A 71,820-nucleotide genomic window follows, 5' to 3' on the forward strand; every position below is an offset into this window, starting at 1 on the left:
TAAAATGATATTAAATGAAAAATTGAAATTAAACTTTTGAAAGAGATTCTTGTTTGTAGCACCAATCTAAGAAGTAACAAGTCAACGCGATTCCCTGTTTAGGGTACGCGTCTTGCCAATACACATTTTTTATAAGAACAAACTATATAAGATAATAAGGCTTCGATGGCCAAGATCTCAAGAACAAGCTCAGAATATTTCATAGGTTTTATAGAGTCTAAAACAATCAAATTCGTAAGAAATTGCACAAAATTACTTATGATGGTCCCGATATGGTAAAAATAAGGCTTAAAACTCAAAAAATTAAAAACATCCAAAGAGAATGTAGAATATTCCTATAACCTCCCTCGAATTCAACCAAAATTTGTTCATTTATCCATAAATTGCCCAAGTCAATAAATAAAATTCATACAATTGAATCTTTTCAGCAACTTTCGAAAATTCTTCTTTATAAAAATTCCATTATTATTATTATAAAAATTAGTAAATTCTTATCAAATTGACTAGGTGCCAAACATAAACACTAACATCATTTCGAATCTAGATTTATTTACTTATTTTCTTTGGGCCAGTTCGTCTGGTCATTATTTCTGATTTTGGTTTTACTGGTAGAAGATTCGAAAGTCGTAAAGATGAAGATAAATTTGACCTTCTTTATTTTAGGGTTTCTTGTTTATCAGACTCAGCAAGCACCATTGTCAGTAGGTAGGTCATGTATACATCCCTGTGTCACATATCAGGTCGGAACCCCACCCCAATGGAAAATTTGGTGAAAATCTCGTCCCAGGTGGGACAATTTCAGCCTCATTGGGAAATTGATTTTATTAAAATCCCCATTTGAAATTTAATTGAAAAATGATCCTCACTGGATTATTTGACCTGGTTACAAGTTTGATAGAAATTTTTCCCCACTGTGGGAAAAAAATCGGCCGGGCTGTGAGACAGATGTGTGTAGTTACAGTTACTTTTAAGTCTCTCAGCACACCACAATGTCTGGAAAGAAAGTGGGGAATAAAAACTACATACAGGACCAAGAGCCATAAAACTTCAACCTATCCAGCTATCAAATTAATAATTAATGTAAAAGTGAAATTCACTACTCCATCTTATGGCCCTTCGATAACTTTAGTGTATATTATAGTAGTTTAAGGAAAAAGAAACTATTTTTTTAATAATATCTACTTAGTATAGCAATGTGCCCTCCCGGTTATTACCATAATGGCTTTATGGCAACTACTGAACTAAATAAAATAATATCTACTATAAATATTTCTACTAGAAGATTGAAATAATTTCTTAGATTGTTAACCTTACTCTCCATGGTTACGTCTAGTCGAATTGAACTTTTCATGAACTTATATGAACTATTAGGAATTAACCAAAATTCTCAATATATTTTGACCGAGTTTGTTTGATTAACGTAAGTAGTGTCTAAGATCATTCTTGAATAATTGTTATATTGTCAGGAACTGATGCCCCATTAACCGTGCCACCCACTGAACCACCAACCGAACCACCCACTGAACCACCAACCGAGCCACCAACTGAACCACCAACCGAACCACCCACTGAACCACCAACCGAGCCACCAACTGAACCACCAACCGAACCACCCACTGAACCACCAACCGAACCACCCACTGAACCACCAACCGAGCCACCAACCGAGCCACCCACTGAGCCACCAACTGAACGACCCACTGAACCACCAACCGAACCACCAACTGAACCACCCACTGAACCACCCACCAAGCCACCAACTGAGCCACCAACCGAGCCACCCACTGAGCCCCCAACCGAGCCACCCACTGAGCCACCAACTGAGCCAACCACTGAACCACCAACCGAGCCACCCACTGAACCACCAACCGAACAACCCACTGAGCCACCAACCGAACCACCCACTGAGCCACAAACCGAGCCACCCACTGAACCACCAACCGATCCACCAACTGAACCACCAACCGAACCACCCACCGAGTCACCAACTGAACCACCAACTGAACCACCAACTGAGCCACCCACTGAACAACCAACCGAACCACCCACTGAACCACCAACCGAACCACCCACTGAGCCACCAACCGAGCCACCCACTGAACCACCAACCGAACCACCCACTAAGCCGCCAACTGAGCCACCAACCGAACCACCCACTGAGCCTCCTACAGCAGCCCCAGAAACTGAAGTTCCTACTGCAGCCCCAGAAACTGATGCCCCTACAGTAGCCCCAGAAACCGAAGCTCCAACAGTAGCCCCAGAAACCGAAGCTCCAACAGTAGCCCCAGAAACCGAAGCTCCTACTGCAGCCCCAGAAACCGAAGCTCCCACAGCAGCTCCAGAAACCGAAGCTCCCACAGCAGCCCCAGAAACCGAAGCTCCTACAGCAGCCCCAGAAACTGAAGCTCCCACAGCAGCTCCAGAAACCGAAGCTCCCACAGCAGCCCCAGAAACTGATGCCCCTACAGCAGCTCCAGAAACCGAAGTTCCAACAGCAGCCCCAGAAACTGATGCCCCTACAGCAGCCCCAGAAACCGAAGCTCCCACAGCAGCCCCAGAGACCGAAGCACCCACAGTGGCTCCAGAAACTGATGCCCCTACAGTAGCCCCAGTAACTGAAGCTCCCACAGCAGCCCCAGAAACTGATGCCCCTACAGCAGCTCCAGAAACCGAAACTCCTACAGCAGCCCCAGAGACCGAAGCACCCACAGCGGCTCCAGAAACTGATGCCCCTACAGCAGCCCTAGAGACCGAAGCACCCACAGCAGCTCCAGAAACCGAAGCTCCCACAGCAGCCCCAGAAACTGATGCCCCTACAGCAGCCCCAGAAACTGAAGCTCCCACAGCAGCCCCAGAAACTGATGCCCCTACAGCAGCTCCAGAAACCGAAGCTCCTACTGCAGCTCCAGAAACCAAAGCTCCTACAGCAGCCCCAGAAACTGATGCCCCTACAGCAGCCCCAGAAACCGAAGCTCCCACAGCAGCACCAGAAACTGATGCTCCTACAGCAGCTCCAGAAACCGAAGCTCCTACAGCAGCCCCAGAGACCGAAGCTCCCACAGCAGCTCCAGAAACTGAAGCTCCTACTGCAGCCCCAGAAACAGAAGCTCCTACTGCAGCTCCAGAAACCGAAGCTCCTACAGCAGCTCCAAAAACTGATGCCCCTACAGCAGCCCCAGAAACCGAAGCTCCTACAGCAGCCCCAGAAACAGAAGCTCCCACAGCAGCCCCAGAGACTTTTGCACCGACAACAAACGGTCCAACCCACTATCCTACTCAGGGAGGACTTGCTGGTAAGTAGACATTGATGTTTAAACTTCACTGAAACAAAGAAAAGAAAGTTGATCTATTTGATATTGAATTTCTTTGATTTTACAATTTTCAAAGGTTTTGCTTGTTTTTAGATCAACTTTCAAAATATATTATATAAAACATACAGACCAACAGAGTTTCATAATAGGATAATATGTTGTTATCTAGTCGGTGAATTAGGTAAATGTTATCCTATTTTTTTATCTTAATCATTAGGTAATGGTAAAGCTTGGAGATTAGGTTGTTTCAATGATTTGAAGCACGACCGAGTTCTCCCACACATGTTTGCCAACTACAGAAGTGAAATTGACTGGTATGATATGGATGCCACCATCGAAAAATGCGCTGTCGCTGCTAAAGATCATGGTATGTTACCCAAATCTTGGAACCACTTCTTTAATGGGATTAATTTTCACGGGGATTAAAATTTGCGATTGAGCTCGTGTGCGAAATTTCAAGACTTCGCGGGGACTTAATTAATTTCGCGGATGGCACCATTGTGACAATATTTTCACGATTTTGTGCCTTTTACTGTCAAATCATGCATGTTAGTTCTTGTAATACGCATGATTATCGCCTCTTTGTTGCATGTGAACATTCTAAAAGTATTTATTTGACATTTCTTAGTTTTGTTTAGGAATATTTCACGGATGAGGCCTTTCCAAATGTCCAATTGGGACTTCCAAATGTCCATTGGGACTTCCAAATCCGCGAAATCTGCGAAATTTAATCCCCGTGAAAATTAATCCCATTAAAGCAGCTTCAGTGATTACACGTTTTTTTATAAGAATGGTGTTTTTCCATTTCATCATGAATGTTCTTGACTTTTTTGGGGAAAGTCGTCTTAAAATATTCTTACAGTTTATTTTAAGGTTAGAGTCGGAATTCTATCTAACATGTAATGATGAAGCATAAGCGTTGCTTCAAGGTTCATCTAACGTTCTGAACGTCCATAATAATGTTAGAGGAACGTTGAAACAACGTTGTGTGTCAGCTGGGTATTTTGTGAACATATCGAGCCTTCCTGGTGATAATTTGCAGTTTACAGTTAAAGTGATCTAAAAAAGGCATTTCTGGGTTCTTTTGCCAAATTCCATTATAGTGTTATTCTCAGCATATTCTTAGTTTTTTAGCCAATTTCATCATGAATATTCTTATAAAGAATATTCTTATAAAAAAAGCATGTAATTGAAGAGGTCAAACATTTTATCAATTGATTTAAGCCACAATTTGCGAATATTATAGAATTCTGAGAGGTTGGATATTCTATTTTCGGACCTATTTCACATCAATTTTAATCACACAGGGAGTAGCAACCATACGGGTGGTGGGCGTGAACTTAACTTAACACATGGAAACAAGCATTTTAAAAGTAGAACGTTTCACAGGTAGAAAGTTCTAGAATCTTCGAATTCTATTGTTTGCAGCTGAGGAATCTAATGAGGACTGAGGAATACGAAAGAGGAATCTCAAAAGTTTAGACCTACAATGGGAGAAAAAGCCTTTAAGTATTTGCATCAGTTTCTGCAGTGTGAAAAAAGATCCAAACGATTCTGTGATGAAATAGTCAGCCGGGGCCTGAATCTGGATGGTCTTAGAAGTAGACTTGATAGTATTTTTATCTAAATCCATACAGTGCGCCGTATACTTTGGGAAGCCTTAGCTCTGGTTTACACTGTCCATTTTTCACTCTACCTATTCGAATTGTGAGGGTTGTCTAAAGTCGTTGCATTGCCCTCATTTAACGTCAATGGAATGACTTCTTTCCATCTTTTTCGTCGCTGACGTAATGAAAACCGGCGTAAGGGATTGGAATTGAATTAGGACTGCGCGAGAAATGGAGAAAATCGAGCCTTGGCCAAATAAGGCCAAATAAGGGCCGGCGTAAAGAGGACCGACGGTAAATTAAGGCCAGTAAGAAGCACCGATAAGGTATGTCAGTCACCTTTAGCCCTTCCCCCCCTGGATACAGGTATTTTCTTAATCAATTTTTCTTCGTCATAGGTTACAAGACGTTTGCCATTCAATTTTACGGTGAATGTTGGTCAGGACCAAATATTGAGCAAGATTACGACAGATTGGGACCAGCCAATAATTGTTGGGAAGGTGTTGGTGGACCATTATCATATTATATGTACGGATTAGCAGAATACCACTAAGTCAATATTTTTTGGTGACGAAAAACATTTTTTGTTACCTAACTATTCATTTCAATACAGTGATTAAGAATGACACAAGTTTCAAGTTATATCTTCAGTTTTTGTCTTTTTTTTCTGTTTTCTTTTTGAATAATATTTTTCAAACCATACACTTTTTGCAACAATATATTTCCAACTCGTACAACAATAAAATATCTAATTTTTATTCACTAATTGGACATTCTTATATGAAATACTCTATTATCATAATGCAATATTTTGCCTGTGTTTCTATTGTTATATTTCAGGTGCGATTATGTAAGCTTCAAGTTAAACACAGGATCTAAAACACAAAAACTTTTGATTACTCTTCTGTGTGTAATTGTTTGTAGAGGGGGAGGGTTATTTTCTATTTTTTGATTTCGAAATTCACTGAAATCACCCCAATATAACGTGATCATCAAATCCCCCCCCCCCATTTTATGATTTTTCTTCCAAAGTTCCTCCCTCCCTGCTTATTTTATCCCCCCTACATTAAAGCACCGACGAGTACTAAACTTAAAACATCAAAAAATAGAATTTTTTTTCCCCATCACCAGTTGACCGGGTCTGGGACACGAGAGTGTTAAAATGCCCAAAAAATAAGAACAAAAAAGTTTGAGGCTTGAAGTGCCATGAAATTAAGCTGTGGGATGTGGTCAACGAAACATTAAATTTTACGATGGGTTGTCTTTACAAATATTTAGCAAGATTTGAAACATTTCATGTTTGTACCATAAGTCAAACTGGCGATATTAAAAAAAAAAAGTTTTGCTGACGTCGACATTTTTTGGTTTTTGCCTAACTTTTTTTTGGGGTTAAAAGATTAATTATGACATATTTAATTTCCATTTTTTAATTTTGTAATTATGCCACTCTAGTAATCTACACTCTAACCTGCATCTTTCGATGTATGACACGATTTGACAAGTGGGAACGGTGATAAAAAATTAAGGTAAATTTGGGACGTACCTTAATTTGTCTGGGTCCTACTTTGAGGAGGCCCCCCCCAGCGGTTGGCGTGATGGCGTGATGGAGGGTTTTTCGTGGCGTGATGGCGTGAAATTTTGAAAAAAACGGCGTGATGGCGTGAAAATGAAGTGTCGGCGTGATCGTGAAATCGAGTTTTTTTAGGCGTGATGGCGTGAAATTTGCAGTTCAGCGTGATCGTGAAAATTATATTAATTAGTTGAATCGTATTTCTATGTCCATTTTAGCCAATTTAGAGGGTTTAAATTTCAAAATTTTCTTGGTCGGCCCCAACTGGTAGGGCCTCCTATAGATCTCATTTTAAAACATAAAAGAAACGGTGCAAACAGTTCTATTCATCTGCCATTTATCCTTGTAACTTCCGATTGTTTTTTGCAGTTGCTAGCTAGTCTTCAAAATAAAGTCGAACGCTATCAGAGGGTCGAAAATTGAAAATTTTCCCCATCAACCATGGTTTCGCTTCCTCCGTAACTAACATTTTCCTCTCTTTCTTAGATGCTTATTCTTATAGATGCATCAAAGACATCAGGTCCTTTATTTCAGGAAAACATACATTTGTAACAAAGCCTTAAACAAAAAGAAGCAACTTTATTATGAGGTGTAATTTTAAGCAGATTAATCAAAGGAATCCTATGATGTTTAAATAATATTTTGGGAAAAAGAGAGTAAATGAGGGCGATTTTAGCCATACTAAATTGAAAATTTCTCCCGTCGGCGCAAACCATGGTTGCGCCTCCTCGTTCCCCTTTTGAAAACTATTCACGCTAATTCACAATTAATGCCCATGGGTCCCGTCAACGGGGGACCAGGGGGCATGGCCCCTCATGTTCCTTGTACTTTTAAAAGATTTCCATTATTTTTACATGAATTATTTTTCCAATTGAATTGAAATGGGTCCTAAAATAGCACTTTGAACCCTTCAAAATTCAAAAATTTTCTCCGTTACCCAACCACGGTGAGCTTTGTCAATTTACCCAAATATACCTCAGCCCTCAAACCGGTGCCCTTTGATGTGACCAGTTGTCCAACAATTTTTGATATGCACAAGTCAAGATTACGTCACTTTTCCTATCGAAAACACCAAAAAAAAACTGGAATTTGACCCCTTTGTATTACTAAAAATAGAAAAACAGAGATCAAATTTCTTCCAGATTTTTCGGGTGTTTTCAATAGGAAAAATGATATAATCTTGACTTACGCATATGAGAATGCCCAAACACACATATATGTGGGCAAAAATTAAGTTTATATAACAAATATGAGCGTGAAAACTAAATTTCTAGGCGTAATGGCGGGAAATCGAAAAAAATTGGCGTGATCGTGAAAATCAAATTTTTCAGTCGTGACCAGTTGTCCAACAATTTTTGATATGCACAAGTCAAGATTACGTCATTTTTCCTATCGAAAACACCAAAAAAAACCTGGAATTTGACCCCTTTGTATTACTAAAAATAGAAAAACAGAGATCAAATTTCTTCCAGATTTTTCGGGTGTTTTCAATAGGAAAAATGATATAATCTTGACTTACGCATATGAGAATGCCCAAACACACATATATGTGGGCAAAAATTAAGTTTATATAACAAAATATGAGCGTGAAAACTAAATTTCTAGGCGTAATGGCGGGAAATCGAAAAAAATTGGCGTGATCGTGAAAATCAAATTTTTCAGTCGTGATGGCGTGAAATCGAAAAAAAATTGGCGTGATGGCGTGAATTTTGGGTCCGCTGGGGGGGCCTCTTTGAGATTGAATAAAGATTGTTTTCCTATATTTTTCCTAAAACAAAACCTATAGTAACCGAACAAAGTCAACAATCAAAATTTAAATCAAGAATTGTAAATTCAAAAAAAAATGAATTTGAAATTTCAAATCATTGTCCCTTTTACTGAATTTTTAAAGTAATATGATACATTCAAAGAAAATTTTAAAAAGTTTGAATCGTTTCTCAATAGTTTGAAGATTTGAAGTAGATGATGTATTTTATCAAATGAGTTTCATAATATACCAGAAATCATTGGATTTGTGAGCTATTAGTTTCATCTTAAAGGGTTTTAAGATATATATATAAGAACCAGTGACCTTTATCAGTGGCGGCCTGGCAGGGGGTGCAGGGTGTGCAGTGCACCACCCAGAACGACCTGAAAGGGGCGCCAAAAAAGCTTTTCAAGGGGGCGCCAAAATTTTTTTTGATGTTTGCTGCTTGGGCGATTTGGCGCCCTTTTGACACGTTTTTTGACATAATTTTTTTTCGCCTGCGGCGCTTTGTTTTCTTTTACGAATTTTTTCTACTATCATCATTGAATTGCGAAAAGTCAAAGCAAGAGAAGTGTTGTGTGCCCACCAGGGGTTAAAGAGGATGCTAACCCCCAAAATGAGAGATTGATCGAAACTGCTCTCTGTGTTTTTTTTGGTCTTATGCGGAAACTTTCTCCTTTTTAGAATGTCTTTTAAAGCTTTTTGACCTCTCTTACACCAAATTTTTTTGCCTGCGGCGCCAGTATTACAAAGAACCCTTATTCCTGACAACTTTCGAATTTTCGGGCCCTCTTTCAACCATTGATCTTTAATGGAGATAAAGTAAGACCAGGAAATAACAAGGAAATAGATATCAAGTTATCATTACCACCACCTTCGTATAAATAAAAGTTTGTTAACTCAGAGATTTCGGGCGTTACTTTCAACCAGTCACTGCTCTTACAGTTTAATATTTTCACTTAATGGTGGAGGGCGCAAATAAGGACAAAAATACCAGGGGCGCCAATTTCATATTTTGCACCACCAAGAAAATTAAGCCAGGCCGCTACTGACCTTTATATATATCCCTAGACAATGCTATATCCGCCATCTTTAATCAGAGTTTTTTTCGAAAGTGGTACCCGCAAAGAAGACATTGCAATTTTAAAAATTAACGTTTAACGGCGCAACTTCATCAATGCATTTACACTACTATTGAGTAGTGCAACCATTAGAGTACCACTTTCAAAAAACTCCGATCGACGATTTTGCTTGGCGGGGATAAGATAAGAAACTTTGTCCAGAGTATATAATAAAGGTCAGTGATAAGAACCCATTTTTGGAAAACTGTTTTGAAAACAGTGCCACCAAAACGTTTCACTTTTTTTCAAAATGTCCGTGACCAAGCTTTTAGAATTGATTTTGGTCAATTTGAGGGTGCTGATTCGGAATTAGAATGTGGTAAAAAAGTGCTATAATGTTGCATAAATTATGCAGATTATGGGGAAATTCCCTGTTTTCAATCAATTTTTGACCTTAAAGGAACATTACAGTATTAAAATGTAAACATTGCGCGAACCACGTGTCATTAAAGAGAACAATGAAAATCACGTGTCCAAAACAAACTTGTAAAACAATTGAACAATAAAAACTAGCCATATTTGGTTTGATTTTTATTTTGACATGTGACATTTGTTTTGATTTTGTATCCGCTGCATACAGTTTGTTTACAAATTTCGCAAGTACTGTTATGTCCCTTTAAAATCATCTATAACTTTTGATCTAGAAAAGTTGAGACTTTGATATTATACATTTTTTTGCTCAGTTTGAAGAGCTCTATCACATGGTATAGGTCTTTTTTAATTTTGAAGACCCCCAAAAATCACAAATTTTCAGGGCTTACAATTTTGCCTAAAAACGCAAAAAAATCGCAAACTATGCAAAAATTGCGGGTTTTCAAGCTTGGTAACATTCAAATTTGAAATCAGCACCCTCAAATTGAGTAAGAAACATATCAAAAAGTTGGTCACAGACATTTTGAATTTTTTCTTTATTTTTGGAACAATAACAATCCACTGGCCACGGCCTACTACCGATTATACTCAGTAACTAATTTTTTATTTGTCTAAGTAATTTCTCAAAATTTTAAAATAATATGAAACCAAAGTAAAGTGAATGGTATGATTTGGTCACCGATAATATTATATTTTGTTGGCGTGGTAACGGGGAAATGTTCGTCTAAGGTAAGGTTTATTGTTTGGTTTTAAATCAATTTATAAAAGAGGAAATGAACAAACAGATCTTTCATAGTGATATATTGATGTCAGTGTCATTTCGACTTGACGACATGACAGCGCGATAGCTGTCAACTTCGCTTCAAAAAAATGCGGGAGTGCTTCAAGTCGGAAAATCGGGAAATAAGGGGAATTTTCTCGCAAAATCCGATTTTATCGGAAATTTTTTTTCGGGAAATCGGACAAATCGGGGAATTTTTCGTCCCAATTTTCAAAAGTCAGGAAATTTTGCCATTCCGTTTTTTTTAAATTAGATTTTTTTTTCAGGAAATTGAAAAAATTTTTGGAAATGCGGGAGATGCGGGAAAAAATCCTAAAAATGCGGGAGATTTGGCTGAATATTCTTCACACGAGAGAAAACGTTGGCATGCGGGAGTCTCCCGCCCAACGCGGGAGTATCCTGCCCAATGCGGGAGAGTTGACAGCTATGAGCCCCATAACGACCCCCCTCCTCGTTGGTTAAATTAAACGTAAAAAAAACATTAGATCAACATAAAGTCATCGTCAAAATAGGGTATTCCAGATCACCTAAAGTATCGACACACTAATACACGCTTTTTTTTCTATAAGAATACACTTTATAAGAATGTCCATGATGAAAATGGCCAAAATATTAAGAATATGGTAAGAATATCACCATCATGGAATTCAACAAATGAACCTAAGAATGCCATTTTTTTAGCATTTTCACCTGTAAATTGGCAATAATACCCCAGTGACGCTCAATATTTTGCGTGTATTACATGTTAAATCTAAGTTAAATTTTGATCTTAACCTAAGAATACTGTAAGAATATTTCAGGACGATTTTCGCCAAAAAGTTAAGAATATCCATAATGAAAAGAAAAAACACCATTCTTATAAAAAATCGTGCACACACCAGACATCTTTTTTTGAAAAATTGACTTTTCGTTTTGCTTTCCCCCTAGATTCCTGAAAACAATCATGGTGTTGGGTCAGTCACTATTATTGATGAAGGTTTGTAAATCTATTTTATTATGAGGACTGGCTACTGCTTCACAGAGGATACCTTCATGTCCTGTATAGAGTGGTCCAAGAATCGTCTCGTTAGAATTGTCTTATGGTTTACATACTGCTTACTTACTTACTTCTTTGGGTTTAAGTGCATTAATCCGACCTGAACCATTAGGGGACACGGCCAGTGCACTTTCTCCTCATCCAAGGTGTATTTTAGCATAGATAATACCTACCTTATCGCCCTAAACTTAGTCGGCCCTAAGTGACTAAATTTTGGCTTGGTGACTAAAATTAGGACTGACTAATAATTAAGGCCGACTAAAATTAAGGCCGACTAAAATTAAGGCCGACTAAGTTTTGGCTGATAAGGTATAACAGCCACCGACAGGCTTTTTGATGGAATAGCCCGGGCGAAAACACATTCACTTGCTTGGCAAGTGAACCACAGCACCGAGTAGGAAATAGACACCGACCTCCTAGATCCCCATTACACTACGGCGGATATTATTTAGAAATCATACAACGTGTTTAGAAAAATGCGGGACAAATTTATTGAAAAGCAAAATCCTCAGAACTCACTTTCTCAATGGAAAAAATAATCAATTCAAAATTTAATTAAAATGTGTTTTTGAAAATTAAACATTAAATATTATTAGGTTATAAAAGAACGATCTGCTTTTCTGATCCTTCTGGACACAATGAAATTGGCTCAGTGAAAATGACCCAAAATTGAAATGTAATCTTTTATTTTCTAACTATTTAGTTGAGACGTTGACACAGAACAAAGTAAAATATTTGGTTCAAAGAACTTCAACAGAGTGGAGTTTAGAATTCAAATTTCAAATTAATGAAGATCATAGTGGAAGTAGTGTGTGTTCGATCATTCGCGTGGCTACAGGTAGAAATAATGATTTTCATGATTATGGCTCTCGCATTCCTGCTATTTTATACAACTCCGGCTGGAAACAAGTGGTTTCTTACTGGGATTTAAATGGTGACTCGGTTGGTGTCTTTCATAGACAGGATGTCAAACTGGGAGTTAACTATCATGTCAAATACCAACAACAATACATAAATAGTGGTGTTTACAAAGCTTCACTCGAAATCGATGGAGTGGAAGTCGAACGCATGTTAAATACTCAAGCCGAACAATTTTACGATGTGAAATTTTACATTGCGGACCCATGGTATCCCGTCTGCGTTGGTTCGGTAAGCGATGTCAAATTCACCAACTTTTTGTAACTTTTTGTAACTTTCTATAACTTTTTGTAACTTTTTGTAACTTATTTTAATTATTTTGCAAATTTCCAGCACTTTTCTTCTATTTTTTTTATATCAAACTAAAAGCTGGTTCGGTTAAAGATGTCAAGTTCACCAGCCTTTTGTAATTTTCTATTATCATTTTGCAAATTTTCAGCATTTTTCCTCTTGTATTCTTATATCAAAGCTAAAAGTTTGTTATGAGATTATCATTTTAATGGTGGAAGGTGGGTAAACAATAATGTCATCACTGCGGACAAGGCTTGAACATGAGAAATCGGTTAAAATCAGTCAGGTTGTTAATCCAGTGTCTATAATAATTCAAGCACTTTTTCTCTTCTTAAATCAAAGCTAGAAGCTGGTTCGGTTAAAGATGTCAAGTTCACCAACCTTTTGTAATTTTTTATTATCATTTTGCAAATTTTCAGCACTTTTCCTCTTGTATTCTTATATCAAAGCTAAAAGTTTGTTATGAGATTATCATTTTAATGGTGGAAGGAGGGTAAACAATAATGTCATCACTGCAGACAAGGCTGGAACATGAGAAATCGGTAAAAATCAGTCAGGTTGTTAATCCAGTGTCTATAATAATTCAAGCACTTTTTCTTTTGTATTCTTAAATCAAAGCTAGAAGTTGGTTCGGTTAAAGATGTCAAGTTCACCAACCTTTTGTAATTTTTTATTATCATTTTTGCAAATTTTCAGCACTTTTCCTCTTGTATTCTTATATCAAAGCTAAAAGTTTGTTATGAGATTATCATTTTAATGGTGGAAGGAGGGTAAACAATAATGTTATCACTGCGGACAAGGCTTGAACATGAGAAATCGGTAAAAATCAGTCAGGTTGTTAATCCAGTGTCTATAATAATTCCATCATGCGAATAGCGCTTCCCAGCTGGCCCACAACGTTGTTTCAACGTTCATCTAATGATCACAACGTCCATATAACGTTAGATGAACGTTGAAACAACGTTGTGTGCCAGCTGGGTTTTATGTAATCTATGTCTTCTCAAAGCCGCGAGGAGCCGGTTTTAAAATTTGGACCCTTGCAATTCGACGGTGGTTACAAGCCCATACGTACCAATCTGGCACACAACGTTGTTTCAACGTTCATCTAACGTTATATGGACGTTGTGAACGTTAAACAAACGTTGAAACAACGTTGTGTACCAGCTGGGTAATTATTCAAACTAGGAAAAGGGAATACTGTAAAGTGTCTAAAAATTGTGGAAAAATATCGATTTTAACGGTTCAACAATGAATTTGAGAACAGAATTTAAAAAAAATTCTGTCTATGCGATAATACTTAAAATTCCCGATTCATTTTCCTTTTAGCCCAACAGGAGCTTTTGTCGCCTCGTGATGAAAGAGTTTGCGACATGACTATTGTTCACAGTGTCAAATATTCTTCTAGTTGTTCAATATTTTAAACATTTAGAAAAAGATAACTATACCATACGTCAGCCCCCTGCTAGGGTTGCACCCATATTTATAAAGCCCAAAGGGCTAGATGGCGTGCTATAAGCTTTTCCTAGCAAGAAAAATTGAACATCGGAAATAATAATGCTGCTTTTGTTTTCGAAAACCCGGGAAGCTTCTGATTGGTCAAGCATTGAAATACTATTGTGATGTCACGTGACCTAGGTAGGATTTTCTACCTAACTACGGAACACGTTTCAGCAAAAGTACGACATCTATAGCCCCTCGGGCTTTATAAATCTATAGTTGCACCCTCCAATAGGCCCCAAAAAGGTGGGGGCTAGCGATGATTGGAATATTCGGGGAACCTTCTGATAAGTACTTTGGGAGCTGAAATCTCATCACTTAACGTGGGGGCCAACCTCGTGCTCGTGTATCCCAGGCTTTATTTATACTACTGATGGACGCCAGAGAATATCTAGCGCCATATAGTTAAAGCATAAAAAAGCTGATAATGCGCAGGGGACGAGGTTGCGTGGGGGCTTAATACTTCATCTTAATGGTTGGCTTCACTTACTCAAATTAAAGCTCATGAAGATGAAAATTTTATCCGCCGTCAACACCGCCTTCTCACAGACCCACTGGGAATGCTACCCACTGGAAAAATTGGCCAGAAATCGTCTCCGATGGAAAATCATCCTCCAATTTTTGTCTCCATTGAAAATAATCAAATAAACCAATCCTCACTGCAAAATATTGTGATATCTTTTCCGTCTCCGCTGAATTTTCTGACTTGAAAACAAAAGAATTTAAATCCCCGGCCATAAAAAATATGGTAATATATTAACCCCCATTGAGTTTCAGTTTGTTAATTTTACCCCCACTGGCTGAGAACTTTAAAATTTTAGTCCTAATGTCAGAATAACTTTTAATCCATCACTAAATGAAATTTGATAGAAAAATTCGCACTCTAAAGCCGTTTTGAGAAACGGGAACAATAAAATTTCTACCCTCATTGAGATATTGATAGCAACAAAAATTTCCACCAGGATTGGAGACAAAGACAATCGAGTTACGGGTCCAAATTAATAATAATCAGAAACTTTTGTTTCAGTAATGTGAAGAACCCAGCTGACACACAACGTTGTTTCAACGTTCATCTAATGTTCACAACGTCCATATAACGTTAGATGAACGTTGTAACAACATTGTGTGCCAGCTAGGAAATATCATTTCAGTGAGCGGAGTCCCCATGCTTTCATATTTCTTTGTTATTTTTCAGTATCTTTCAGTTCTCCATGTGAAAGGACTTAAACTTTATTGATCAGGTTAGTCTTAAAAGTCGATGAATAAGGTAGATTCCTCTGGGGAGGGAAGGGGCGTACTTAGGCAAACCGGGTGTCGGGAATGTGCGAGCCATAAGTGTCCCTTTTTCACAACCTCAGAGTTTCTATAAGGGTCCAAAACTCACGAAATTCCTCTCTCAAAGGGTCGTGAATTTCCAAAATTTGGATAAAGATCGAGTGAATATCGTCTCAGTATATTTTGCAGCAGTCAATCAAAAAAGCAGGCTGTAACCTTTGATAGAATTTGGGTAATATGCGGTTTTGTGCCTTGTTTTGGAAATCTTGTCAAAATAGCCTGGAAATCTGGCGATAAAAATTCATTTGCTGAATCCGATCTATTTTATCTCCAAGAAAGCAATTACAGGCTGTCACGACAACCCGGTGTAACTTTCTTTACAATTTACATGACGTTAAAGTTATTGAGAATTGTTTTTTGTAAAAGTTATTCATTAAAGATGTCTCTATGACAATTAATATGACACAGAGAGAAACTTTGATAAACATTTGCAAATTTTGTGAAACGCACACAAGAACTTTCTTTCTATAGACGTGTTAAAGTCTATTCACGATAAATGTGCACTCTTTTTTCTTCCCGGGGGGGTACTAGGATTGCGAGCTGACGGGGGGTGCCGCCCGACTTTCGAACTTTGGACCCTTACCGGGACTAAAAAGGAGAAAACAAAGGAAAATTTTGGGAATTTTACGACCCTTAGCGGGACTAATTTGACCAATTTTGACCAAATTTCGATCTTTCAGGGGGTAAAAAGTTGAAATTTTCCTTTTTTTCCGACCCTTACTGGGACTGAAATTTGATTTTCTGATTTTTCCGACCCTTAGCGGGACTTTGGAAGTCCAAAAAAGGTACCCTTAAGGGCGGCACATACCGTACCCTCCATTTGCCTAAGTACCCCCCCCCCCCCCCCGGGTTTTTCTTTTACCTATAACTTTTGAAGGAATTTTTCAATCTTTATAAATTTGGTATCATATTGGAAAGATATTAGTGAGTGGAACAATTTGAAATAAAAAAAAACTTTAAAAAAATTCTAAAAATGAAGATGAAAATGAAGAAGAAAAAATGAAGATCCTGTAGAAAAGTGCTATAACTTTCATTTTCACTGGAAAATTCTTCGATCTTAGGAGGTCATCACTGTGAAGAAGTTTCATAAAAATATTTAGTCAATATAAAGTTATGATACAAAGTTAATAAGTGATTGGCCCCAAAATAGCAGCAAAAAACTGCAGAAAACAGCGTTTTTAGACGTCAATCAACTTTGTTTGATATCTTTTGACTGAATGATTATTTTTGAGAATTTTTTTCACAGTGATGACGTTCAATGATCAAGGATTCACTTCAGTGAAAATGATAGCTATAGCACTTTTCTACAAGATCTTCGATACTTTTTTTCGGGACACCCTGTATTTTACATTCAATGACTTTTGGGAATTCTCTATGATCACGTCTAAATGTTTAAAGACAAAGTTTATCATTGTATCACTTTATCACGTTATGAGAAGGGGTGTGTAGGTGGTACTAGGTGTTATCTGCAATCACAGCCAAAATATATTGTCACTTTTTAACGTTTTAAAGCTCGGGCGAGAATTGCAATTTGGTAGTCTAGCAAGCTAGACGACTAATTCAGATATAGTAGAAATAAAACAAAAAGGAAGGAACAAATTTTAGTTTTATGCAAACTAATATTATCCCGTAACCATTATCGTATTATCATATAACGCCTATACTACTGTATTACACGCATTATAAACGACTCCAGTCTACAATTTGGTGGAACACTTCTAAGCTTTTAGACCCCGAGATCCTAAGTCTTTTAAGTCGATTTTTTTTCTTTATTTTTCGAATACTTTTGAAATTTTTTCGATCTGATAATCTCCAATTCGAATTCTATCAAAAGTAGTTAAAACAATTTTTACCGCTGCAAATTATAATGAGATAGATCTAAATCATAGTCAATATAACAAACCTCGGTCTGGAAAACTTTTGTTTCTTTCTTTTGTTAACAGTTAAAAGAAAATTTGACAATAAAGACCTTAGGGTATCAGGATCTAAAAGCTCAAAAATGTTCCAACAAGGCTGAGAATATAGCCTGGAACCCACTTAACCCCTCCCGAAAATCTAATGCAACAAAATGGAAGTACTGAAACTGCAATTCTCGTCCGATCTTTAAATTCTGAAAAACGTTAAAATACCCAAAATGCCAATGTAATTCGGCGCCGATTGTAGACCAGAGTTTTTTATTATGACTGTGTTTAAAAAGTTTTGTTTTTAAATAAGAGTGATATCGTTTGCTTACTCATCAATTTTAATTTACAAGCTTTTTGATATTGAATCGGCACGGATGTTGAGCAATAGGGATGGGTCGGAAAGAGAAAAAGAAAAACATTTTTTGATTATATCAGCATAATACACGCTTTTTTTATAAGAATACACTTTATAAGAATGTCCATGATGAAAATGGTAAAAAAATTAATAATATGCTAAGAATATCACCATCATGGAATTTTGCTAAGTATGTGTATGAAACGGGAACACTTATGTAAAAATAAAAATATATTCCTTAGAAACAAAAACTATAGTAACCGAACCAAGTAAATGATCTAGATTCATTTCGACAATTGTAAATTCAAAAAGAATAAATTCAAAATTGTATCTTTAACTGAGCTTTATAGTAAACATGATACATGTCTAGAAAATTAAACTTTTTTGATGAATTTTCATCAAAAGAGTGCTTGCTCGATGAAAGGGAATAAATGATATATCAGAAATCAAAGTTTGGATTTGCGATCTATTTGTTTCAGATGTTTTGATATATATTTAGCAAGTAAAAAATTAGAATTTTAGGCGAAAATAAAAAAATGTAGTGTTTCCGGAAATCGGCCGGGTGAAAAATAATAATTTTCTGACCCGGCCGCAGACTATGGGTTCATCTATATGGTTCATCATAAAAAAAAATCAAGTTGACTGTTCAAGCTATCAAATATCGTTTGGTCAGATATTCCCGCTTGTAAATCAGGTTTTGTTCGTTAGTAGTTGATACATTAGTATTTAGGGCTTACTTCATACTGTTTGTACATAAAAGCTACCCTTTAAAGTTCTATTTCAACAATCTTAAGTTATCAAAAAAAGCAACAACAAAAAAATTTTATGCATGAAAGCTCTTCTCCCTCATCCGCATTCCGGAAACACTACATTTTTTTATTATCGCCTTAACAAAAGAATTTTTAGAAATTTCAAATTGTGATACTTCAACTTTGAAAAAAAGAGTTCAGACGTGGAAAAGATCTCAGATTATCTGATTGTACACCCCTTTCTCACAGACCCTGTAGAAATTCTGTTTTAAACCAGTGGGGATAAAAATAACAGACCAAAACTCGATGAGCATTGATATTCCCATGTTTTTTATTATGGCTGAAGATTTGGATTTCATTGTTTTCGAGCTAGAAAATTCAGTGAAAATTGAAAAAGTAGCAAAATATTTAGCAGTGAGGATTTTCTTTTCAACGGGGATAAAAATGAGAGTATAATTTTCCACCGGGGTCGATATTTTAGCTAATTTTTCAAGTGGGAAGGGGTACCAGAGGGTCTGTAAGAAAGGGGTGTGATTGTTCCTCAAAAAATCAAACTTAGTCACTAATCGTTTATCTTATATAAAATTTTTTGAAGAATTTTAAAATAATATGAAATAAAAGCAAAGTGAATCTGATATGATTTGGTCATTGATAATATGTTTTGTTGGTGTTGTAACGGGGAAATGTTCGTCTAAGGTAAGGTTCGCTGTTTGGTTCTAGAACAGTAGCGTGGTGATAGGGGGAGGCAGCTGGACCCTACAGCGGCCGATTTTTTTAATTTTTTTTTGGGGGGAGCGTCGAAAGACATGAGTCACCTATGATTACTAATGTCGGCGCCTCCGATATTTTATACAATAGTTTTCAGCCAAAAAATTGATTTACAAAAATATTTTACTTTTATAAGGGGGGGGGGGCCAAAAATCCCAAGAACCTCTCCAGATTTATTCAACCCACCACGCTACTTTTCTAGAAATCAATTTAAAAGAGGGAATCAATGAACCAATTTTTTTAATGATATATTGATCTTAGTGTCAAAGTCGCATTTCGACTTGACGTTTAACGCTATTTTATTATGCATAAGAAGGTCGGTTCCCTCTAAATAATTAATGTTTCTGTATCTACGGTAGAGCTTTTCTCAACAGTCCGCTGACAGGATTCTCATGAGTATTTCATGAATTCATATTCATACTAGGGAACATCTGTTCCAAATTTGGTACAAAAAGTATTGCTTCAAGATTAAAATTTATTGAAACAGCACCCTCCTAATAGTCTGACAATCCAAAATAAGGAAAAATTGAGTAATCAGATGATTTGAGATGTTTCGCTAGACTAGGGTCGTTTAAAATATATGTAATACAGTAATATGGGTGTTATATGATAAAACGATCATTGTTACGGAATAATATCTACAATTTATCCCTTCCGTTAATTTATGTTGAATCAATCGTCTCACATGCAAGTTTTTCCGCAATATAACCTGTGAATTATCTTCCCAATATCGAGAGATTCTAAAAATTCTTTCATGGTTCTTCCATAGTTTTTTAGATATAAACAATTGATAACAACGCCCTGTCAGCTAAACGCAAAAACTTTAGGTCCCCTTTAGGTCGACATTAGCGAGCACCTCACTAAAAACCGGGATTTTTCATCTCGTTTCTTAGTGAGTTCCACTTAAACGATTTTCTAAAAATAGAAGCCTTTCAAGTGCTTTGACGCAAATTCGATTTTTTCGCTACTGCAGGAGCTTCGAAAGTTAAAAGTGACGTCAAAAAATTGAATGTTTAGAGCCCGAAAGCCCGGGCTCAAAACATTCGAAAAAGTGGCAAAGTGGAATAGACGTTAATTGTGTAAAAAAAAACGCGGGTGACGTCTAGTATAGGCTAGGTCGACATCAAATCGTTGTTAAAGCACGGTCCTACATTATTCCTTTCGGACGTGAAATGGTCTATTATCACACAATTCACACCAGCCATATTATTGATTTTTCGTTTTGCTTTCCTGCTAGATTCCTGAAAACAATCATGGTGTTGGATCAGTCACTATTATCGATGAAGGTTTGTAAATTTATTTTATTATAATCTACAAATAAGTCGCACTTAGACACAGATAAGAGTATACTTGCTGAAGAGATTTATCGAAAAGCAAGATCCTCAAAACACATTTCTTAATACACAAAATAATCAATTAAAAAATCAAATTATAATTATTAGGACCGGCTCTGTGTAGATGGTACTCTGAGTATCAGAAGCTGAGTTTTCAAAGAAAATATCAACCTCTGACGACCAAGTGTAGAACTTATATCGGCCATGTATCAATCTAATAGGTGAAGAGCAAATTACCATATTAGAGTTTCTTTCAAAATAAATCTTCTACATGATTCCCAAATGTAAATGCTAAACAGTAAATACTAAACTATTATTTATGGTAATTTTACTTCAATGGAATCGAAGTAATAGACAAATCTTCATGTTATAGTTCTCTATCGCTGACTTTTTTTTAAAGTGTTGATGACATTTTTAAGTTGTGTTTTCAACCACACGAATAAAAATAGCAACTTCAAATTAAATCCAAGATCTTGGGTTGTTGCGATGGTTACTTTTCTCTGCCTTGATTTCGCGCTGAATAGAATCGCGATTAGTGGTCACAGGTCGGAATGTGATCTCGGCATGTGATTTTCACGGTATGAATGGCCTAAGAATGAAATGTAATCTTTTCTAACTATTTAGTTGAGATGTTAACACAGGACAAAGTGAAATATTTGGTTCAAAGAACTTCAACAGAGTGGAGTTTAGAATTCAAATTTCAAATTAATGAAGATCATACTGATAATTTTTGGTGTTCGATCATTCACGTGACTACAGGCCAAGATAGGTTTTCTTATGGCTCGCGCATTCCTGCTATTTTTTACAACTCCGGCTGGAAACAAGTGGTTACTTACTGGAATTTAAATGGTGACTTGATTAGTGTCTTTCATAGACAGGATGTCAAACTGGGAGTTAACTATCATGTCAAATACCAACAACGATACATAAATAGTGGTGTTTACAAAGCTTCACTCGAAATCGATGGAGTGGAAGTCGAAAGCATGTTAAATACTCAAGCTAAACAATTTTACGATGTGAAATTTTACATTGCGGACCCATGGTATCCCGTATGCATTGGTTCGGTTAGCGATGTTAAATTCACCAACTTTTTGTAACTTTTTTTCTTGTATTCTTATATCAAACTAAAACTTGGTTCGGTAAGTGCTGTCAAATTCACCAACTTTTAGTAACTTTTATTTATCATTTTGCAAACTGTCAGCACTTTTCTTTTTGTATCCTTATATCAAAGCAATAAGTTGGTTAGGTTATACCAAAGCTATGAAGCACGTTCGGTTAGCGATGTAAAATCGCCAACTTTTTGCACTGTACATAATTTTTACATAGTACCTTATTGACCCTTTTTACGCCGGCCCTTATTGGCGTTATTTTTGGGCTCTTGGCGTAATAAGGGCCGCTGTTAAAAGAGCCGGCGCAAAAAGGGCCAAAATTTTGCAATTTTTACCTAAAAGCGGCGTTAATTTTTTCTCAATTCAAAGGATTTTAAGCATAATTAAAAGGATGAAAACTATCCATTTTTTTACTCTATATCCAAAACTTCACGAAAATCAATGATTTTCAACAGTTTAATAATGAAAGATGACATTTTAATGTAAATTTTAGTTAATACTTACTATTTTGCAGCCTAAAAAGCGAATTTTACAAGTTTTGGCGTTATTTACGGCCCTAATTGGCGTAAGCCCAAAATTAGGCTGTGGCTGACGAAAGGGCCGGCGTAGAAGGGCCGGCGTTAGATTAAGGCCGGCGTAAAAAGGGCCGATAAGGTATTGCATTTTCAGCACTTTTCTTTTTGTATTCTTATGTCAAACTAAAAGTTGGTTCGGTTAGCGATGTTAAGTTCATAAACTTTTTGTAATTTTTTTAGTATGATTTGGCAAATTTTCAACATTCTTGTATTTTTATGTCAACGCTAAAAGTTAGTTCGTTTAGCGATGTCAAGCTCACCAATTTTTTGTAATTTTTTTTTATAAGTTGACTAGGTTAGTTACTCTTATATCAAAGCTATGAAGTACGTTCGGTTAGCGATGTAAAATCGCCAACTTTTTGCACTGTACATACTTTTAAATTAAATTGCATTTTTAGCACTTTTCTTTTTGTATTTTTTGTCAAACTGAAAGTTAGTTCGGTTAGCGATGTCAAGTTCATATATGATTTGTCAAATTTTCTGCAGTTTTCTTTTTGTATTCTAATATATTAAAGCCAGCAGTTGGTTTGGTTAAAGATGTCAAAGTCAGTAACTTTTTTGTAAATCGTGACATTTTGAAAATTTTCAACACTTTTCTTCTTTTACACATTTTTTTTAACAAACAAACCATATAAGAACATAAGGCTTCGATGGCCAAAATTATAAGAACAATTTAAGAACATTTTAAGGCTTCGCGGACCAATTTCTTAGGAAAAAGGACAAAAATACATCAAAAATGGGGAAAATAAGAACGTGATAACAACAGTAAAGAACATCTGAAAGCTTCAAAAGTTTTGGATGTTCTTATAAAAAAAACGTAAATTATTATGTCAACGCTAAAAGTTTTCATTTTGCAAATTTTCGGCACTTTTTGTATTGTATTCTTATATCAAAGATAAACTTTTGTTTGGTTACCGATGTCAAATTCACCAACTTTTTTATAATCACTTTCCAAATTTGTAACAACTTTAGTCTCGTACTGTATTCTCATATTTAAGTTAAAAGTTAACATTTAATGAAATTAAGGAATGACTTAGTCCAGTAAGTAAATTACATTGCCAAATTTTCTCAAAAAATGCTATTGAAATATTCCACAAAAATACCAAATTTTTTTCGAGGTATGTATTACATCTTAGATTTTAGTTGGGTTTGCATCTAAACCTAAGAATATCGTAAGAATATTTCAAGATGATTATTCCCAAAAAGTTAAAAAGTTAAGAATGTCCATCATAAAATAAAAAAACACCATTCTTATAAAAAAAAGCGTGTAGTCTGAATCACAAACCTTTACAAAACCGAATACAGCATGTTCTATTAGGAGCACAGATCTGTTAGGTGATGCCTACGTGGGTCTCGAAATTTGCGAAAAAAGTGACCCTGAATGGGACTGAAATTCCAAAATTTTCTCAAATTTTCTACTTTTTTCCCAAATTTTCCAAAAATAGACACCCTACGAGGGACTGATTTTTCTATTTTGGTGTTTTTGCGACCCTACCTGGGACTCATGGAGGTGAAAAAAAGGTACCCTGACAAGCGGAGCATCCCAGTAACCCATCTTGCCCTAGTCCCCCCCCCGGCTCCAGATCCTGCCTGTCACTTCCCTTAAGCGCCCCTCCCCCCGATTTAGTCCTATTTTAGTTGATGTACCCCCAGCGATTTTCGTAGTGGCGTGATTGGCGTTTTTTTTTCAAGCTCGTGATTTCGTGATTTAAGATTTTAAAGTGCGTGATTGCGTGATTGCAGGAACCAACGTGATCACATGATCGTGATAGAAAGGAAATTTTAACTCGTGATAACGTAATTTGGAAATTTTCTTTACGTGATTGCGTGACTGGGGAGAGGAGCTCTTAGTTGTTAGATATTGATAACTTTCACAACAAATGGAAAAAAAGAAAAAGATACTGTCAATGAAAAAACAACGAAAAAGAAAGTGAAAAAGCAACGAAAGTAACAAAAAATAAGGCGAGAAAATCATCAGTTTAAAGAAGACAAACAAGGAAAATTGATTGATACTTTACTGAATAAAAGATGGGGGGAATTGTAACAATTTTCCATTTTCTCTTACTTGTAAGATAACAGTCGATTACATTGGATTCGTTTGTTGTGTGTGGACGTCAGAATAAATTATTCACAACCAAAATAAAAAATGTCCCTTTTGGAAGATGGTTTTTTTCATAAGAAACAAATATAGTTGGGTCTCCATAACTCGAACACGAAAAGCAGGGCCCCTCCCAATCTTTTTCGATTTAAAGAAATTTCGATTTATGGAGTAAGGTTTCTATAAGGCATTTTAAATGCAGGTACGAGAAAACTTGTTAGAGTTAAAGGTTTTATTTTTACATAAGTGTTTCCGTTTCATATCAGACACATATTTCATATCAGGACAGTGTCTTGTTATTGTTATATTATGCTGATATAAGCAAAAATATGTTCTTCTTTTCCTTTTTCTGACCAATCTTGCTCCACATCCGTGTCAATCCAATGTGAAAAAGCTTGTGAATCATAATTGATGAGTAAGCAAACGATATCACTCTTATTTAAAAACAAAACCTTTAAGGAGACATTCGAGTTATAGAGGTTCGAATTACGGAGACTGTAGTTAACAAATTATTCACATTGTAAAAGACAACACTTGAAAAGACAGTCGACTCATGTTATTTGAAAGTACTGGTTTGGACTCCGACTGACAGAAAATGAAAGCAGGAAGTCGGATTCAATGAAAAACTACACGAAAGAAAAGAAGAAAAAGACGAAATTAATATTCTCTAGGGCAAAATAGGTACTTTTGAGCTTTGCACCAGAAAGTTTGGAAGAGATTTTGACAAATGAGCGTTAATTTTTTATGCAATTTGCCGTAATATGTTTCTGCTAATGGTCCATTATGGATCCATTATTTTGAGAGTTTTCTTAGATTTTCGCAATTTGCCGTAATCTGTTTCTGCTAATGGTCCATTATGGATCCATTATTTTGAGAGTTTTCTTAGATTTTCGCAATTTGCCGTAATCGGTTTCTGCTAATGGTCCATTATGGATCCATTATTTTGAGAGTTTTCTTAGATTTTCGCAATTTGCCGTAATCTGTTTCTGCTAATGGTCCATTATGGATCCATTATTTTGAGAGTTTTCTTAGATTTTCTTGAAGAAAACTGACCCAATTGAACCGTGATTTTTTCCGACAGCAATTTATTTTGTTAATTTTAGTGAGAAGTAATTTTGGTGAATTTATCTTTTATGGGTAATTCGCCAGGGTCGCCAGAAATTCTTCTCCCCTAAATCTAGGGTTAGTCCAGAACAGCAAAAATAATATTGGGAATCTTATTTTTATTTTTTGGCGGGTGAAAATCAAACAATATAACCTGAGTGAGATTGACTGACAAGTCTTAGAACCATCTAATCACCCGAGGCTATTTTTACTGTATGATGGTGGCTGGTCAAAGGTTTTCCGTAACCTTTTTTCAGCGGAGAAAGGTCTGATCGGTACCTATCCATTATACTCCAAGAACAATTGGTAAAGGGTAACTAACATAGAAATTTGGTCAATAAATATTTAACTCTCTTTTTTCGGGCTAATTAATGATTCTCTTATGCTACTTAATGAAACACTTTTCGGGTGAATAAGAAGAGCTGAGGCAAAAATACGGACTAATTCTAAAAATTTCATTAATTTAAATTCTTGAAACTATTCATTTTATCAAAACACCCCGGGGGTACTCGTATGTTCCGATCAACTTCATGTGCCGCCTTTAAGGGTAGGATTTTCGAGACCTTCTAAATATACTGTAAGGGTGTACTTTTGACAGAGAGCACTACAAAGGTTTTCTTTTAGCTGGAAACACTGTATGAGTGTGTTTGGGGACTGCAGAATTACAAGTCTGACAGTTAAAATCTGAGATGTATCTTTAGTAGTTTTGACTCGCACCCATTCTGCCATTTTGATTTGTTTTGCCTATTGTGTCGACATCTCAGGTTCACTTTCAGGGGATTTCAGCAAAACAATGAAAACAAACTACACTGTAAGGGTCCAATTTTGAAAGCAATTTTTTTGGCGGCACATGCCGTCGTTTAGAAATCGATCCTCCCCCCAGGCATAACACTCATATTATTCGGCTCCCATCATTGGTAGTGTTAATTTTTCATGAATATCTAAAAACTACTCTATGTTCTTATAAAAAATGCTAAAAGTGATATTCAGAAAACAAAGGAAAGGAAAGTTTTGTCTACATTACTTGTATTACAATCAGATTTTCTCCCTTTTTCCTCCATCTTCTTATTTTCGTATTGCTTTGCATAAAATCTATTTTTTTTATCTGTGTATAACAGTTGGGATTGTTCTGATTGGTGATTTAGTATGCTTGGGTGAATTTTAGAGAAATGACACGATAACTTCGTCTCAGTATGACCGTTTGAAGACTGGTAAACAACAGTGGGTGCATCTTGCAATTCCTCCCGGGGGGGGCAGCTGGGCAAAAGGACCGACGGGTATGTGCGGGCACTAAGGGTGTCTTTTTCAAGGCACCTCAAATGCACTGTAAGGGTCGGAAAAACTAGAGATGCACTGTAAGGGTAGAAATTTCAGAAAATTCTTGAAAAATCTAGATATTTTGACCAAAAATGCTAGAATTTTGACCATTTTTTGCACGAAAGGGATCGAAAATTTGGGGGAAAATGCACTCTAAGGGTATGATTTTCACTGATTTTTGCTGCACTGTAAGGGTGCAATTTTAAAAGCCAATTTTTGGCCCGCACATACCGTCAGTCCGCAAACCCAGTGCCCCCCCCGGGCAATTCCTGTATTAATAACACGCATGCGTAATTTGTCGTTCTTTTAAACCACACGTAGTTAATTCCCGTGATAAACAAAGAGAAATGAATCGCTAGGATTGCTACAGGCACTTTCGGTCGGGCTTGTCGACGACAAAGTATGAAATTTGTCGTTTTTTATTAAATTTGTCGTTCTTTTTGTCTATTTTTAGTAATGCAGGAATTAAGATAGAGTCTCTCACAATGCTGTTTTAACGTTCCTCTAACGTTTTGGTTACGTCAATTCTTAGATTTTGAGTCCCCTGCGAAGCCTCTTGGGGGGTTGAACTTTTAGTGGCAGGGGCGGGGTAGTAAAGTTTGGTGGTTAACAAAAATTTTGATTAAAATATGTATCACATCTTATTTTGGTTAAAAGGTTTTACTTTTACATAAGTGTTCCCGTTTCATATCAGCCATATATTTCATAGATCAGGAAATTGTCTGCTTATTGTAATATTATGCTGATATAAGCAAAAAAAATTATTTTCCTCTTACTGACAAACTTGTGAAAATGCTTGCGAATTAAAATTGATGAGTAAGCAAAAGATATCACTCTTATTTAAAAACAAAACCTTTAAAGGATTTGATATTGGCGATATTGACACCCACAGACCATAGAAAGTTAAACTTTTCGCGGACGACAGTGCCCACACAACCATTTTGAAATAGAGGGGGCAAAAAAGTACTAAACAGTTAGACACCATCTTCTCACAAACCCGGTAGGATTTTTCAGCCGGTGGGGATAAGAATAACGGACTGAAAGTCGATGGGGATTGATATTCCCATATTCTGGGAATTTTAATTTTTTTGTTTTTAAGTCAGAGAATTCAGTGGGGATGGGAAAAATAGTAAATATTTTGCAGTGAGGATTTATTTATTTGATTATTTCAGTGGGGATTAAAATTGGAGGATAATTTTCCACCGGGGACGATATCCCAGTGGGTCTGTGAGAAGGGGGTGTAGTTAGGTTTGAGTGAACCCGAATCGCAACCATGGTTGGTGCTGAGTGGCCAGAAAAAATTGTTAATTATAATGGTACCGAAAGGGCTATAACGGGCTTGTTTATTGTCTTTATAGTTTAGCGACTGTAGTACATCGGTAGAATATCCAGCTACGGTGCGCATGGTTCTGAGTTCAACCCCGAGCCGGGTCATACCAAAGATTCCCAAAATGGTACTTGATGTCTCTCTGCTTGATGCTCAGCAATCAAGGGAAGGATCAACGGTAAGTGGAGCAATCCAGGGAAAAAGAGTGGTGCCCTCTCCCATCTCCGGGTGAATAGCTATCCAAAGAGGAGCCTTCGGGTCGCTTCCGACTGCAGTCGCAAGATTACAAAGGGTTCACAAAGGGATACCGTCCTGAAACGAGAGAGATGCTAAAAAGAATCTCGAAATAATTTCTTTTGATCAGTAACATGCAACCTATAAGTGAATATGGGTGATCTGTGAATTTTTTTACAGGGAATACATGGAAAAATAAGAATTTGAATTGGCAGCTTGGAATCAGATTCAGAAAATCACCCAGGAGGGGGGGGGGCACTCATATGGTCCGACCCACAGCATGTGTTGCCCTTAAGGGTAGGTTTTTCGAGACCCTCCAAATTCACTGTAAGGGTGTATTTTTGATAGTGTGGACTACAAGGGTCTTCTTTTAGCTGGATACACCGTAAGGGTGTGTTTGGGGACTGCTGAATCACGAGTCTGACAGTAAAAGTATGATGTAAGTTTTGACACGCACTCATTTTTATTTGTTTTGCACATTGTGTCAACATGGCAGGCTCATTTTTGGGTGGCTTCAGCAAAATAAGACAATCGATAATAAGGACTTTAAGGAGGGCTCGATTGACCGATTATTCTTCGATTAACTCTAAGATGATCGATTGATCACAATCGGTAGCTAATCGATGAAAAAAAACAATCAATGAACAATCGATACTCAAGATTTTAGTATAGTCTTGATTAGACTCTACCTATCGATAATCGGAATCGATCGATATTCATCGATGGGAAAAAGCTATTGATTGCATCGAGTGGGAGATTCTGGTTTAAATCAACTATCAACACCTATTTATACCTGTTGTGTGCAATGATGTGGTGATAATGATGTTCAAGAACAACTCTTTGATGATACAGTAAGATTCCTATCACTTTATTGGTGCATTTTTTTACTAACTACACAAACACAAAAAGAAAATGAACTAAAAGAAAGAAAATAAACCTCTTTAAAAACTCGGAAAACACCAAAAACATGATAAAAATACAAACAACCAAGGCAAGTCTGACAGCAATGTTTACAAATGCATGGTTACGCCTACATAGCACCTGCGGACTGGAATTATGAAACAAAAACGCTAGATTTAATCTTAGCGAGTAAGTTCATCTTTAGAATATTCGAGAATATTCTAGAAGTTTCTAAAACCATTTTCGTTTTCTAAATTAAGTTTTACTCCACACCGACTTCCACCGCCGCCGCCGCGAAAAACTATTGTAATACCTTCACTGTGCAAAATTAATAAGGATTGAAAAGTTTATTTATTTCTGGCGTAAAAACGCCAATAAAGATTATAATTCTCGCCATTCAATTTATTTTTTACTTGGCTGATTTTTAGCCATTTTTTTCAGTGGGTGGGAGGCTCTACAAGAGCGTGCTTTCCTTTGCTAATTTCTTTTATTTCAAAGTTCTTCAATGAAACCTTTCCACGTATTTCGGTCTAAAAAGCTTTGAAATTTGGGGCCAAATTTCATCATGAATATTCTTATAAAAGAAAAAGCGTGTATCAAAAGATTGATGCTATCAATTTGATTTGAAGGATAATTGATCAAATTTCAAAACAAGTGATTTACAAGAGGCTTAAAAAGACTCGATATCCGGCTAAAACAGTACCCTTCTTTTGATAAAACATAATAAGCTATAATTCTCCGAAACATTAACAGAATAAATTTAGCCGGAACAAAAAACCGGGGCAAAATATATAATATAATATATTGGGCCAATTTCTTTTGTTATCATGCTAGGGATAATATATCTAAAAATAAGGAAAAAAAAGGTAAAAAGAAAGAAATTTAAAAAAGCGGTAACAGAAAAATTAGAGAGCTGTAAAAAGACTAAACCTCTTCAAGAAGACTTTTAAGCCGCCATCAGAATATTCGAAATCCTTGTAACAAAAACAGTTCTTTTCCCTTCAAAATAACTTCGTGTAAAAATTGCAACGTGTAGATTGATTTCTTTCTAAACGAATCACATTACGCTATGGTTCAGAATGTTCTTGAAAAAAAACAGTAAACTTTTGATGATGCTCGGCTATTCTTATATTTGCCGCTTTGTCCTTCATTTGTTCTCATCCTGTTCTTATTATAAGAGCAAAATTGAGGTATTTGAGTCCTTTATACCTTGATTTTGTTTGAGTTGAGACTCCGCTTAAAAGCTTGGAGACAGAAATGAAACCGTTTCGGGTTGGTGGGATGGAGCATGTTGCATTGCACCAACGCGAAAACAACTACTCGTGTCCCCAAGCTATAAGAGTTGTTCTTAAATTGTTCTTATTTTCGGGGTTTTTTGAGCCTCCTTGTTCTCATAAAATTGGTCTTTTTTTTCAAGCAAAAAGGTGTAAAAAGTATTTCGGTATATAACATAAGTATAAAACATTATCAAATTCAAGTTGTTTTGAAGGCTTTATTAGAATTTCCCTTTTTATAGGGAAATTTTTTTATCTTTTCCCTCGAAGCATACTTTGAGAAAAAAAGTAAAAATAAAGGCTTGGGGACACGAGACGTTTTTTTCGCGTTGGTGCAATGCAATATGCTCCATCCCACCAACCTGAAACGCTTTCTCGTGTCTCTGCCCCATTTTTCTTTTAATAACATTTGTGCTTCTCTCACTTTTGTCACTGGGACAATGGAGCAAAATTGATTTCTGCTCCATTGCCTAGGGACAAAATCAGCGTGTCTTTTGGGTATTCCCCTCACTTTTTGTCCCATGAAACAAAAAAAGAAACCATGAGACACGCACTTTTTTCTTGTATTGGTGGGATAGAGCATGTTGAAGCACCAACGCGAAAAAAACTTCTCGTGTCCCCAAGCCTTAAAAAGATTTTGAGACACAAAAATTTTGTCTTCTTTTCACTTTGACTTATTATAACTGTAGGGGAGTCTGGATACAATAATTTAAATTGTACAGTGCATTTTATGAAAAACCTAGTTCTTTGAGTTATTATAGAAACCTCAAAGCTTTCTGACCTCAATTTCACATTGTACAGGAAGTCAGAGAAAAGATCAAGATAGCTCAGTTTTGCAATTTCAAAACAAAAAATGCGACATCGACTAATCAGTTCAGATCAACCGGGATGATAAGCGGCCTTCCTGAAAAGTTTTGCAGTTTAAAACTCTGGGTAGAGCTTCAAAATAATGAAAAGCAAGCGAAAAATACAAGCTTAAACCTACTACAAAAAACCGGTACTTACGCCTTTAAATCGTGCATTGTGTAATTTCATGTATTTTCTAACATTCAATCTTTTTCCGTTATCTGGACTTTTTTGGCATTGCAAGGGAAATTTTTATCCGCATCTTTGCGGCTCTTGTTTTTATCTTTAGAGGAATCTGGAAAGTGAGGACAGCTAATTTGTTTGGAAGTCTGAAAACTACGGTGGCTTCTTAGTGCCATAAAAATGTGCGCGTTTTTTTTTTACTTTTGCACAATTTATTTTTATGTTGAAAAGTGAATCGCCTTTTTAAATTTTAATCCAATTTCATTATTAATGTTTTGTGAAAATACTTTTGTAAAAAATTAGGTTGCATTTGCATGCATTTTTGATTGCATTTAAAGAACTAACAGCACTGTCAGATAACACTCCCATATCTAACAGCACTGTTAGATAACACTCTGATATCTAACAGCACTATCAGATAACACCCCGATATCTAACAGCACTGTCAGATAACACTCCCATATCTAACAGCACTGTCAGATAACATTCCCATATCTAACAGTGCTGTCAGATAACACCCCGATATCTAACAGCACTGTCAGATAACACTCTGATATCTAACAGCACTGTCAGATAACACTCCCATATCTAACAGCACTGTTAGATAACACACCGAATCTAACAGCCTGTAGATACACTCCCATATCTAACAGCACTGTTAGATAACACTTTGATATCTAACAGCACTGTCAGATAACACTCCCATATCTAACAGCACTGTTAGATAACACACCGATATCTAACAGCACTGTTAGATAACACTCCCATATCTAACAGCACTGTTAGATAACACACCGATATCTAACAGCACTGTTAGATAACACTCCCATATCTAACAGCACTGTTAGATAACACTTTGATATCTAACAGCACTAACACCCCATATCTAACAGCACTGTCAGATAACACTCTGATATCTAACAGCACTGTCATAACACCCCGATCTAACAGTCAGATAACACCCCGATATCTAACAGCACTGTCAGATAACACTCTGATATCTAACAGCACTGTCAGATAACACTCCCATATCTAACAGCACTGTTAGATAACACACCGATATCTAACAGCACTGTTAGATAACACTCCCATATCTAACAGCACTGTTAGATAACACTTTGATATCTAACAGCACTGTCAGATAACACTCCCATATCTACAGCACTGTTAGATAAACACTCTAAACAGCACTGTTAGATAACACTCCCTATCTAACAGCACTGTTAGATAACACACCGATATCTAACAGCACTGTTAGATAACACTCCCATATCTAACAGCACTGTTAGATAACACTCTGATATCTAACAGCACTGTCAGATAACACTCCCATATCTAACAGCACTGTTAGATAACACACCGATATCTAACAGCACTGTTAGATAACACTCCCATATCTAACAGCACTGTTAGATAACACTCTGATATCTAACAGCACTGTCAGATAACACTCCCATATCTAACAGCACTGTTAGATAACACTCCCATATCTAACAGCACTGTCAGATAACACTCCCATATCTAACAGCACTGTTAGCACACCGATATCTAACAGCACTGTTAGATAACCTCCCACTAAACAGCACTGTTAGATAACACTCTGATATCTAACAGCACTGTCAGATAACACTCTGATATCTAACAGCACTGTCAGATAACACCCCGATATCTAACAGCACTGTCAGATAACACTCCCATATCTAACAGCACTGTCAGATAACACTCCCATATCTAACAGCACTGTTAGATAACACTCCCATATCTAACAGTGCTGTCAGATAACACTCCCATATCTAACAGCACTTTTAGATAACACTCCCATACTAGCAACACTCTATCACAGCACTGTCATAGCACTCCGATATCTAACAGCACTGTAGATAACACTAACACACTGTCAGATAACACTCCCATATCTAACAGTGCTGTCAGATAACACCCCGATATCTAACAGCACTGTCAGATAACACTCTGATATCTAACAGCTTAAGATTTCATCATCTTTTGACGTTTAACTTTGAGCTATCGCCGACCACTTTTTCCACGTGGTTAGTTCAAAGAATATAGAAAAAGACTAGACCCGAACGAAGAACAGCTTTGGCTACCATTTTGACTTGAGTACAATGTAACTCTGGTCTTTATTTTAGACTTTCTTTGATGATCTTCAGTTAATTCTAGAAGCTGGAAAGATGGTGAATGTTAATGAGTTTGTTCAGGAATATTTCAATAGAGGCTACGACTACTCTGAAATTCTTGCAACTTTGAGACAATTGCACAACAAAATCTTGAGTCTCAGGCAGCTTCACAGAATTCTCCGATCACTTGGTCTTTTTCGACGAAAACATGGCAGAAACACAAGAGAAGTTATTGCTTTTATCCAGAATGAACTTCGTGGTAGTGGCTCCCTTTTAGGGTATCGTTTAATGCACCAAAGGTGTATACAACAAGGTTATCATACTACAAGAGAAAATGTTCGCCTTATTATTAAATATTTAGATCCTGTAGGTGTCGAAAGAAGAACTAGAAGGGTTCTTAGGCGACGTCAATATTGGTCATACGGGCCGAATTGGGTTTGGCATATTGATGGGTATGACAAACTCAAGCCATTTGGCTTCTCTATCCATGGAGCGATAGACGGTTTTAGCCGCAGAATATTGTGGCTCCAAATTGTTCCTTCAAATAAGGATCCTGGAATTATCTGCAAACTTTATTTGAACTTTGCTCAAAGAATTGGAGGCATTCCCCGAAAGATCGTTGGTGATAGGGGTACAGAGAATGTGTATGTTGCAGCTGGTCAGAGGTTCATGAGAAGGAATCACCAAGATACTAGTTCTGGAGAGAGAAGTTTTAAGTACGGACGATCTGTTACGAATCAACGGATCGAAGCATGGTGGTCTATATTAAGGAAAACGTGTACAAATTTTTGGATCAACTTTTTTAAAGATCTAATTGATCAAGATTTCTTTGATACATCAAGTAACATTCACTGTGAATGTATAAAGTTTTGTTTCTATCCTGTAATAAAAAACGATTTGGATCAGTCAATGTCATCTTGGAATAACCACAGAATAAGATTTTCGTCAACCTCAGATCGAAGGGTTAGACCTGCTGGACGCCCAAATATACTCTATTTCACTCCATCGATGTCGGATGCGGAAATCCAGGATTATAAGCTCAATTTTAATCAAAACGATATGGATATTATGAAAGATGTATGTAGCAAAGACTTTTCAGAAGACTTTATTTGCTCGAAGGAGGCTTTTGAATTGTGTAACATTATAATGCTTGAAAATGGTCTTCAAATACCTAATGACTCGGAAGAAGCCCTTAATTTATACAGTGTTATTTTAAATCAAATTAACAATATTTAAGTAATAGTTTATTATAGCATAAGAGAAAGATGATATATATCTCATTCCAAAGTAGTATTTTCCTTCACTCGAACTAAAATAAACATGTTAAATGTACATTCCTTTTGTTTCATATTCTGCTGGAAAAAGAAAGAACCAGCATCCTCGTCATAAATACCCTCTGTCTAACTCCCTGATTAAAATTGCTATCAAAATGTGCGAAATCAGCCCCGGATGAAAATTGCTATCAAAATGGGCGAAATCCCAACGAAATTGAATTTCAAATGGGGATGAAAAGAAAGTTGACCAATTTCGCAGAGATTGTGTATTCGGTTTCTCATTTTCTATATCGAAATACTTCGAAAAAAAACTAAAAAACCTTTAACGTTAAGGGCGGAACTTAGGTACCTTAGTGCCTTAGGTACGAATATTAAAACATCTACATGCGTCACCCCACAGCTCTAATATTATATTTTCCTTCTCCCAGATAACATTTTCAACTTTGCGTGATCACTACGCGTTATGATGGGCTATGATCTGCTTCACTGGTTATTCGTCAAGTATCAGGATTTTGATGTTCAATTCTACAATCAGGCTCTTTTGAAAATGTTTACCTTTTCCAGAAAGTAACGTACTACGAAAGCTCAATGATGTCGCTTTAGGTAGTTTTGCCTTTGAATTTCCTAGGCTAAGAACACCCTAAGAATATATAAGAATATTTATTGTAGGATAAATTTTCTCAAAAACCTTGACCCTCAAAAACTCCGATCCTCGGCCCCCTCATCTTTAGTTTTAGGGCCAATTTCTTAGTTTAAAAAGATGCAGATGTGACCCTATTAATGTAGCCCTGAATATTACTTTTTGACTTTGATTTATCTTGGCGTTTTAACTTAAAATAAATAAAAGCAACATGCTGAATCCGGGGGGGGGGTACTAGGGTTGCCGAATGAGAGAGACTTTATTACAATTTTTTCACTGGAAATCAAAAGATTTCCTAAAAATCCTGAATTTTCCGACCCTTAGAGAGACTAATTTAAAACTTTCTGATTTCTCCGGCCCTTAGAGAGACTTTGAAAGGTGAAAAAACCGACCCTTACCGTCCGCACATACCCATCATCCATTTTTGCCTAGGTAACCCCCCCCCCTCCCCGGGTGCTGAATAGACCTACCTGGTGATGATGAGAATCAGATAAAAATAGGACAAATAGCATGAGAGCAAGAAAGTGTATTGAGCAGTCCAAAAAATTATTTTTTTCAAAAATCGGTCTCCGTCACTTTTTTGGAATCACCATTTTGCATCACTGAGCAAAAAATTCTTCGGGAAATTATTAGGACATCCTGTGTTTTTTTTTAAATCATAATGTTTTATAAGACAAGTCCCTCTTATTTGCTCTAACTGACGCCCCAAGTGTTTTGCATGCTGATGTTTGTTAGCGGGGCGATGATTTTTAAGGCATGATGGCGTGAATCTTGCAGTTACCATGACTGAAAATAATCGCCTTTTAACCAATCTAGAAGGTCTGATTTTCAAAATGTTCTCCACTGGCCCCATCATTAGAAGAAGTCAAAATTCCCCTTGGCATGTACACCACATCTTAGCTTTCTCTGAAATAAAGGCTAAAGAGACAAAACAGTAAGCATTTTATCGCGCTTGTCTCGATCACAAGAATCGAGAAAGGTGGTTAAGCTCTAGCCCGGGGTCCCTTAAAGCTTTTTTATAGACTAGATGGCGTGATTAAGTGGCCCGGTAGTATATGGTAATATGCTTTTGCTTAGGTGGACTGTAAAACCATTTATGTTTTACAATAGACGCGTGCACGCAACAAAAAGTTAACCGCAGTGCATTGTCACTTTCAAGCTCCATTGCCTTAAAAGTAGAGTAGGGGTGCTTTTTCACTACGCTAGAAAGATAAGTGGTTCTCATCAACGGTCCTTTTCATAAAACGCTTGTAAACGTAAACAAGTAAACGCTTTGACAACTGTTTTGGGAGTCAGTCAGTAATGCTTTCCTATCAATTTTCTTTGTTTCAGCTAAGCGATCAAAATCTGATGTTAAGCACGAATCTTCATTATATATTTTTTACAATCCTTAGAAATTTATGAAAAGGACTGTTGATGAGAGCCACTTATCTATCTAGCGTAGTGAAAAAGCACCCTAGGTGCAGCCTTTAAAACAAGAGAATTTATTAAGGAAGCATAAACAAAGGATGCGTGCAATGAACAAAAAGTTTTCAAACTCGAATGAACTGAGGAAAAAATAGTACCGGGTGTCCCAGAAAAAAGTTCCCCTCTTTGAGATGATTTTTTTCGAAAAGTATTGGAAATTTTGGAAAAAAATCTTTTTGCATCGTAAAGAGGAAAGGCTAGCTTAAATTTTGATGTATCATACATTAAATTCTGATCAATATTAATCTGAGATCACAAAAAAAGTTTTTTCTTTGTAACCTATTGAATATTGATCAGATTTTTATGTATGATGCTTCAAAATTTAAGTTAGCCTTTCCTCTTTACGATGCAAAAGGATTTTTTCCAAAATTCCCAATACTTTTCGAAAATATTCATCTCAAAAGGGGAACTTTTTTCTGGGACACCCGGTATAAAGCCTGTACCAACCCCTACACTATTTTGCTGTGGCCGAGGATAATGAAGTTTCCGACGGACAAAGGGAATTGAAAACGGATTTCCTTACGGTTTTGGAACAAGTTTGTGATGTGAGCGTGTGAAATTAAAACTGTGGTACATTGTACATTATTTGCCCCCCAAAACGTCGATCAAATCTAAAATTTCTCTCAATAAATCTATAGACAAAGAGGTGAGGTTTTACAAATTTTTTTGCTGTCTGTTTGCAAAACTTTAACATTTCTACTCTGTTTCCCAAAGTTTCTTTTTCAAACTTTTCAATTTCAACGATATTTTTCAATCTGTTAAAGAAAGATAGCTTTTTTCTAATGGCCCCAAAACGTGTGTTTGAAATTTTAGGGATTTCTTGAGATCTATTTAAGAGTTTCAAATTCGTCACTTTTCTTCCCCGACGAAATTTACAATTCAGTCACTTTCACCATCTAAATTGTCCAAATGAAATGATATCCTTCACTAGCTTTGAAAAAAGATCTTGTAATTCGACGTTTAAAGCACTAATTTTGGTTAATAAAGGTGTAGAAATTTTAATTTTGGTTGAGGTTTGAAAAATCGGGTAATGGTAAAACTGTTTGGCAGGTAGGTAAATAAAATTTTTGGTCGGGTGAAAAAAGTTTTGGGGGAATTTGGGTCACCCCCCCCAAAGTTTTTGTCGGTCCCCGTTCGGTCACCCCTCAAAGTACCTTTGTTTTCGTCACTTTCCCCCAACATTTTTTTTTGTTATTTTCCCCTTCGATAATTTTTTTTTCGGTCCGTTTCTTATTGGAACTTTTCTTCGCGGAACTTATTTTCGCGGTCGAAAAATAAATGGGAAATTTGCATTTTCAGGGAAATTTTAATTTTCGTCCGTTCTTTAATTTTAAATTTCGTTCTTTCGTAAATTAATTTTGTTTTTCCTTCCTAGATTTTTTCAAATTTTTGAAAAAATTGGAAAAAATTGTATTTCGCAGGTTCAAATTTGCGCGGTTTTCCCAAAAAACGCCAATTTTAATTGCCACGAGAATTAGTTCCAATAATGAATAGTTTTGGGCATATGTTTGATAAAACTTTTACAGTAGATCCCTGGTTGTTAAAACGCAGGTTTGGGATGCAAAGTCCAAACTGAAGACTTAGAAATTTAGAGATGACAATTTTGATTGACTTGACTTCTTAATTAAGTTTCTGAAAGGCAATTTAATTAGAAAATGGTTCAATTCACGTATGGAATATGCGTAAAATTTGACTTTTATTTATGCAAAAAAAATGAAGAGTTTGGCCAGTTTTTTGCTGATTTGACTTTTTATTTTTGCTTGAATGCTAGAGGTGTTCTTTTTTTTTAATATTTATTCGCGCACCATGCACCAACTAGAGAAAAACTTTCGACCTTCGAAGAGGACACGACCTTTTCGCGACGAACGGCGCGAATTTTCGACGCGACTGCTTTAATTTCGATCCCACAAATTCGAAACTCGATCACGATCGCTTTCGAACTCGACTTTGATCACATTTTTTTTTGACACATTTTTCTATAGTAAAAATTGAAAAAAAAGGGGTTTTGGAGGAGAAAGGATAAAGCGGGCAAAAATATGCCCATGCGAAAATATGGACTACAATTGTGAGTACCAAGCCCATGAGTATCTCGAATTCGAACAGCTAATAAATCGAGGTTAATCTTTTCTCTTGAAAACTTTAGCCTCTGATACTCAGGGTAGAAATTGGCGGCTACGGTCGAAAAGAGGTATACGTTACCTACCTAAAAAAATAGAAAAAAAAGCTCCCGAATTGAAATAATCGAATAAATTTAAAAAATCAATTAGCCCTAAAAGCGACTTTCTCGGAAAAAGGGAACTCCAAAGAAAACCGAAAAGAAAGCGAAACTCTCAAATTTCTCCTCGCCCGAACCCAATTTCGAAAAAACGAATAAGCTAAATTCTCAGTAGATTTTGATGTTGGTTGTTGGGTTTGATAATTTTGGGGTCAATTGGTTACGTTGTAATGTGGAATACTTTTGTGGCTCTCTTTGCAGGCTTTGGGGTTTGGGGTTGGGTTTCGTTTTGTTTGGGGTTTTAGGGTTTGTCTTGGTTTAGTGGATTTTCGTGTTATCGGGTTGGGGTAGGGTTTTGGTAGTTTGAGTTTGAAGCCGAGGTCAATGTTGGTTGGGATTTGTTTGTTTTTAGTCCTGTTTTTTTTGATTAAAATTTACCGTTTGGTTGTTAAATTTCCCATTGGGCAAAGGATTTGATATCAAAAAACCGGGATGGTTGTGACCCGTTAATGGTGTTTTTTCTTATTTGTATGGTTTTGAGTTTTTTTTTAATTTTTTTATTTTGGCTTTTATTTTTTTTTTTTTTTTTATTTTATTTATTTTTTTTGACACATTTTTCTATTGTCTTATAGTTGGTTTTTTTTAGAGTTGTTTTAAGCGTTTGTTTGGTGGTTTTTTTTTATTTTCTTTTTTTTGTTTTTTTTTGTTTGCTTTTTTAATTTTCTTTTCGCTGGCTTTCTCGGCTGCCCGCCTCAGGTTCGGTCAAATACTCATACTCGGTATGTATTTCCGTGTTCTCGGGAGAGACAGGGTTTCGGTCCATTGAGTTTCAAGCCGAAGGCTAGAGGTCAATCTCCTTGGTCGGGCGGGAAACTTTTGATTTTGCGCGGACCTTGAGCGACCCGCCTGGTTTTTATGCCTTGCTTCATTTGAAAATATATCACTCGAAACAAGGATTGCTAGATTCAATCCGTCATCAAAAATACGGCGCATATTTTAAGGCTTCAATTTTTCTTGCCTGAGAAAGGTTAGAGATTGACCTCTAGCCTTCGGCTTGAAACTCAATGGTTTAGTCTATAAGGAATTTGGGTTCATCTAGCCTTCATTCAGCACTTATCCGATAATTAGCCCGATTCGTCAACCTTGAAAACACGACAAAAGAGTAGTACATTTCACAATGTTGCAATCAGGTTAACACCTAAGGAAGTAAGATATTAGCGACGCTGTTCATGCCAGGGCAGGCCGAGCCAGCCAAACCCAAATGCTCCAAGATTTTGTAGTTTCTTGTGAGGATATTCCTAGTTTGGTGTCGAGTATGAGCGGAAAATAGGAAGGAAGCAGGGTTTGTTATTCTCAAGTGTCTAATAAACGTCCCCCCAGCTGGCACACAACGTTGTTTCAACGTTCATCTAACGTTATATGAACGTTATGAACGTTGTATGGACGTTGAAATAACGTTGTGTGCCGGCTGGGCCGCTTATTAATCTTCCAACCCCCTGGATCATATTAGTATCCCCTGCTTAATAATTTGAAACAAATTCTAGGTCAGGAGAACAACCCTCCCGCAATGAGGTCCCAACCATTAATTAGATTTAAAAAATATCTCCATCCCCTCGTTTATGATACACTCAGGTATGCCTCGAGTGTGATTTATTGTGCGTGATTGCCTTAGAACCTCTATGAAGAAATGCAATACATTATTGTACATTATTGGGAGAAACTTCCACGCACGAATAAAAAAAATTTCGCATGATGTAATTTTTGCACAGGAGAGAATTTTACTATATATTTTTGCGGATACTAAATTTTCGCGTGTATAATTTCACGAATTTTGAAGCAATTGCGAGGAATTAAGTACTGTTTAAATTTAAACTGTTTAAAAACACAATCGCGAATAAATTAAATACACGCGACTAGGCCGAAAATCGCAAATTTTTTGAAAAGAGAGAACGTTTTTTTTAATGGGTCGATGAGATTTCATACTATTTAGACAATTATACGTTGTGTTTCAAGAAAAATTAGTCTTTTTCTTGTTTTAACCTTTTCTAAAAAAACACGCATTTTTATAAGAATATTTATTATAAAATTGGCCAAAAAATTAAGAATATACTAAGAATATTTTCAGGAAGATTTCTCCTAAAAAGTTAAGAATATTCATGATGAATTGGAAAAACACCTTTCTTATAAAAAAAAAACGTGCATCCAATTTAGTGAATCGCAAAATTTAATACACCTTTCAGAAAATGGAAATTTTGTACTTTAGCGAAAGTTTAGAGTTTCCAAAATAAGCATAAATGTTCCCAACTCTTAGGTTAAAGAGTGATTTAGGAACGTTGATATATGCTTATAAAATACCTTAAAGGAAGAAGTTTTAGCGGGAATTTAACTTAGCGGATGGCCAAAAAAATTTTTCAGAGGGAATTCACTCTTCTCGAGATGCATAAATTTATTGTTGTCCTCGTTTTCAAACAGATTTCATTGCTATAAAATTACATATTCACAATGATAATTGTGTTGTTTACACCTCATGAGACATTTTGAATTTCAAGTACTTTTGTTTTAGAGTTAATGTTTGCCTTTTGGGAATTTAAATTGGTTTAAAGTTATAATTTCGTAGCAATGAAATCTGTTTTAAAACGAGGACAACAATAAATTCATGCATCTCGAGAAGCGTGTATTAAATTTGGCGGATGGCTGGAAAAATAAATTAATTTTAAAGGGAATTTAATTTGGCGGTTGTAGGATAGTTTTGGCCAAAATCGTTATCAAATATAAAGCAAAAAACATTTTTTAAGGCCTGAAATAGCACCAATTTGGGGAATGCGTTAAATAAAATAAATTTGGCGGTAATTTAATTTGGCTGATGGAGGAAAAAATAAATTTTGGCGAGAAATAAAAGAAAATACCCCAAGATATTTTTGCAAATAACACTATAGCTTTTTAAAGTATGAAAAACAAAAAAGGCTTAAAAATGTAATATAAAGATTTTTTCTTAAAAAGCTTTAAATTTCCTAGCTAGATGAAGCAAAATGACTTTACCACAACAATGTGTTTTTACAATACAATAATTAGTCTCATTTGTTACCTCTGGGTAAACACAAAACGAAAAAGTGCATTCCACTCATTCAACTCATTTTCACATCAGGTAACACCAAGTCCATAGTCTAATGTAGTGTATAGAAATTATCATTGTTAATGTCGATCAGCCAACTTTCACATAAAAATGTACTGCATGTAATTCCGAGTCTCTAAATCAAATGCAATAAACCAGCCGAGGCTGGAAGGTCAGCCAATAGAGCTTAGCTAGATAGCTTTAATAAGTGGGTTAACAGATGTAAGAGATGTACTGAAACAGAGTAGACTAAAAATGTTGAATACACGCTTTTTCTTTTATAAGAATAACTTCTATAAGAATATCAGGGTGAGATTTCGGGTTTAAAACAATAGGCCTATTGTTTAGAACAATAGAAAAATAAGAATAATGCTTACCCTCAACCAAAGTACACTATTCTTATAAAAAAAAGCGTGTAATGTACAAAATGTGAAACATTTGATAACAAGCCTGAGAGCTCCTTCACACCCCCCCCCCCCCACGAGAAACTCAAAGTATACTTCTCTTTAGCATTGTAGCACTGTTTTTATGACATCAAACAATTAAGCTATAGTTCATTACTATAAAATAAAAGAGAAACATAGTGTAATTAAACTTTTTGTTAATTTCATTCCAGTCAGTTATGATACATTTTTTCTGTTCGATGTAGACAATATCCATATCTGACCAAAGTGTTATACAAATAAATAAGAAAATTGCCAAAACGTCAGAAACTGTACTTTTTGTTTTACTTGATAAAACTCCAATGGGCTCTTCCAGAAAAAATCCGTTCATGGGGGGTGGTGGATGAATTGTCCAGGGGTATTGAAAAAATGCCAAAAAATTGCAATGTCCAGGGGGTAAATTCCAATGTCCAGGGGTAATTTTTTTTGTCCACGGGGTTGATTTGATGTTTGTCCAGGGGTATAACCCGTGTCCAGGGGGTTAAAAATCAAAATGTCCAGGGGTAATTCATGAAAAAAATAATATATCCTCCACCCCCCATGAACGAATTTTTTCTGGAAGAGCCCAATTTCACTTTAAACTAACAAGCTACAAACTTTAAGTCACAAAGCGCAAACTCCAGAAAAACACAATTTGCATCAAAAACTTTACAAAATGTAGTTCATATTTATAACATTTCAACAGGAACTGTATTTTGGTAGACTTGGTCAAATTACAGAAACCATTTATCAGTTGTCTGCAAGGGCAATGAGGTACGTAAATACTGACTGCTATTCAGTCAAAGCCAAAATTTGGCAAGGTCAGAAAAACATAATTTGCATCCAGTCTGCGTAAATAAATTTTGTAGTTTAGTCGCAAATGATAATCGAAAGCAAAACTTAAAATTCATAACTATGCGGGGAAGCTCATTTTTCCCCCGTTTTGCTTTAAACTCCCTTTTGATTGGTCTATGAATTTGGGCGATCGCCTTACCGCCTTAGCGGAATAAACACACGACCATAATAAATAAATTCAACAAGGCAGCGAAGTAGCAATTAATTTCAACTGGGAGTCCTCTCTTCTGTGCCAAGCACTGGCAGTGTTTTTTAAACTTTAAAACAATGTTAAATGAAGACCAGATGGATCTGTTGTTGTGTAACTTGGCGATATAATTCATTAAATTCTAGAAACCATTTTTCATAACTTTCTGCAGTCCGCTTTCTGCAAGTCTGATAAGAGATATGTATAAACTGTTATCGCCATTCATTCCATTCCATTATTCGGTCAAAACGTGCGCCAAAGTTAGGAAAGGTTAGAAAAACCACAATCTGCGTCCGGGAACTGCATGAAAAATAGTTTGATCAATTTCAACAAGAACTGTATATATTAATATTAATATAATTGATCAAATTCCAAAGACCATTTGTCATAATTTTGCAAGTCCAATAATAGGAGATGTGATGTCATCATTTGGTTCCCGTCATCTGACCGACCCTGATTTACGGTCAGCAGGTAGAGTTGGAGAGTCGGAAAGCTTTTCCGCTGCTTTGCTGGATTTCCACTGTCGACCTCTGCACGCTCTGTGTTTACAAGTTTTCAAATCGAAGTAGCGAGCCACATGCTAAATGGAGAGTAAACCGAAAACCAGTTTATCCACGGTTTCTCAATTTCTTAATTCGGATCAGTCCACACGACGGATTCCCTTTCAACAAGATGTAGCTGCTTCTTAAAAGAAAAATATTTTCAACCGAATGACCGAACGACCCCCACTTTTTAAAGTAGAAATGACGCGTCACGAGAACCAAACAATTTTTTGCGATTCGCCTTTTAGTCCAAAAAAGCACAATTGCATCCAGTCTTTATCAAATTTAGACAGTAGCTGTACTTTTGTAAACTTTATCAAATTCCAATAACATTATAATACCATCAATCCCACCTAGAGGCAAACAAGAAAAATATGTTTTTATTGCAAAAACGGCAATAAAAAGTATCAGAAAATTCAACATAAACAAAAACTTGAGCAAACGGCTTTAAAGCTTCAAAAGATATAGAAAAAGAGTCCCCTTGATGAAAATCATGTGTTTGATTTGCCGAGTTAAAAAATAAATGACAGAAATTGAAGCTTGCAACAGATTTATACTGGAAATACTTTGGTACAACACTGACTTTTATCACATCTGACTGTCGCTTGAGCCGCCATCTTGAAACACCACATTATGATCTGTTAAAACAACGTACGCTAAAAGTACCCAAAAAGTTAACCCGATCGGAAGAAAGTTGAGAAATCAAAGTGAGCACATTATGATCTGTAAAAACAACGTACGCTAAAAGTACCCAAAAAGTTAACCCGATCGGAAGAAAGTTTAGAAATCAAAGTGAGATCGGAAAATCGGATTTTTTTTTTGCCGTCTTATGATGCTGATGATGGAAGAAAATTTTACCTATTTGAATGCTCAGCTTAGGCTGACCAATAAATAAAATTTTCATTTCGATCTTCGTTCGTTCATCTTGCTTGAAAAATTTCCCATGGATGACTTGATGGTTTCTTATCTAACAGACATATAATAAATATTATAAGTGTCTGATCAGGTAATATATGCAATAATAACGTTGTCAAATGTACATCGAATCCATCCAGTCGTAAGTTATTATGTAGTTTAATTTCAGCTTTCTAAAATGCCTTGAAAAACAAGTTCAACATCAAGTTTCCATTTATAATATATTTTTAGCAATATCGTTGCACCGTTAATTCATGTTAAGCTGGAAAATAGAATGAAATTCAAAATAAATCATGTTGTTCGAAAGAAAGAGCCCTCAATGGGTTATTCCAGAAGGTCGTTCAGACCGCCCCCTGGATTTTTCACAAATTTTCAACGACTCGCTGGATTTTCATTATTTTTAAGGGGAACCCCCTTGGATTTTTTCCAGACATACCTGGACATCACACCTAAACGTAGGAAGTTGATTTCTGGAATAATTGATCAAAAACTGGTGAGAAAAAAACAAACACATATTCTCAAAATGGGCTCTTCCAGAAAAAATCCGTTCATGGGGGGTGGAGGATGAATTGTCCAGGGGTATTGAAAAAATACCAAAAAATTGCAATGTCCAGGGGGTAAATTGCAATGTCCAGGGGTAATTTTTTGTGTCCATGGGGTTGATTTGATGTTTGTCCAGGGGTATAACCCGTGTCCAGGGGTTTAAAATCAAAATGTCCAGGGGTAATTCATGAAGAAAATAATATATCCTCCACCCCCCATGAACGGATTTTTTCTGGAAGAGCCCAATGAGGAACTGCCTGAAAACATTTTTTGATATTCAGCCCAGGGAATTCATTGTTTCTTGGTATAAGAAAAACCCTCCGACTTTTCTCCAAAGCTGAAATTTCTGAGTGCAAAAATTCCAATTATATATTTACCCTGGGTCATTTAAGCAATTCAAGTATCTAAGGACTATGAAGGTATTCTTGGGCAAAATATTGAAACGAACTTCACTTAGTGTTTTTAAAAGTCAAAAGAGCCTTGAAACTAAAACAAGCAATAGATTTCCAATCAAAAAATGCTGTAAAATAAAAAGTCCCAACTATTTTGCATATAAATATCAAAAGATCTTTCTTGTGAACTGAAACTAAAGATAATGTAAATGAAAAAAAGATAAATGAAAATATAAAAAACAAATAAAAGACGGACAACTTAAACAATAGGTGGTTAATTCTGCTATCCTAGAAGCACAACAGTACTCATATATTACCAAGTTTAACATTAGAGCTTAATATTAAAATTTATATTCAAGCTTAAAAATCTTTGACCAACCACATTTATATTAGCTGTAAATAAATGTATGCAACAAATGTAAACAGAAAATTAAATTTTAAAAACGCCACAAAAAGAGATCAAGGAACGTACTATTTATTACTGTCCAAAGGACAAAAAGGTCTATGATTCTTTTTTCAAATTCAAATACGTTGAAACATTCCTAGATCCACTTCTTAAAATAAATTTTTTTAAATGGAACTGGCTCATGATTATATATCAAATAGAAATACAACTAATAACAGATAAATATTAAAAAGTTAAAATGACTAACCAAATACAAACTTTTTGAATTCACAAACTCTCGTTTGTAGTTTGAGTCTAATGATTGAGCGACGTCATTAGCTCCACAAATTTTAAGATGGAGAAAAAGAATGCAGAAAACTAAACAAAAATCTAGGATGAGACCTAAGGCCTTCCATTTTCCAGTTTAACTAAATTGAAATGAATGGAAATGTAAAAGTGTAAAATAAGTATAAATGGTTTCCAAAACAAGGGACTGTTTCTCAAAGATTTTAGCCTGAACTTAAGCTAAAAATTCTTGAAACAAAATCAAAGAACCATGACTTCAGAAATTGAAAACAAAATCAAGATATTTTCAAAGAAATATAAAAGTTAAAAACTAATGAAGTCACGATGCTAAAGATCGCCTTCAAATTCAATGCCATCAGTAACTTCAAAGAATTCTTCATGTCTAATGGCTGCAAAAAAGCGATTTCTGAACTGGCGCATAGATGTGTAACCTCTTGGCAAATACAAGATGTTAAAGCACATTTTCGATCTTGGTAGTTGATCACTGGATGGGTCTACAAATTTGACAGAAATCTGGAGACCTGGATAAACGGAATGGGAGCCGGTTACGAATCTTGTCAATCCAAGGAGGTCGTCAAAATCACATGATCGAATAAATCGGTGTAAATAAGTGGTTAATTGCTGGTCAGATCGGATTTTCTCTTCGGGGTGCAAAGCTTCAATAATATTTTCTGCAGTTGGAATTGTACACTTGTAAAGGGCATCTAAGCAGTCAGGTCCAGCATTTTTTCCAAAATTCTCCCATACCTGTCGAAATTACATTCATTTCATAAGGTACAGCTTCTTATCAGTAGAACATTACTAACTTTCAAAACAAGCTCTTTGATATTTTGCTTTGTAGGTAAAGTAAACACTCCAGCATCACTAAAAACATTGAGTATTGCCTGCGTTTCTGTAACAACACCATTTTCAATCTTTTTTAAAAGATCACTTTCTGCAGTTAAAACAAACCGATGAAAGGACGACCCAAGGTCCTCACTTGACACATTGCCAAACAATTGATGCTTTAAGGATGCTTTGCACAGTTTCACTGGGAAAACTTGATATGTTACGAAGCCATGCGTTATGATTATTCCTATAACATTTAAGTCATTTACAGTAAAGGAATGCGTTGGCACACATTCTTGATTACCGTCGCAGTTTTCATATAGCTGTTCAAAGAAACATGTGTAAGCTTCGCGTGTCACTCCGTCTCCTACTGCATCTTCTCCCTTAAAGCAAAATTTGAATTTGTAAACAGCAGTATCATCAAAACTTTGATACGCAGCAAGAAAGTCTTGAAAAATATTATCTCTGTTCACAATAAACATTTCCTCTCTTGATAGCTTCATTTCTTCCAAAAGACGAAGTTGTTCTAGCCGCTGGTAGTTTGGTGGAGCTTCAACATCATTAAGGTTATTCAACAAATTGGGATCACCGGCCAAGTTAGGAGCACTGAAAAAACTGGAATCACCAATTAAGTTAGGTACAACAGACGAGTTGGTCACAACAGACGGGTTGGTCACAACAGATGGGTCGGTCACAAGAGACGAATTAGGTACAAGAGACGAATTAGTTACAACAGATGAGTTAGGTTCTTCAGCAGCTGAGATTTGTATGATGTCTTCGTTGTTGAAAGCGGATGCAAAATCTTTGAACATGATGTCACCATCCCTGGACATATTAATATTGTCACTTCTTGAAGCCATGTTATAGACTCCCTGATTTATTTTTTCATCTGGGAATCTAATAACATTATCACAGTCTGTTAGTTGAAAAAAAAGGGGATCATTGGTAAGTGATCCCACCCAAAAATACACGTCCATCATTGTTTGGTTGTGGAAGAACATTCTAGTGATATTACCAATAGTAGGGTGTCTCACACGTACAATTACATGGTCATCTTGAAGGTCAGCCTCGGGTTTCACCAGTGATCTTCTTTTTTCCATTATTTGATTGATTTTTGCTTGCTGTTCGATTTCAGCAGCTTGTTCTCTTTGTAGTGTTATTTCATTCTCCCTCTGATGTTCCATTTCTCTTTGGCGCTCAACATCTCTTTGGCGATCAGCAATCATTGATTCTAAAACTGCCTTATCTATTTGCATTCTGAGAGCATCACGTTCTTCGCTTGATCCTATCAGCATTCCTCCATTTGGATTTGTCTGTCTTGGTGCTGCAGTTTGGGTAGGGCTATTTTCAGGGGTAAAATCTGGAATTGAGTTTATTTGTCTTGAAGTTGGTGTAGGAGTGCTGACAGGGGTTAGGTGTTCACTTGGATTCACTTGTCTTGGAGTTGATTGATGGACAGGAGATGTAGTAAGAGTGTCTAGGTCAATTTGTTCACCTTCGTCGCTGTCAATAAAACTAGGATGGCTTAAAATCTTTTTGTTGGTTCGACTTCTCCTTTGTTAAAAGAATTATTTTTGGTCGCGGAAGTTTGAAGAGCTTTACATAACTTAATACTGTGAAAGGAACTTCACTGTCATTTGGATATGCAAGAACGTCTGGAATTGGTTGATCACGTTCATCGACAAGATGGAAAAAATAATCTTCTTTAGCACCATCTGCAACTTTAGCTACCTTGAGTTTCCAGAAGTGTTTGATGGCCTCTGATAGCACTTCATCTTTTCCAGCACTCAAAGAAAAATCGAATTTAACACTGCCGCCACCACGCTTTCGCTTTATTTGGACATAGCGATCTAACTTTTTATCAAACACCTTCCATGATATGTATACTGCTCTTGTTTTTTCTTTAGGTGGACTCTTTTCAAATGACTGTCCGGCTGCCATTCTAGTTTTTGATCCTTCTGCTATCGTTTGCTTAAGGTGAACTTTTCTGGTATTTGTATCCCCCTGTTGGCACAAGATTCTTAAACGAATTATGTCTCCATCAGCTTCTAATCCATGTCTCTTCAGAACAGCATCATCAGCATTGATAATGGTTGTTTCATCAAACTAAAAAAAGGTTAAAAAGGTTAAAACTGTTAAAAAAAAAATTTAAAACCTAAATAAGTCAAAAATTCTATTTTTAAAAGTGTGAAATAATGCTAAAAAAATGGCTATCTTATAATGACATCCATGACATTCACTGCAGGCATGTTTCTAAGCACTTTTTTATGTCTGTATACCGGCCAAAATACTTTTTGAAACCCAATCCAAAATAATAAAAATCTTTTCTAGAAAATTTAAACTTGTTTGTTGTTTACAAGCAAAAATAACAAATTATATATATCTACACATTCTACTACCCTATGAACCTCCACCAGGGCTTGGCTCTGGACCCACTGTGGGGGAGGGTTTAAAAATGCCTACAAAACCCAAAACTTTATGGATGCACAGTTTGTTGAGAAGATGCCCTTTCAGACTTATTAGAAACTCAATCTAAATTTACAAAAAACAGCCCCAGTTCAAAGTGCTTAGAAAAATCACTGCAATGGTGTTTTACATCTTTCTTTCACAGTTGCCTGATTTTTAATATTATTAAAAGTGATTATCATTAATAAGATTTTGAAAAAAATAAAAATAAAAATAAATTTTTCCACAAAATTGTTAAAAAATGCAGAAAATGAAGAAATTCAATCACCTAACACTTTTTCTTTTTATGAGTATTTATAAAGCTCATAAAAGCATAAAGCCAATGTTGGTAAGCATAATATTTAAAATCCTATCATTACAACAATTTGAAAAGTCGAATAGGCTCTTCATTCTATTAATTGCATTCAAAAAAGATGAAAAAAAATCTGTCGTTGGTCTATCATCAACCCTAAAAATATTTTGAAAGATGAAAGAGAGGACACCTTCTCTTTGATGAAAGTTGGAATCAAGTTGTGTAGACCAAGTTCTTCAAGATATTGTACCACCTGTTGAGTAGAAACCAAAGGGAAATTCAGAAAGAAGCCATTAATGCTGATAGTAATTGAAACATGAACGTACAATGTCAAAATGTATGGGTTTCAGTCTGTTCACATTCATTCATTTGGGTAATTGTAATTTTGTCAAATGGGTTTACAAAGAATCAAACAGAATCCTTTATAAATGCCGAAAACTAAACAATCTAATCTAATTTTACTTTTAATGAAGACAATAGACTATCGATTTTTCAAATCATTTCAAGTTTAATCAAAGCTTGTTAAAGACATCATTAAAGAAAGAAAACTGAGCAGACTATATTTCTTATTGTCACGTGAAGATTATACCCACTATAAAATGACAAAGGTTTTTGTAATCACTAATAGTCTAATGAGGGTAATACAAACATGAACATACTTTTTCTATACTCTTTTCTCTTTCGTGTAAAGCCATTTTTTGATGTTATGTCGAATCAACAGTTTTATATCTAGAGAGAATAGTTAATAAAATGATCAATCTGTTGTAACATTGATTTAGTTACCATTTTTAAAAGAGTTAGATCTTTCAGTTTTGTATTATGGACAATTCTACAGCATAATTTGCTAATATTTTCTTTTCTCTGTTGATTGAGAGACGTTTCAGTGTTGACTGAAACGTCTCTCAATCAAGGGTCTGGAGACCAGTTCTAGTCCCAAAAAGCAATAGGCCTGAAATCAACTGAAATGATAATCGTTTTGGGGTCGACTGAAGTAGTAGTAGATAGTTGTATCTACTACTACTTCAGTCGACCCCAAAACGATTATCATTTCAGTTGATTTCAGGCCTATTGCTTTTTGGGACTAGAACTGGTCTCCAGACCCAAAAATCAAAATTTAATCAATATGAAAACCAGCCAAGGAACAATTGTATCAAATTTCAGCTTTTTGCTTTTAACAGCAACCATGTCAATGAATGTTTTTGTAAACAATTGATACAGAATTTAAACTATCTTAATTACAATGAAACCCTACAAGGAAAGGACAATTGCTGTCTTTATAATAAGCCTGACTAAATATCAAAATCAACAATAGACACCGTCAACTGCTCTAACTTTGGACGATTGGTGAAAACATGGGACTGTTGCATATCTGGTCTGTATTTTCACTTACTGTAAAATCAAAAGAGAAATCGTGTTGTATTTTTAAATACACCGTTCCTTAACCCAAATCAAATGACTTTGGTGGTTCCATGAAATGGGAGCCGAATTGCCGTCCCATGTTTTGTCAGATAGTCCCAAGTTAGAGCAGTTGACGGTAACTAGCCATTGTGTATTTTATTATAACTATGTCAGACCAACATTAAATAAATCGGAAAATAAAAAAAAAATAAATAAAAATTGTGAGTATCAATTTTAAAAATTAAATTAATTTAAAAAATTTTATCAATCAGTTATCGATTTTATTAATTTTAGATAATAAGTCCATTGATTGCCAGTAGCGTAGACAATGATCTGAGGAGAGCAGACTTTTACGACAAAGTACTTATCGGGGGGGGGGTTGTACTTTAACGGTGTGACGGGATTGGCCTTTTCTTAGGGAAAACGGTATTTTAAAATCAGACGGTGACGGTATTTGGCCTTATTTTTTGTCATTATGCCGGTATTTGAGCCTGTACAAACCGGTGTGACGGTGTTATTAATTTTTTAATTTTCGGGATTCCGGGATACAGCAAAAATTTTGACCTAAGTACCGTGACCCGTCTCATGTCGACATCCCTCCTCTAATTTCGACACCCTTTTTATCAGCTGAAATTGATAGAAAGGTTGAAACTGTTTTTCTTTGCTTAAATGGTCAGAGAGGAATTATTCTTTTTCAATCAGTGATTCAAGCTTTCATATTATTCCTGTCTCTAAAAAAGGGTGTCTGAATTAGACGAGGGATGTCGATATTAGACCAACTTACGGTAAATGTTCCTTCACCCCTGGAAGACAACCCTGCCGACGCACCAGACTTTACGAACACCGGGCGGACACACAAAGTCCTGTGTTGGATGAGGATGCGTCCGGTGCGCATTATTTTTTAAATAAAATTTTTTTTGTCCGGTGTCCAGAAGTTCAAAAAATTAACACCGGAACTAACACCGGACAAAAGGTTTCTGATGTGACTGAGAGATACTTTTTGGCACTGGATAAACACATTGGACTGTCCGGCCGGTGCGTAGCGTCAACAGGGAGGACCCTGCCGACACACCGGTGTATTTGTCCGGTGGCAAAAAGTATCCTTTCACTACACCGGACGCAATAGACCTTTTTTCAAAGAGGACATCCTGTTGAATAATTATGTAGTCCAGCCATAAAAACAATGATAGAGTCATGCATAATTACTGTATCATGCATATTGTAATAATTATGCATGGTTTCATCATTGTTTTTCTGCTGGACTACATAATTATTCAACAGGGTGGCCTCTTTGAAAAAAGGTCTATAATTCCGGTGTCAGTCCGGTGTGTTGCATACAAGGAATTTTGGACGTCGGACATTTATGAAACAAAAAACTAAGAAACACCGGACGCACCGGACTGGTCATGTCCGGTGTTTTGATTGTCTGGTGGGAAAAAATATTCTTCTCTGACACCGGACATCCGACTTCCTTAAGTCCGGTGTAGAAATTGTCCAGTGGTAAAAAAAATTCTCATCTTACACCGGGCCTGGCTGGAAAAGGGCTGGTTTTATCTATATCAGATATTTTTTTTCCCTCTTATACGTAGCTAAATCTCTGGAAATTTTTAACTCCGAGGCACCCCAATAACTAAAGGTTTGTACAGAACTCCAGAATTGATAAATGAACTAGCCCAATGTGTAAAAACATTATTTTTAAATGGATGAAGAATGCTTACTTTAAACACCTTTAAACCCAGCTTCAAAACTGTCCAATGCTGCATACAGATATGTCATAAAATATACGTACAGAATATACCTAATAGAAATTAAAAAAGAATACTTCTTCTTCTAGTCTGCCACGCTTCAACCATATATTGGTCAAATTAAATTCTTCATGTTTTCAGATTACTAAATCAGGCTCTTGCATTCTTGTTTCACCTGGATCCTTTCTTTGGGACTTCGTCAGGACTTCATGTATAAAAACATAATAATATGTGTATTCTTATAATGATAGTATGATAAGATGATAAAATGATAGTATGATAGTATGAAATCTTTGATAGTATAAAAGTATGATACAATGCGAGAATGATGGTACTATGGTATTATGGGTAATGTAAATTGCACATAATACGATACACTATATATGTTAATTTATACATGACCCCCTAACCATTTCTTTTCCGACATTTTTAAAAGTTATATCACGTGACTTGTGATCACGAAGTTGTCTCGCACTATTACCTGACAGTGCTGCTAGATATCGGAGTGTTATCTAACAGTGCTGTTAGATATCGGAGTGTTATCTAACAGTGCTGTTAGATATCGGAGTGTTATCTAACAGTGCTGTTAGATATCGGAATGCTATCAGACAGTGCTGTTAGATATCGGGTTGTTATCTGACAGTGCTGTTAGATATCATAGTGTTATCTGACAGTGCTGTTAGATATCGGAATGCTATCTGACAGTGCTGTTAGATATCGGGGTGTTATCTGACAGTGCTGTTAGATATCAGAGTGTTATCTGACAGTGCTGTTAGATATCGGAATGCTATCTGACAGTGCTGTTAGATATCGGGTTGTTATCTGACAGTGCTGTTAGATATCATAGTGTTATCTGACAGCACTGTTAGATATGGGAGTGTTAGCTAACAGTGCTGTTAGATATGGGAGTGTTATCTGACAGTGCTGTTAGATATGGGAGTGTTATCTGACAGTGCTGTTAGATATGGGAGTGTTATCTGACAGTGCTGTTAGATATGGGAATGTTATCTGACAGTGCTGTTAGATATCGGAATGCTATCTGACAGTGCTGTTAGATATTGGAGTGTTATCTAACAGTGCTGTTATATATGGGAATGTTATCTGACAGTGCTGTTAGATATCGGAATGCTATCTGACAGTGCTGTTAGATATCGGGTTGTTATCTGACAGTGCTGTTAGATATCATAGTGTTATCTGACAGTGCTGTTAGATATCGGGTTGTTATCTGACAGTGCTGTTAGATATCATAGTGTTATCTGACAGTGCTGTTAGATATCATAGTGTTATCTGACAGTGCTGTTAGATATCGGAATGCTATCTGACAGTGCTGTTAGATATCGGGGTGTTATCTTACAGTGCTGTTAGATATCAGAGTGTTATCTGACGTGCTGTTAGATATCGGAATGTTATCTGACATTGCTGTTGTTAGATATCGGGTTGTTATCTGACAGTGCTGTTAGATATCATAGTGTTATCTACAGCACTGTTAGATATGGGAGTGTTATCTGACAGTGCTGTTAGATATCGGGGTGTTATCTGACAGTGCTGTTAGATATCGGAGTGTTATCTGACAGTGCTGTTAGATATGGGAGTGTTATCTACAGTGTGTTAGCTATGGGTGTGTGCTGTTAGATATGGCATTTCTGAAGTGCTGTTATCTGCTATCTGACAGTGCTGTTAGATATTGGAGTGTTATCTAACAGTGCTGTTAGATATGGGAATGTTATCTGACAGTGCTGTTAGATATCGGAGTGTTTGTTATCTGCTTGAGCATCATAGTGTTATCTGTGCTGTTAGACCTAGTGTTATCTGTGTTAATCTCGGAATGCTATCTGACAGTGCTGTTAGATATCGGGGTTGTATCTGACAGTGCTGTTAGATATCAGTGTTTTACTGACTGTGTGTGAGATATCGGAATGCTGTTATCTGACTAGTGCTGTTAGATATCGGGTTGTTTATCTGACAGTGCTGTTAGATATCAGAGTTATCTGACAGCATGTTAGATATGGGATGCTTATACAGTGCTGTTAGACAGTGCTGTTAGATTTGGGAGTGTTATCTGACAGTGCTGTGCTTATGGAGTGTTATCTGACAGTGCTGTTAGATATTGCATCTGTGTTAATCTGTAGTGCTGTTATCTGTTAGATATGGGAGTGTTTATCTAACAGTGCTGTTAGATATTGAGGAGATGTGCTATCTGACAGTGCTGTTAGATATGGGAGTGTTATCTGACAGTGCTGTTAGATATGACTGTGCTGAGTATGGGATGTTATCTGTGCTGTTACAGTGCTGTTAGTTCTTTAAATGCAATCAAAAATGCATGCAAATGCAAGCTAATTTTTTACAAAAGTATTTTCACAAAACATTAATAATGAAATTGGATTAAAATTGTAAAAAAGCGATTCATTTTTTTATATATAAAAAAATTGCGTAAAAGTAAAAAAAAACGCGCACATTTATATGGCACTAAGGAGCCACCGTAGAAAACAAAAATATTTTGTTGCTGCATTATGATTATGTTACGTAATTTCCTGCCTGCACAACATTTTCGATCGATCGATTATATAACTTTGGCATATAACTCTCTGTGTGTCTGTTTGAAGCACTGACCTTTATATACCCTGGACACAGTTTCTTGACACCGGCCAAGCAAAATCTTTGATCAGAGATTTTTGAAAGTGTTACTAGTGATAGCACTACTCAATGTTGGTGAAACAAAACCGGAAAATTTGGTTAAATTATAAATTGACCCACCTCGAGAAATGCTACCATTAGGGTACCATTTTTCTAAGAACTTTGCAAAGATGGTGGAAAAAACATTACCTTAAGGGAATAAATTAATGCGAGTATTAATTAATGCGGAATAAATTAATGCGGAATTAATTAATGCGAATTTGGCCCTTTTTCGCAAAATTAAATTCCGCAAAACTTAAAAGATTTCGGCCATTCGGATTAATAAATTCCGCATTTTTTTTCTAAAATATCGATCCACTGCTCGATGATGACGAAGGTACGGAAATTAACAAAGAAACGCAGACAAACACAGATGATGTTAAGTTCTTTGTGACACTAATGGAAGATGAAAGCGATTCAGAGGATGATTGAGAGTATGACGGGGAAGAAGTCAGAAACATCTTTGAGTTTCTCAATGACGATAACGAAGATGAATAAAACATTTTTACACGTTTTGTTTGTATTTCGTTGGAAATGTTTTAGTTCGTTCAGTTTCTTCATATAATTATTATAGACACTGGAAAAACAACGAGCTGAATTTTGCCAATTTCTCATGTACAAGCCTTGTCCGCAGTAATGACATTATTGTTCACCCTCCTTCCGCCATTAAATGATTTTTCGTAGCATTTTAATTGCACTTCTCATCAAAATACACTTATCCCATTCCCAAATGAGACTTTAAGTTCTCCTCCGAGATTCAAACTCATCTAGTTAATTAACAATTATGCGTCGTTATGACGTTTTAAATTTCGAGAAAGATGCAAAAACATGCTATGTTTAAGGAATTGAATTTTGACACCAGAAATTTTCAAATTTCAACCTCAATAAAGCCACCGTGCCACCACGTGCCACAAAAAGATTTTCATACCACAGTGTAGCTATGAGACTCACGTCTAATATATATCAATCTCAGCTCTTCTCGGAGAAATATTAGAAAGATATTCCCAATTCAAAATTTCGTGTTATTATAGGCATTTTGTTTGATTTTACTCGTTTGATGATGTTTTTCTCACATCAGATGTCATAAATGTATTCGCTTGGTATTCTAGCATTTACTTTCAAACTTTTAGCCAGCAAAAGTACGATCAGAAAAAGTTAGAGAACTTTTTAGAATTAAGAGTATTAATCACTTTTCAAAATCAGAGTCCTTCGAGCCGCCATGACAGTTGTCCTTTGCGGACACAGCCTGTACATCGATTGTTTTCTGAAACAATGGAAATACAATACTTCGCTCTCCACCGTTTCATTCGATGTTTATTCAGAGCCTCTATAATAAATCCATGCTTTCTTGAAAAGAAAATAAAAGATTTTAAAGGCTATTTCGCAGTAGTTAATTCCGCAAAATCTCTTAAAATGGGTCAATTCGCATTAATTTATTCCGCAAAACAAAAAGTTTTTTTGGGGTTGCTCGCATTAATTTATTCTGCATTAAGGTAGTCAAGGCAGTAGCGTAGACAGGAGGAACGCAAAATTTGTGTAGGAGAACAGATCTTTATGACACGGTAATTATCTATTCATAATTACTGTGTCATAAAAATCTGCTCTCCTACACAAATTTTGCGCCTCTCCTCCTGTTCACGCTACTGCAGGATATATAAAGGTCAGTGGTTCGAAGCAATTTCCATTTTGGTAGTCATGGTATACGGTCTGCTTTATCTAGATGAGATATCAGTTCTTTTCTTTCTCAACTTGCTTTGGATGAGGCTTGAGAATCCTGAGCTATTTTCAACGAGTTAAATAACCGAGTAATAATAAAACCTATTTACGAAAAAACCTAGTTACGAAAAAACCTAGTTACGAAAAAACCTAGTTACGAAAAAACCTAGTTACGAAAAAACCTAGTTACGAAAAAACCTAGTTACGAAAAAACCAAGTTACGAAAAAACCGAGTTATGACGTCTTATTTGAAAAATTATGATGCTACTTTCTATTGTCTAAGTTGGAATTTTTCATACCTCTCAATTTTCGAGTAACGTGTTCCGAGCCAGGAATAACCGACACTGGCTCAAATTTGATTTAGACACACAGACTTTAAAATCTTTTTGACAAGTTTTAGCATTTAATTTTGGAATAAATGTTGATTTCCTTGGAGGCACTAAAACTCGTAACAGACTACAGGAAGCTACCACTCTAGTTTTATAATATAAGATTAGATTTGGCATTATACAATTTGAATATTTTCCCTAATATTCTCACTGTTTTGGGTTAATTTCCAGGGGCCTATTTTTCGGAGGAAAATTTCCGGGTGGCAAATTTCGTGCCACCGATTCAAGCTACACTTATCAGATCGTGCACTGCAATGAAATTTTCCAAAGCAATACACCCAGATTCAAATATCTTAATTTGACTGAAAATAAAAATATTACATAATCGGTCTTCAAACTTAGTTACAATGGAAATACAATCTTGAAAGTCAGAAAGAGAAATGAATTTTAAAGACAGCTAATAAAAACCTCCTTTGTCTTGGGAATGCATCCGATTGCAGACAAACTTAAAAGACTACAGAGAATCTAAAGTCACACTTTGAAATAGATCTATTTAACCTTGTCTGGGTTTTTTCTCATCATAAGTAGCATATTTTATCTTTACCGTAAGATTCAAACGAATTTAAATTTAGTTTAAAGTCAATTTACAATAAAAGTACATGGTCAGAATATGTCGGCATTTCTGGTTATTTTATCGTTTTGCAGAATTTGAAATTCGGGCGATAATGACATTTTCTACTTTATCTAATCGGATATTTCGATTTAGGAGTGGTATAATGGCTTCCAGGTTATATTCTCAGCCTAGTCGGACCATTTACAAGCTTTTGGATTCTCAGATCCTTATCGTATCATAAGTCTTATGTTAAACTCAGAGTTAAAACTCTACTTTCCACACTTAAGGATCAAGTTGAAAAGGCTCTACTGTATATATTAATTATCGGATATGGGCCAGATTGCTCTGGTTATGACGCCGCAATGTAATGGCTTTATCGTCCTTTTATTGCCAAATTTCGAAACTGCTATCTTTTTAATAGCACACCGTTATGCAAACGTCATAATTATTACTTTTAACACTTGACCGAAAATCAATCCCACAATCCTTTTCGTCTTAATTAAAAAGTCGTGAAAGTCATTACTTTTTCTTTGTAGTTGAGTGTAATTTGCATGCAGGCGTAGTTAACGCGAAGGGTGATGGGATTGAATTTCGGTCAAACAGAAAAATCAATGTCTATTTTTAGATTCACTGCGGTATGCTATTGACCTTCTGTTCTCTCTTGCATTGAACGGGGAAAAGACAGAATGTCGTCTGTTTAAATTGGGTCTATGTTCTAATCTGCAAGGAAACGACTTAAAAAATTTCGAAAGATTGATCTCCAAATAACTCACGCAGGAACTACATATTTTTTGTAAGCAAGTGTCTATCCCTATATCAGGCTCACATTATGTTTAGCGTTCTATTGTTCTCAAACAATAGAGCCATTGTTTAGGAAATTTCAGCCCCACTGGGAAATTGACTTTGATTCTATCCCCATTCGAAGCTCAATGTTTAAAAATTGCACTCAAAATCCATCTTCGCTGGATTTTTTAACGTTGGAACAATAGAATTCCTATCCCCATTGGGATTTCAATTAAGAGCTTTTATCTCAACTGAGGAAACAAGTTCTGTCGGGATGTGAGACAAGGGTGTACGATGGTGCTATTCTTACCATATTCTTAATTTTTAAGCCAATTTCATCATAAATATTTTTATAAAGTATATTCTTGTGAGAGGATTTAGTCCTATGTTTGATCAAGATTTCAGGTTAAATTTATATAAAAACGAATAAAGCCAAGTTACATACTGTGGCTCTTAACCAAGCTGACACACAACGTTGTTTCAACGGTCATCTAACATTATATGGACGTTGTGAACGTTAGACAAACGTTAAAAGTCTGTAAAAGGTTGATGTGAGAAACGGTGTACTCTAGGTATAGTGAGGTCGTTTAGCATAATTTACGGGAAAACAATATGATCTAGCTGAAACTTTCTCCAGACCTTCTCTATAGGATGGTTATGCCTCAGGAAAAATTCCCCTAAAATCCCACTAGTGGAACATCCCTTTTTTGGGACATTTCTTTTTTCCCCAGGCAAAACCCTAAGGGCGAAATTTTTTGAAAATTTCAAACTCGTTTTCAGACATTATCAAGTATACCATTCGAAAGCTCTCGAAAAACTATACAGAAGACTTTTAGACGGGTATAGCCGATTTCATTACCTAACTCGAGATAATTCACGCAGAAGATGCTATTTATGGTCAATTTAGACCAAAATGTGGCGAAAAGTGGAACTTGCGCATGAAATATCTCGAGTTAGGTAAAGAAATCAGCGATAACCGTTTAAAAGTCTTCTATATAGTTTTTCGAGAGCTTTCGAATGGTATTACTGATATTGTCTGGAAATAAGTTTGAAATTTTCAAAAAATTTCGCCCTTAGGATTTTGCCTGGGGAAAATAGAAATGTCCCAAAAAAGGGATGTTCCACCAGTGGGATTTTAGGGGAATTTTTCCTGAGATATAAGCATCCTATTGAGAGGGTCTGGAGAAAGTTTCAGCTAGATCTTATTTTTTTCCTACAAACAGCCTGTATTTTTGTAACACGACCACACTAGTATGTGGTAAAAAAATCTGAATAATTAGGGCAAAAGATGAGTTCTCCGAAAAAAGGACCATTATATAACATTATAAAAGTCCATTTTTGCTCAAATTTGGCTTAAATTTTTCTGTCCTTTGATTCCAATATTGAAACCCTAATTTTTGTTTGCACATAGCCCAATACTGTCCCGTGCTACACGCTGTTTTTTATAAGAATACACATTATAAGAATATCCATGATGAAATGGATTTACAACATCTTATAAAAAAGCGTGCAATTAGCCTCCGTCTCGGAAGAGGACTGGGCCCGAATTTGCGGACGTTTTCACAGTTTCACTTTCGTTTTCGGCTATACGACAGCGTTTTCAAGCAGAAAGCAGAGGAAATCTGTGAAATTATGGCAGGGAATGCTAACTTATTTTTCCAGTGTTTCTCAAGATTGGAGCAAGATTATTGTTCTAGAAAGTTCATAAAGGCCTAATAGTTTCAGATTAGTATGATTTCATCAGAAAAAAACATTACACCAAAGCTCCTTATTGATATGTGAAGGCTACCAAAAATAGCAATGTCCTCCATCAGAACAACTTTAACATAAGGGACAAGGACAATCAAGAAGTCTACTTTTGTTGAAAATTTGCACAAAATACTTAGAGAAAAAGGTACTATGGAAGCCCATTCTATACTCCTAAATGATAGTTGAAAGATCAGCAGTTGAGAGGGTTGATTAAAATAGAACTCAAAGCACACAATAAAGTATACATATATATTTGTCCAGAAAAAACTGGCATGTTGTTTGCTTTGTTTTGGTGTTTAAAAATATGTACTTATCAGTCCTAAAAAAATACAAATTCGAATATAATGAGGGCAATGAGTCTGGTTAAATGTTACTATATTTACAAGAAAGGATTACTGAAAAAATACTACTGTATGTACTACTGATGAACTAAACTCAAAAACTAAAACTTTACCATAAATTTACATTACGACAATTTAAAAATCTATCTTTAATAGCAACAAAGAAAAAAACATGGCTCAAAGTTTTAAAAACAGAGCTAGTCAGAGCTTCAATATAGAGCTTTCAAAATTTGAAAACAGACACTACATTGGTTTCTACTTACTACAAGACATACTATCCACACGGTTTTTTCGATTCATGAAAAAAATAAAGTATTTATCAAAAAAAGGTTCTCTTTTTTTTGGTGATCGATTCCAACAAACAAAAATCAATATAACAGTTTTTTGAAAACCATCCCACAGTGTAAACATTATCAACCAACTAAACCCACACCGCCAAAATTGTAAAAATAAGTCAATATAGTTTCTATCAACAATTTCTCGTAAAATGTTTTTTTTTCCAACATTCTGCCTGATACCAATCATGGCTGGAGGCATCATGTGTAGAGTGACTGTGTGGCATTTCATTGCTTTTAATGATCAGGATACCAAACATCAACCAAACAAAACTGACGCCAAGCCAAATCTGTCGATTAAAAATTTCCATGAAAATTATAATTGAAACTTATCTCGTAAAATGCTTTTTTCGACATTCTGGAAGTGTTCAAAGTTAGAGGTATCATATGTAGAGCCAAGCAATACATGAAAAGTCATTTGCTATCCCATTTGCCATGAGATATATGAGTCAACAAATCAAACAAAAACCAACAAATCATGTCTTTTCACTTTCATGTCACATCGTGTTTATATGGGGTATCAGAAAGCCAATCCACAAGAAGAGCCATCTTCCTTTATTATGGAGTGTTCCAAAACTATTGGTAGGTTGTTTGGAAGTAAAGAAACCCACACAGTTTGCTTTATTTTGAAGATTTAACTTGAAAACAAACTGCATCTTTCCAGCAGAAACTCATGTTTCAACCTGCTACATAACATTGGTCAGTCGGGTCTGCTACTAACATGTAATAGTTTTATTATAGCCCAGCTTGAGAATCCGTAGGCAGAACTTGTAACATGTATTATGTGTATAATTATGTCAGTCGACTTGATTCATGATACATTACTTACATTTCACTGGATGCATTTTCGCTGTGAAATTATCCGCAAAATTTTCTGACCGCGTTCTGAGACGGAGGCTAATGAGGTTCTTTTATTGTTTTCCCCTAAGGTTGTCAGTAGAATCTTTCAATTTTGGAGGGGTGTACCCCACATATAAAAGACTTCTTTTATAAGAAATCTTAATTTGGCTCCAAGCCTGGAGTTCCTTATTTTTCGAGAGAATTTCAGCCTCAAAGTTCCTTATCCAGTTTCCTTATTTACTAAGCTGCTAAGATTGGATTTGCTAAGTATGTGACTTATGTATAAATATAACAATGGACTAAAATGAAAAAAGAGACGTTTATTGAACGTTGTTTCGTCAACATTTTGTTATCTTTGTGTTTAGGCTTTGTAAATGTGTGCAAATTCAAGTTTAACTCTCTGTAACTTGACTTGTTTTGTTATTCTCAGCCTGAGCAGTTCCTTGACAATTCCTAGTTCCTTATAAACGTGTTCCTAATAAAAAAAACGTGTCTTAGCACAAAATCCTAGTCTAAACATTTAGGAGACTAGGGAAAAAAACAGCTCCGAGAGTTCTTAGTTTTTAATACTTTTTCTAAAAAAATTTGAAACATCTTGAGGTGAGAAAGTAAAAACGTCAGCATTCAAAAAACTGAAAATGAATAATAGTGTGCGACAAGGAGAGAAAAAAAGGAAATTTTCACTACATGAAAGAGGAAGAATGTCGAAAGTCAATAACATTTTGACATAAATAAAAAAACATTGTAACATATCTAAGATTGTAAATATTGTTCCGATTCATTAAAAATTAACAAGGCCCGAAGACCCCTTCTGTTTTGTGTTACATATTCCTTTTTTTCCTATTTTTCCTATTTCTGCATTGAGGTCTTTTTAAAAGAGAAAGACGAGATTTCATTACGAACGGCTACAATATGTTGGAATAACACGGGGATGAAAAAGAGATCAGAACTCTGCGCAGTTTGCTATTGGATGATATGAAGGTTGTTTTTATTGCTTCCGTTATGACAGCACTAGAACATGTAACTTTGCATCATGAGAGGTTTCATAGCGTTTATTGTGAAGTTGAGTCTCTGTAACTCGAGTCCGTACGGCGAAAACAAATTTGTTCGAGTTCAGGAAAATCTTAGTTATGAAGTAGGGTTTATAAGGCATTATTGATAACTGAAAGGATGATCTTGAACTGAACTTATTCGCGCTAATTGTTAATCTCGGCGTTAATAAGGAGACGTTTGAGTTTTAGAGGTTCGAGTCAAAGACCGCCCTTAAGGGTAGGTTTTTCGGGACCATCGAAATGCACTTTAAGTGTACTTTTGATAAGGCGCACTATAAAGGTTTTTTTTTAGCTGGATACACTGTAAGGGTGTGCTTGGGGACTACTAAATTGCAAGTTTGACAGTAAAAATCTTTTGTATCCTTATAGTTCTGAGCACCCATTTTGATTTGTTTTGCACATTGTGTTGACTTCTCTGACTCATTTTCAGGCTTCATCAAAATAAGATATGAAATCAAACTACACTGTAAGGGTCAGAAACGTTCGGTAAAATACATGTTAATGTACTTTTTTCACTGCCCAAGGGCTGCACTGTAAGGGTTCGATTTTGAAAGCCATTTTTGTCGTTTAGAAATCGAGCCCCTCCCCTCCCCTGGGGTTAAAGAGACTCTACTGTTTATCGTCCTTTTTGTACAATTGACTCCCTCTCTAATTCGAACTTCTATTATCCGAATCTTTCTATAATGCAAACTAGTTCTTAGTTCCCGTAAGGGAGAAAACAATACAAACACTTACTATAGTTCGATTCTCTCTCCACTTTTTCCTGTTCCCATTCTTGTTCAAATTTGAGAAAGTCGACTGTACATCTTCTCAGGCAAAGCGATGGGAGACATGATACACCAATTGACTATGGAAGATAAAGTCGATATTTAACGTGAATAGCCCCGAAGTCTAGAACTCAAAAATCTATAGTTCTGGTTATTGTGTTTTTGTTATTGTTTTAAAAGAGTCCACGGCCCTACTTCGGCTATCTATGAACTGAACAGAACATTGAAAGGAGCGAACTTCTTGTACATTCGACGAGCCCCCCCCCCAGCGGTTTTCGTGATGGCGTGATTGGTGATTTTTCAAGTTTGTGATTTCGTGATCGGAGGAACCAACGTGATCAACGTGATCGTGATAGAAAGGAAATTTAACTCGTGTTAACTTGATTTAGAAATTTTTCTTGCGTGATTGTGCCATTTGAAAGTTGACTGGAGGGGGGCCTCTTCGACTATTCACCTATCGCTGAGCCACGTCTCTAGATTTCAAACTCTTTTCAAGGAGAGATAAATTAGATAAATTTGTTCAATATCTGAAGTAAACTCGAAAAGAATCATGCTCTGCTCTAAAGAGATGTGGTGAATGTGATGAGCTGACCTGGTTGAGCTCAGAATCTCGTTTTAATAATCATCCAAAATCTGGTTGAAAACCTTTAAAGTGGTCCAACAATCTTGGCAGATTCTCTTACGAACCCATGGCTTTTAAAATGAATACGTGCATGGGGTAATCAGGAACTGTTCGGATATTAGATCTGAAGTTGCGATTGATAAAGTTTAAAAAGCACTTAGACGAAGAAAAGGGTATCTCCGATTATATCTCAAGCAATTTTTATCAATTCACTTTCACTTTCATACGAAATTCTCGGTAGAGAATAAAATAAAGGCATTATCATTTATTTTGAGGTTTAGAAATTAAGCAAGGAGTCTTTTATCTGTATCAAGTCATATTATATCAAAGCGAATTAATATTGAGTAGAAAGAAATGTCCCATTTTTTTCCGCTCTACTTAAACGTATTCCTACATTGCGAAAAGGTGAGTTCTGGACTAACCTGATAACAGATGTCGAGTTTCCTTAACGCGACACGCCGAGGCTCTGGACTAACCTGGTAACAGATGTCGAGTTTCCTTAACGCGACACGCCGAGGCTCTGTACTACCTGGTAACAGATGTCGAGTTTCCTTAACGCGACACGCCGAGGCTCTGGACTAACCGGGTAACAGATGTCGAGTTTCCTTAACGCGACACGCCGAGGCTCTGTACTAACCTGGTAACAGATGTTGACTTTTCTTAAAACGACACGCTGAGGCTCTGAAATTCACTGAAAACTAACACCTGGGGAAACATATTTTCGCTCAGGTCTTTAGAGCTTTAGCGTACTGTGCCAGAAACTACGCAATCTGTACCTGATAATATTCTGGACAAACTTCACTAAATTTTATCATTTCTATGAGATAATTTAAGTTGATAAGGTTGACATTTTATATATAATACCTTCCATTCAAAAATTTTCATTTTTCTTTTGACAGTAAAATTAAAAAAAATAAACTCCCGAAAATCATCATATTGATTGAAATATTTGAAATAGTGGAAGAAATAGTTCTTAACAAAAGAAATCCGTTGGAAAGACTTGCATAAGTGGAACTTTTGAGACGAAATGATTCGACGTTGTTCTACACGGCGGAAAAGAAATCCCGAGGCTGGTATCATTCATCAAGCTATAGTAAGTCAAAGTTATAAAACATGTTTTTTTATAAGAACATCCAAAATTTTTGAAGTCTTTGGATGTTCTTAAAATGCTTTTATTTTCACCATTTCGTGAGTTTTTTGTCTATTTTCCTAAGAATTCGGGTGTTTCTTAGAGTCTGCTAAGTCTTAAAAACTCTTCTTAACATGTTCTTAATATTTTAGCCTTATGTTCCTATAAAAATTGTTCCTGTAAAAAAAACGTGAAGGGATCTGGCTCTGGCTGGTTCACTGAAGGTTTCTTTTCAAAAACGAAAAAATGGCTGCCTGGAGTTTTATCGAAGCTTTAATTTCAGAGACACCTTCTGAAGTTATGCTTGAAAAATCTCTGGATTGTGCACCAATCGAATCAGAATCGAAAAATGAAAAAATGAAAGGAAAAGCAAGCAAACACAACTCCTGTAGCCAATGTTTTGGCCATTAGAAGTATCATTTGTGTTTTAAACCCTCCACTACAAATTTTCTTGTTGTTGGAAGAGAATTAATTATTTTTGTTTTTAGGTTTTTGGACAATTTTTCTAGAACTTCAATTTCGTATACCTTTTCATTTTAGCAAAAGTTGAATGATGAGCAAATTCAAGGTATGTTTTATTGAATTAACTTTTCAGAGACGGCTAAAAAACTGACTACATGTTTTTTTTAAAAGCAAGTGTCTACCCCTTTACTTAGACAGGAGAACCCGTCTTCGTATTCAAATCTGATGTATACTTGACGGGTCAGAGCTGTTAGTCCATTTTCAGACTCAAAAATAAAATAGCTTATTTTCTCGTTGGACTCACCTCTTGCCGAGGAAAAAAGTTTACTTTACTTTACTTTTAATAAATTTTGTTCCGAAAGTGTGACCACCGGCAAAAAGAAGTGTTTTGATTGGCAGATTTTTATCGACGGTTTTTTGGTGGGAAATTTAAAACTTTTAAATTACTAGCCCTGACCATGCTATTCATTTCGCCATCAGTATATAAATAGGATTTCCAGGCTACCCCTTTACCAGGCTCGTATTATGCTTAGCATTATATTGTTCTCAAACAATAGAGCCATTGTTTAGGTAGCAAAAACTGAGCCTGCATATGCTTATAAACGTTATGCTTATAAAAGAAAAATCATGTATATGGACCATATTTTACAGTGAATTTCGCCTCCATAGAAAAAGATTAAAAGTTACCACAATTCACAAAAATACTGGCCTGGATATCAAAAATATAAATCATTTTCTTACTTTGATGTTTTAGCTAGTTGGTCTAATAGATGCTTTTAAACCCAGGGTCGGTAAATTTTTAGCTTCACGCAATAATTGAATCAAAAACGTAGACATGCGTTGCCTTGTGATATTGGAATGCAAGTAAGACCAGTCAGTAAACCAGAAACATCAAAAATAAAAGTTTACAGCCTGGATATCCAGGCTACAGAAATACCTCTGAAAATGATTAGAATCCAAAATGTTTATCGAAAATTGACTCCGAAGGAATCTAAAACAGCGATGCTTAAAGTTCCGTCGCCGAGGTTCAAATCTAAGGAATTTATTTTCAAATAAGAGTGATATCGTTTGCTTACTCATCAAATATAATTTACAAACTTTTTCAAATTGAATTAAAGGTTTTGTTTTTACATAAGTGTTCCCGTTTCATATCAGACACATATTTCATATCGGGACAGTGTCCACCTACACGCCTTTTTTTTTATAAGAATGGTGTAAATCCATTTCATCATGGATATTCTTAACTTTTTTGGGAAAATCATCCTAAAATATTCTTACATCACATTCTTAGGTTATGAACCTAATTCCTACTAGATTTAACATTTAGTACATACGTCTCAAGCATAAAATGGCACTTTTGTAAAAGGAGTGAGCCTAACTTGGGGTTAATAGATAATTTATAATTGAAAGTGCTTTAAAAATGGCATTCTTAGCTTTATTAGGATAGTTCCATGATGGTGATATTCTTAGCATATTCTTAGTTCTTTGGCCATTTCCACCATAGACATTCTATAAAGTGTATTCTTATAAAAAAAAGGGTGTATGCAGAAAGAAACAAAAAATTGTTTTTCTTTTCATCTTTCTGATCAATCTTGCTCCACATCCGTGTCAATCCAATGTGAAAAAGCTTGTGAATTAAAATTGATGAGTAAGCCAATGATGTCACTCTATTTAAAAAACAAAACCTTTAACACGGATGTGGAGCAAGATTAGTCAGAAAGAGGAAAAGAAAAACAATTTTTTGTTTCTTTCTGCATAATATAATAATAGGCAGACACTGTCCTGATATGAAATATGTGTCTGATATGAAACGGGAACACTTATGTAAAAATAAAACCTTTAATTCATGATATTCATGACGTATTGTTTTCTACAGAAATACCTGGTTTTAGCCAGTAGTGGCAAATTTAAACTAGACAAAAGTTGTATAAAATTTGCCACTACAGGATAAAACCGAGGTCTTTCCGTAGAAAACATTACGTCATGAATATCATGAATAGAAGATCCTTCTATAATACGGTACTTCCTTCTTTATCCAAGAATATAAAGAAGCCTTCCTGGAAGTGGACAAAGACAACAATGGAAAGATTTCCACAAGAGAATTAAAGAACTTGCTGAGATCGTTGGGTTGCAATCCTACAGATCTGGAAATACAAGAAATTATCAACGAAGTGGACGCTAATGGTATATTTGCAATATCTTTTTTTGTGTACTATAAATTCTATTTTCAACCAATCCTCGAGTACTTTAATGTCATTTTCGCCATTTTCTAAAAAATAACCAATTGCTGATTCGCAAAATTAAATTCCCGCGAAAAAGAAATCAAAAAAAACTTCAAATCTGCGAAATCTTTCTATTTTTTCAAGCTGCTTATTTATCAAAAGCGTTCTAATTTTTTTTGCAAGGAACTCTGAACAACCATCAACAATTGATAGGTAAATAAATCGTCAGTCCCATAAAAGTTTCCACTTTTTGTTTTATGGGTTTTAAGATCAAGAAATTCCATTGTAACTTTTCTGGTCATTTATGCATTATTTTATTAGGGTTTTCTAGAAAAAAATCGTATACCCCTGTTGGGTTCGACCCTTTATGGCTAGAAATGCTGTCGCCCCCTGGAATTCCAGGCAATTTTAGGTTTAAAACCCTACTATGGGAGTCTGAATTTTTGAAGTTACCCCCACCGAATTCTACTTTTTTGACATATTTTTGTATATACCTCGCCCTCTTGGAACGGCAATGGAAACCGGGTGTATACGGTTTTTTCTGAAAAAGCCCATTGTTACATTGGTTAAAGGGATAATCAGATGGTTTGAGAAATTTGGCATGTGTAATCTTTCTATTGTCCTGAGCAAAAACTCAAAATATTTTTTCCTGAATATTTTCAAAAGTCGAGATATCTAAATTACAAGTTTTTATTTTTAGTAAGAAAACAATAGAATTTCAACGTAAGAACTGTGTGAGAACCTATTTTCAGAAATTTCAAATTTTGATATCTCGACTTTGGAAAATTGTTACACAGATATACTTTGCGGTTTAAATCGAGCCCACGTACGCTTTCTGCAGGCCAAATATCTCAAACCATCTGATAATCCCTTTAAGAAGGAAAGAACCATATAAAAACATTCTGTTGGAAAATAATTTAGCTCTTCCATTCAAAATTCTACTTTGTCTAGGTAATGGAACAATCGACTTTCCGGAGTTTATTAATCTAATGAAAAAGATGACAAAACCAAGCGAAGATCATGCAAGTACATTGGATGCATTTCGTGTATTTGATAACATGGAGAAAGGAAATATCAGTAGTAAATGCATTCGTGAAATCATGATCAAATCATTAGATCCAATACCTCAAACGGAGATTGAAGATTTACTGGCTAGTTTAGGGTTGTCATCTGATAGGGTTATATCTTACGAAGGTACAAAAATGTTTATAGAGAATATTTTTAATCATTTCGCACTGAATTAAGACCCCAAACCAGGGAAAACAAGGCTAAAATAAGGAATTGTTTCATAGAATCATCAAAATGGGCTCTTCCAGAAAAAAATTGAATATGGGGGAGTGGAGGATGTAAGATTTTTTTTGGAATTTACCACCCGGACATTTTTACCCCCACAGACAGAAGGTCTAACTCCCCGAACAGGCATCCAGTTTACTTCCCGGGCAACGCAAATTTTTTGATTCTTTACTAAAATTGGGACAAACCTCTCAACCCCATGTATGAACATTTTCTGTAAGACCCCAATCCCGATATTCAAAAAAAATGCAATTTTGCAATTTTGAGAACCTTTGAGAAATTTGACCCCAAAAAGAACAAAAACCTTAATACATAAATTGAATTAAAAGAAATTAAATAAAAATCGTCCTAATCGATTTGACCAAAACTTCTTATATAAAAATTATCTGTTTTATTTGAATGAAATATCAAAAGAAAACAAGCACCTAAAAAAAGTAGATGGTCAGTAATTTTGATATTTTAAATTATTTTTATCAGAATTTTCGAAGTTCGTAAGTCCACCCGACATTTCAACAGTGACGACGCAACATCAAAAGATAACGTCATCAACTACTAGAAACGGTAATAATAAATATTTTCACGAAGGGCCACCAAAAATTACGATCGAAACGTCCTCAATTTGACCCCGCATAGCTAAGAATCTAATATACACCAGATGGAATTAACTGTAACTAATCATGGAGGAACAAAGATTGTGGGGTTTTCAAAATAACGATATCGGCATCCCTGTTCTCTGGCATATTGTTGATTTTCTATGCTCAATGATGGTGTCAAATAAAACCCTTCTCTGGTGTCGTATATAGAAACCTTATTCTGGCATTCATCAGCAACGTACTGGCAACACAACTCATCACATCCACCCATTGAACTTTACATGTCTTGGACCAAGCTATCCCCCATCTTTTTTCAGAGTATTTTGAAATTGGTACCCAAATTGTAGCACTACTCAATGTGGTTCAATTTGTCCTTGCTGGCAACACAACCCATCACTAAATCTACCCATTGAAACAACTGGCCTATAAACATGTTTTCGACATTCATCTGTGATTATATCCATGTTGCGGGCGGTCGTCAAATGAATGTCCTTGGATATTTGAAAGAAGTTGAAAAAT

General features: G+C 35.8%; 5 protein-coding genes across 5 annotated transcripts in view; 4 read left to right on the forward strand and 1 right to left on the reverse strand.

Annotated features, from left to right (window-relative positions):
* The first annotated feature begins 545 nt into the window (after positions 1-545).
* On the forward strand, positions 546-5,560 carry LOC136809319 (cell surface glycoprotein 1-like). The gene is made up of 4 exons (XM_067065838.1): positions 546-705; positions 1,467-3,293; positions 3,529-3,678; positions 5,317-5,560. The coding sequence occupies exons 1-4, from the start codon at positions 633-635 to the stop codon at positions 5,469-5,471; spliced, it is 2,205 nt and encodes a 734-aa protein (XP_066921939.1). The 5' UTR covers positions 546-632; the 3' UTR covers positions 5,472-5,560.
* A 4,798-nt stretch (positions 5,561-10,358) lies between these two features.
* On the forward strand, positions 10,359-13,074 carry LOC136809320 (uncharacterized). The gene is made up of 3 exons (XM_067065839.1): positions 10,359-10,457; positions 11,437-11,485; positions 12,249-13,074. The coding sequence occupies exons 1-3, from the start codon at positions 10,395-10,397 to the stop codon at positions 12,725-12,727; spliced, it is 591 nt and encodes a 196-aa protein (XP_066921940.1). The 5' UTR covers positions 10,359-10,394; the 3' UTR covers positions 12,728-13,074.
* Positions 13,075-19,192: 6,118 nt separating this feature from the next.
* LOC136809321 (uncharacterized) lies at positions 19,193-22,951 on the forward strand. The gene is made up of 3 exons (XM_067065841.1): positions 19,193-19,290; positions 20,600-20,648; positions 21,321-22,951. Exons 1-3 carry the CDS (start codon positions 19,231-19,233, stop codon positions 21,791-21,793), a joined length of 582 nt encoding a protein of 193 aa, XP_066921942.1. The 5' UTR covers positions 19,193-19,230; the 3' UTR covers positions 21,794-22,951.
* Positions 22,952-49,396: 26,445 nt separating this feature from the next.
* Positions 49,397-51,391, reverse strand: LOC136809512 (uncharacterized). The gene is made up of 3 exons (XM_067066050.1): positions 51,299-51,391; positions 50,830-50,892; positions 49,397-49,987 (listed from the first exon to the last, which is right to left on the reverse strand). Exons 1-3 carry the CDS (start codon positions 51,332-51,334, stop codon positions 49,397-49,399), a joined length of 690 nt encoding a protein of 229 aa, XP_066922151.1. The 5' UTR covers positions 51,335-51,391.
* A 15,114-nt stretch (positions 51,392-66,505) lies between these two features.
* LOC136809334 (uncharacterized) overlaps positions 66,506-71,820 on the forward strand; it is a 5,452-nt gene continuing 137 nt past the window's right edge. Inside the window, exons 1-5 of the mRNA XM_067065856.1 lie at positions 66,506-66,695; positions 67,272-67,299; positions 69,234-69,377; positions 70,367-70,609; positions 71,186-71,820. The exon at positions 71,186-71,820 is cut by the window's right edge and continues 137 nt beyond it. Of these exons, the coding sequence (XP_066921957.1) occupies positions 66,630-66,695; positions 67,272-67,299; positions 69,234-69,377; positions 70,367-70,609; positions 71,186-71,331 (627 nt within the window). The 5' untranslated portion in view covers positions 66,506-66,629 and the 3' untranslated portion in view covers positions 71,332-71,820. The remainder of the gene's footprint in view (positions 66,696-67,271; positions 67,300-69,233; positions 69,378-70,366; positions 70,610-71,185) is intronic.

This window comes from Clytia hemisphaerica, unplaced genomic scaffold (genome assembly GCF_902728285.1).
Source record: "Clytia hemisphaerica strain Z4C2 unplaced genomic scaffold, Clytia hemisphaerica genome assembly, whole genome shotgun sequence".
Lineage (NCBI taxonomy): Eukaryota > Metazoa > Cnidaria > Hydrozoa > Leptothecata > Clytiidae > Clytia > Clytia hemisphaerica.

Excerpts from the sequence above, each read along its gene's own strand:
- LOC136809319 (XM_067065838.1), top strand. The coding sequence starts at position 633 with ATGAAGATAAATTTGACCTTCTTTATTTTAGGGTTTCTTGTTTATCAG. Across the intron at positions 706-1,466 it reads GCAAGCACCATTGTCAGTAG|GAACTGATGCCCCATTAACC; the intron begins GTAGGTCATGTA and ends TTATATTGTCAG. Across the intron at positions 3,294-3,528 it reads TACTCAGGGAGGACTTGCTG|GTAATGGTAAAGCTTGGAGA; the intron begins GTAAGTAGACAT and ends CTTAATCATTAG.
- LOC136809320 (XM_067065839.1), top strand. The coding sequence starts at position 10,395 with ATGATTTGGTCACCGATAATATTATATTTTGTTGGCGTGGTAACGGGG. Across the intron at positions 10,458-11,436 it reads CGGGGAAATGTTCGTCTAAG|ATTCCTGAAAACAATCATGG; the intron begins GTAAGGTTTATT and ends CTTTCCCCCTAG. Across the intron at positions 11,486-12,248 it reads AGTCACTATTATTGATGAAG|TTGAGACGTTGACACAGAAC; the intron begins GTTTGTAAATCT and ends CTAACTATTTAG.
- LOC136809321 (XM_067065841.1), top strand. The coding sequence starts at position 19,231 with ATGATTTGGTCATTGATAATATGTTTTGTTGGTGTTGTAACGGGGAAA. Across the intron at positions 19,291-20,599 it reads CGGGGAAATGTTCGTCTAAG|ATTCCTGAAAACAATCATGG; the intron begins GTAAGGTTCGCT and ends CTTTCCTGCTAG. Across the intron at positions 20,649-21,320 it reads AGTCACTATTATCGATGAAG|TTGAGATGTTAACACAGGAC; the intron begins GTTTGTAAATTT and ends CTAACTATTTAG.
- LOC136809512 (XM_067066050.1), bottom strand. The coding sequence starts at position 51,334 with ATGGCTTTACACGAAAGAGAAAAGAGTATAGAAAAA. Across the intron at positions 50,893-51,298 it reads GAGAAAAGAGTATAGAAAAA|GTGGTACAATATCTTGAAGA; the intron begins GTATGTTCATGT and ends TCTACTCAACAG. Across the intron at positions 49,988-50,829 it reads CAACTTTCATCAAAGAGAAG|TTTGATGAAACAACCATTAT; the intron begins GTGTCCTCTCTT and ends ACCTTTTTTTAG.